The sequence below is a fragment of the Vigna angularis genome, chromosome 11 (genome assembly GCF_016808095.1).
Source record: "Vigna angularis cultivar LongXiaoDou No.4 chromosome 11, ASM1680809v1, whole genome shotgun sequence".
Lineage (NCBI taxonomy): Eukaryota > Viridiplantae > Streptophyta > Magnoliopsida > Fabales > Fabaceae > Vigna > Vigna angularis.
Window position 1 is genome coordinate 25,196,332 of NC_068980.1, and position 70,605 is coordinate 25,266,936.

The 70,605-nt window shown below is 33.8% G+C and overlaps 7 protein-coding genes across 12 annotated transcripts in view; 4 read left to right on the forward strand and 3 right to left on the reverse strand.

Moving 5' to 3' along the window:
- The first annotated feature begins 2,395 nt into the window (after positions 1-2,395).
- Positions 2,396-11,384, forward strand: LOC108333599 (DExH-box ATP-dependent RNA helicase DExH12). Of its 2 annotated transcripts, none has more exons than XM_017569068.2 (5): positions 2,396-2,553; positions 2,640-5,635; positions 6,280-6,669; positions 6,769-9,961; positions 11,044-11,384. In XM_017569068.2, exons 2-4 carry the CDS (start codon positions 2,660-2,662, stop codon positions 9,955-9,957), a joined length of 6,555 nt encoding a protein of 2,184 aa, XP_017424557.1. In that variant the 5' UTR covers positions 2,396-2,553; positions 2,640-2,659; the 3' UTR covers positions 9,958-9,961; positions 11,044-11,384. The 2 variants fall into 2 exon arrangements, with proteins under 2 accessions (XP_017424557.1, XP_052726258.1); XM_052870298.1 differs by having other exon boundaries at positions 11,150-11,384.
- Positions 11,385-11,955: 571 nt separating this feature from the next.
- LOC108333600 (photosystem II 10 kDa polypeptide, chloroplastic) lies at positions 11,956-13,493 on the reverse strand. The gene is made up of 5 exons (XM_017569069.2): positions 13,267-13,493; positions 13,119-13,177; positions 12,662-12,717; positions 12,507-12,559; positions 11,956-12,176 (listed from the first exon to the last, which is right to left on the reverse strand). The coding sequence occupies exons 1-5, from the start codon at positions 13,421-13,423 to the stop codon at positions 12,082-12,084; spliced, it is 420 nt and encodes a 139-aa protein (XP_017424558.1). The 5' UTR covers positions 13,424-13,493; the 3' UTR covers positions 11,956-12,081.
- Positions 13,494-14,549: 1,056 nt separating this feature from the next.
- On the reverse strand, positions 14,550-19,570 carry LOC108332312 (uncharacterized). 2 transcript variants are annotated; one of them, XM_017567496.2, is made up of 9 exons: positions 19,411-19,570; positions 19,180-19,279; positions 18,424-18,604; positions 17,668-17,740; positions 17,397-17,576; positions 16,724-16,821; positions 16,271-16,359; positions 16,019-16,192; positions 14,550-14,909 (listed from the first exon to the last, which is right to left on the reverse strand). In XM_017567496.2, exons 1-9 carry the CDS (start codon positions 19,451-19,453, stop codon positions 14,738-14,740), a joined length of 1,110 nt encoding a protein of 369 aa, XP_017422985.1. In that variant the 5' UTR covers positions 19,454-19,570; the 3' UTR covers positions 14,550-14,737. The 2 variants fall into 2 exon arrangements, with proteins under 2 accessions (XP_017422985.1, XP_052726259.1); XM_052870299.1 differs by having other exon boundaries at positions 19,368-19,415.
- A 6,994-nt stretch (positions 19,571-26,564) lies between these two features.
- Positions 26,565-30,390, forward strand: LOC108332479 (cold-responsive protein kinase 1). Of its 3 annotated transcripts, none has more exons than XM_017567765.2 (7): positions 26,565-26,856; positions 27,653-27,783; positions 28,020-28,126; positions 28,245-28,455; positions 29,029-29,266; positions 29,556-29,706; positions 29,813-30,390. In XM_017567765.2, the coding sequence occupies exons 2-7, from the start codon at positions 27,714-27,716 to the stop codon at positions 30,188-30,190; spliced, it is 1,155 nt and encodes a 384-aa protein (XP_017423254.1). In that variant the 5' UTR covers positions 26,565-26,856; positions 27,653-27,713; the 3' UTR covers positions 30,191-30,390. The 3 variants fall into 3 exon arrangements, with proteins under 3 accessions (XP_017423254.1, XP_052726260.1, XP_052726261.1); XM_052870301.1 differs by lacking the exon at positions 26,565-26,856 and adding an exon at positions 26,898-26,991; XM_052870300.1 differs by having other exon boundaries at positions 26,565-27,783.
- Positions 30,391-39,026: 8,636 nt separating this feature from the next.
- Positions 39,027-44,789, forward strand: LOC108334200 (uncharacterized). The gene is made up of 9 exons (XM_017569904.2): positions 39,027-40,316; positions 41,358-41,487; positions 41,856-42,352; positions 42,735-42,815; positions 42,944-43,048; positions 43,773-43,886; positions 43,972-44,055; positions 44,125-44,196; positions 44,298-44,789. Exons 1-9 carry the CDS (start codon positions 39,996-39,998, stop codon positions 44,565-44,567), a joined length of 1,674 nt encoding a protein of 557 aa, XP_017425393.1. The 5' UTR covers positions 39,027-39,995; the 3' UTR covers positions 44,568-44,789.
- A 4,733-nt stretch (positions 44,790-49,522) lies between these two features.
- On the forward strand, positions 49,523-52,569 carry LOC108333241 (uncharacterized). Of its 2 annotated transcripts, none has more exons than XM_017568626.2 (7): positions 49,523-49,703; positions 50,479-50,592; positions 50,741-50,803; positions 50,923-50,970; positions 51,059-51,112; positions 52,001-52,055; positions 52,382-52,569. In XM_017568626.2, the coding sequence occupies exons 2-7, from the start codon at positions 50,500-50,502 to the stop codon at positions 52,423-52,425; spliced, it is 357 nt and encodes a 118-aa protein (XP_017424115.1). In that variant the 5' UTR covers positions 49,523-49,703; positions 50,479-50,499; the 3' UTR covers positions 52,426-52,569. The 2 variants fall into 2 exon arrangements, with proteins under 2 accessions (XP_017424115.1, XP_017424116.1); XM_017568627.2 differs by having other exon boundaries at positions 50,954-50,970.
- Positions 52,570-57,070: 4,501 nt separating this feature from the next.
- The window catches only part of LOC108333917 (uncharacterized), a 14,665-nt gene continuing 1,130 nt past the window's right edge, over positions 57,071-70,605 (reverse strand). The window contains exons 4-7 of the mRNA XM_017569423.2: positions 69,771-70,117; positions 67,904-69,653; positions 60,525-60,775; positions 57,071-57,376 (exon numbers count right to left, since the gene is read on the reverse strand). Of these exons, the coding sequence (XP_017424912.1) occupies positions 57,305-57,376; positions 60,525-60,775; positions 67,904-69,653; positions 69,771-70,117 (2,420 nt within the window). The 3' untranslated portion in view covers positions 57,071-57,304. The remainder of the gene's footprint in view (positions 57,377-60,524; positions 60,776-67,903; positions 69,654-69,770; positions 70,118-70,605) is intronic.

Sequence of the window (70,605 nt, forward strand, 5' to 3'; positions counted from 1 at the left end):
ACCTTGTAAATGATTATAAAAAATTGTTGCTTTCAACGTGTTATTTAGAACGTACACTATAGTGTTTGTAAGAATTTCCTCAATTGAATAATAATCGTATAGTGCGTAAAGTTATTGTATTTAGAAATAAAAATGCAGTTGCAAGTTTTATATGAGAAGCGTTTAGACAAGAGATAAATAACAATTACATAGATATTTTTATATTGGTTCACTCCAACTGAGTTACGTCCAGTCTCCTCCGCAAAGGGTTCCACTATAATCTTCAACAATATTACAATTGAGTATTTGCACCACTCCTGGTATTGGACAATCTTGCCTAGATTTCCTTAACTTAAGTGAGTTCAACAAGTGTTTTAATTCTCTTCAGAATTGCAATCAACGATTGCTTACAAGTCGTTCAGACTATTACTCTCACAAAGAGGATGTGAGTACAATACAATGCAGTCTAAACATTCAAAGGCGTTTCTCTTTTTCCTCTTTCTTACAACATTAAGCAAATGCAAATATTACAATGAAACTCAAGAGTATTGCTTTTATTCTAAAGGGTTCCACTATAATCTTCAACAATATTACAATTGAGTATTTGCACCACTCCTGGTATTGGACAATCTTGCCTAGATTTCCTTAACTTAAGTGAGTTCAACAAGTGTTTTAATTCTCTTCAGAATTGCAATCAACGATTGCTTACAAGTCGTTCAGACTATTACTCTCACAAAGAGGATGTGAGTACAATACAATGCAGTCTAAACATTCAAAGGCGTTTCTCTTTTTCCTCTTTCTTACAACATTAAGCAAATGCAAATATTACAATGAAACTCAAGAGTATTGCTTTTATTCTTTTCTTGTCAGAACATGCTTGTTTTTTCACTACTTTGCTTGAAGTAGGTTGTGTAGGGAGGTTCAACATACACACATAAATCTCCACACTTTTTCCCAATGAAGGTATCTTATCTTCTCTTGCTTTTTGTGGGACTTTGCTTGTACTCAACAATGATCATCTCTTGCTCTCCACCTCTCATGATTCATCTGGCTATTTGCCACTTAGCCACCTGCTAGGGCTTCACCTGATCATGGAGGGACGTACTCGTTTAAGCCCAGTCACCAGACCTGAACCATGGGCTCTGATACCATTTGTAGGAAGGTTCAACATACACACATAGATCTTCACACTTGTAAGATATTGTCCGCTTTGGGCTAAGCCCTCACAGATTTGCTTTTTGGTATCACTTTAAAAGGCCTTTTACTAATGAAGGTATCTTATGTGTATATAAACCCATGTCCTTCTCTTGTTTTTTCTGATGTGGGACTTTATTTGTACCCAACATGTTGTACTTTCTTTTAGACACAACTTCACAAGTGAAGAACATTCAGTGAATATCTTTTTTGTCTCTAACATCCACTTCTAATATTTTAATTGAAGCTTGTGGATGCGTGTAAAGTAGGTTATCTACAAATAATAGAGTAGATTGTGCATGCAGCAGATATATCTTATCTCTTATCACTTTTGTTGTTTTTTAACGTTGAACATTTAATGTTATTTAATTCTTGTTCAGAATAACAAAGTGCTTTTCAATTTTCTACCGTTGAAGTACTGTTTAACAATTAAGCTTTTCTTCTAAAGATACCAAATGTTGAGTAGAAACTTCATTATTGGATGAAGTAACAATTTAGCTCATGGTATCGTTTAGACTGATGTAAATGTTTTTTGTGATTTTGCCTTTTAGAGAATAATGTTTAGGATGTTATGTTTTCCTTTGTGTTTTAGGTTTAGACTTTTAGAGTGTTTTTTTTATCAAAGACATTATCTTGATACTTTTTTGTTTTTTCGAGAGTTCAACCGAATACCCCTTGGATATAGTAAGCTTACATGTTTAACTTAAACTCTCTTATACGCTTTGACTTATAATCGTTTATTATTGTGTCTGGGTATTTGATATTAATTTTTTTTATATTTTCTACCATCCTAAATGTTTTTCTAAGACTTTTTTTTTATATTGGCCTAAGACTTATGAGTAAAGATAAGGTGAATTATGAGATGTATAAAAACAAACGGTTATCTACACAACAAAACATTTAGGTTGAATCAAACTTAATTATAAATCGCAAATCTTTGTAAGAAGCAATGCTGAGCCCAGGATGTAATTATTCGTGAAAATATTTTGGCTAGTTCTTCTTTCATCCCTGTAATTTCTAATTGTACCCCCACAATTTTAAAATAACTATTATAAAGGTCACTTTTGGAATAAATTTTCTACGATTTTCAAAACATGAATTTTGAAATGGGATTTTAGGAAAAAAGTATTTGAAAGTGGGCCTGACAGCCCAAATCAAGCGTGTCCAAAAGGACGGGCCAGACCCATTAACACCACCGCCTTAATTTTTCATCACACTAAAACATTGTCCGTGTTTCCCACGAACCCTTGATCTATTTTTCTCCCTCTTTGTAAAGGCTTCTCATTTATCAGAATGACGTTCTGAGAACCACGTTTCACCATTCACAACACTGCCACCATTACCAGTGTCAACGTCGTTCTCTCGCAGTTTCAAATTAGTGTACGCTTTCACCCTTGAAATTTTCAAATATCTTTTCTTCTTCAATTGCTTCTTAGGGTTTCACGCTTTCGCATTTGCTCCTGCAGGTTTTTCTAGGTTTTCGGAAATGGCGCACCTAGGTGGAGGTGCGGAAGCGCACGCGCGGTTCAAGCAGTACGAGTACCGTGCCAACTCCAGCTTGGTTCTCACCACCGACTCTAGGCCGCGCGACACGCATGAGCCCACCGGTGAGCCCGAGTCTCTATGGGGCAAGATTGACCCAAAGAGCTTCGGCGACCGCGCCTACCGGGGCCGACCGGTGGAGCTCGACGAGAAGCTTGAAAAGGCGAAGAACAAGAAGAAAAAGAAGGACCGTGACGCCGCCGCCGATGCCGCCGTCTCCGTCCCCTCAAAGCGGCGCCGTGTTCAGCATGACAGTGTTCTCTCCGCCTCCGACGACGGCGTGTACCAGCCCAAGACGAAGGAGACGCGCGCAGCCTATGAGGCCATGCTCAGTGTCATCCAGCACCAGCTCGGCGGCCAGCCCCTCAGCATTGTCAGTGCTGCTGCTGATGAGATACTTGCTGTGCTTAAAAACGATACTCTTAAGAACACGGACAAGAAGAAAGATATAGAGAAGCTTTTGAATCCCATACCTAACCATGTTTTTGACCAGCTAGTTTCGATTGGGAAGTTGATTACTGACTTTCAGGAGGCTGCTGATGTTTCGAATGGGAATTCGGCTATGGATGGTGAAGAGGGGCTTGATGATGATGTTGGTGTTGCTGTTGAGTTTGAGGAGAACGAGGATGATGACGAGGAGAGTGATTTGGATATTGTGCAGGATGATGAGGAAGAGGAGGAGGATGGGGTGGAGCAGAATGGTTCTGCGGCTATGCAAATGGGGGGTGGGATTGATGACGAGGATATGGAAGATGGTAATGAAGGGATGAGTTTGAATGTGCAGGATATTGATGCGTATTGGCTTCAGAGGAAAATCTCTCTGGCTTTCGAGCAGCAGATTGATCCGCAGCAGTGCCAGAAGCTCGCGGAGGAGGTGCTCAAGATTCTGGCTGAGGGGGATGACAGGGAGGTGGAGAGCAAACTTTTGTTTCACCTCGAGTTTGATAAGTTCAGCCTCATTAAGTTTTTGCTTAGGAATAGGTTGAAGATTGTGTGGTGTACACGGTTGGCAAGGGCACAGGACCAGGAGGAGAGAGAGAGGATTGAGGAGGAGATGAAGGGAACTGAGTTGCAGCCGATTTTGGAGCAGTTGCACGCTACAAGGGCATCCGCGAAGGAGAGGCAGAAGAACTTGGAGAAGAGTATAAGGGAGGAGGCTAGGAGGTTGAAGGATGACACTGGTGGAGATGGGGATAAAGAGAGGGACAGGGGCAGGAGGGGGCTTGCTGATAGAGATGGAGAGAGTGGATGGTTGAAGGGACAGCGGCAGATGCTTGATCTTGATAACATTGCTTTTGCTCAAGGTGGTTTTTTCATGGCTAAGAAGAAGTGTGACCTGCCTGATGGGTCTTATAGGCATCTTAGTAAGGGATATGAAGAGATACACGTGCCTGCCTTGAAAGCTAAAGCGCTTGATCCAAATGAGAAGCTTGTGAAAATATCATCTATGCCTGATTGGGCACAACCGGCTTTTAAAGGAATGACACAGTTGAATAGAGTGCAGAGCAAAGTATATGAGACTGCACTTTTTAAGCCCGATAATCTTCTGCTCTGTGCCCCAACGGGAGCTGGAAAAACTAATGTTGCAGTTCTCACTATACTTCAACAAATTGCACGGCATAGGAATCCTGAGGATGGCTCGATTGACCATAGTGCTTATAAAATTGTGTATGTTGCACCTATGAAAGCTCTTGTTGCTGAGGTAGTTGGGAATTTGTCCAATAGATTGCAGGAATATGATGTTAAAGTCAGGGAGCTCAGTGGAGACCAGTCACTAACCCGGCAACAGATAGAAGAGACTCAGATTATAGTGACAACCCCTGAGAAGTGGGATATTATCACCCGAAAGTCGGGAGACCGAACTTATACACAGCTTGTAAAACTTGTGATTATTGATGAGATTCATCTACTTCATGACAACAGAGGACCTGTTCTTGAAAGTATCGTTGCTAGAACAGTAAGGCAAATTGAAACCACAAAGGATTATATTCGTTTGGTGGGACTGTCTGCTACTCTCCCTAATTATGAAGATGTTGCACTGTTCTTGCGAGTTGATCTGAAGAAGGGTTTGTTTTATTTTGATAATAGTTACAGACCTGTTCCACTTTCTCAGCAGTATGTTGGAATCACAGTGAAGAAGCCACTTCAGAGGTTCCAGTTGATGAATGATATCTGTTATGAGAAAGTTATGGCTGTGGCTGGGAAACATCAGGTTCTTATATTTGTACACTCTAGGAAAGAAACTGCCAAAACTGCTAGAGCCATCAGAGATGCTGCACTGGGAAAGGACACTCTCGGTAGGTTCCTTAAAGAAGATAGCGCAAGCCGTGAGATTCTTCAAACTCATACTGATCTTGTAAAGAGCAACGATCTTAAAGATCTTCTGCCATATGGTTTTGCTATTCATCATGCTGGTATGACCAGGACAGATCGCCAGCTTGTTGAAGATCTTTTTGCTGATGGACATGTTCAAGTGTTGGTATCAACTGCGACCCTTGCGTGGGGTGTTAATCTACCGGCCCATACAGTGATTATTAAAGGAACACAGATTTATAATCCCGAAAAGGGGGCCTGGACTGAATTAAGTCCTCTTGATGTGATGCAGATGCTGGGTCGTGCTGGAAGGCCGCAATATGATTCATACGGTGAGGGAATAATTGTTACTGGTCATAGTGAGTTGCAGTATTACCTCTCTCTTATGAACCAACAACTTCCTATTGAAAGTCAGTTTGTGTCCAAGCTGGCTGATCAGCTGAATGCAGAGATTGTTCTTGGTACTGTACAAAATGCTAGGGAAGCTTGTAATTGGATTGGATATACTTACTTGTATGTCCGCATGCTGAGGAATCCTTCATTGTATGGTATAGCACCTGACATCCTAACAAGGGATATAACATTGGAAGAGAGAAGGGCTGATTTGGTACGCATCTCAACACTCTAACATCTCACTATATTATACAATTATTTGAACTTAGGTTGATATGATTGTACTTATTTGCTTTATTGATTGGGTGTATTTCTTTCCTGTTTCTTTTAACTTGTTAGCGATCTTTATCTGTTGTGCTTCAGTTATGTTTGTGCTTATCATTGTCATTATTACTGTAGAGTTTCATGATAAGGGAACCAAATCGACATTGGTTGTGAAAAGTATTCATTCTAGTTAGCAATAGGTTCTTGGCCTCATAAGTTATTTTTATTTTTTCTACTTTAAATCTTTTCTGAATCAAAATATGATATTGTTAGGAACCAAGAATTGAAATAAGAAAGAAGAAAATGGTTTTTATTGAATAGGATGAAAAGAACAATGAATAGGAGATTAAACTCTACCTGAGTTTTCTCTTCATAAAGTGCCAACGCTCAATTTACAACGACAACAAATATTAGTCTGTCCTATTCTTCTACCTCTTGCCAACGAACTAACTCATTATCTAGCTATCTTAACCTAGTCCTTCTCTTTGTACCCTACAAGATATTCTTTGATAAAGTTTTATGTTGTATATTGCCTGTTCATAATGTCGTTTTTTTGGTGGATATTGATTAATCTATTTTGTTGAAATCTTGCAGATCCATACTGCTGCAACCATCTTGGATAGAAATAATTTGGTGAAGTATGATAGGAAGAGTGGATATTTCCAGGTCACTGATCTAGGCCGTATTGCTAGCTACTACTACATAACACATGGAACCATATCGACATATAACGAGCATTTGAAGCCTACAATGGGGGACATAGAGCTATGCCGATTGTTCTCATTAAGTGAAGAATTTAAGTATGTAACAGTAAGGCAGGATGAGAAGATGGAGCTAGCAAAACTTTTGGACCGTGTTCCCATTCCCATCAAGGAAAGTCTGGAAGAGCCAAGTGCAAAGATCAATGTTTTACTGCAAGCATACATTTCACAACTAAAGCTCGAAGGACTCTCACTGACATCTGATATGGTCTTTATAACTCAGGTTAGACTTCATTCATTGCCGTTCTTAATTGACTAATTTTGTAAATGTCTGTCTTTTGTCTCGTTGCTGATTCTCGTATTCCCCCCCTTTTCTTTTCAGAGTGCTGGACGCCTTTTACGGGCACTATTTGAGATTGTTTTGAAACGTGGCTGGGCACAATTGGCTGAGAAGGCTTTGAACTTGTGCAAAATGGTGACCAAGAGGATGTGGAGTGTCCAAACTCCTCTTCGTCAATTCAATGGAATTCCAAGTGATTTACTAACGAAATTGGAGAAGAAAGATCTGGCTTGGGAAAGGTATTACGATTTATCATCACAAGAGATAGGTGAACTCATTCGTGCACCGAAGATGGGAAGGACACTTCATAAATTTATCCATCAGTTTCCTAAACTGAACCTTGCAGCACATGTGCAGCCAATTACTAGGACAGTTTTGAGAGTTGAGCTGACTATAACTCCGGATTTTGCTTGGGATGACAGAATTCATGGATATGTTGAACCATTCTGGGTGATTGTGGAGGATAACGATGGAGAATACATTCTTCACCATGAATATTTTATGCTGAAAAAGCAGTATATTGATGAGGACCACACACTGAATTTCACAGTGCCTATTTACGAGCCTCTTCCCCCTCAGTACTTTATCCATGTCGTTTCAGATAAATGGCTTGGGTCCCAAACTGTTTTACCTGTTTCTTTCAGACACCTGATCTTACCTGAAAAGTATCCTCCACCAACTGAACTACTGGATCTGCAACCACTTCCTGTGACTGCACTGCGAAATCCATCATATGAAGCTCTATATCAGGATTTTAAGCATTTTAATCCTGTTCAGACACAAGTTTTCACAGTTTTATACAATTCAGATGACAATGTCCTAGTTGCTGCTCCAACTGGGAGTGGTAAGACTATATGTGCAGAATTTGCTGTTTTGAGGAATCATCAGAAAGGTCCTGATAGTGTCATGCGTGTTGTTTATGTTGCACCCATTGAAGCTCTTGCCAAAGAGAGGTACCGTGATTGGGAGAGGAAATTTGGAAATGGTCTAAAACTGAGGGTGGTTGAGTTGACTGGAGAAACTGCAACTGACTTGAAACTTCTCGAGAAAGGTCAGATTATTATCAGTACTCCTGAGAAATGGGATGCATTGTCCCGTCGCTGGAAACAGAGGAAACATGTTCAACAAGTTAGTCTTTTCATCATTGATGAGCTCCACTTGATTGGAGGTCAAGGAGGTCCTGTTTTAGAGGTTGTTGTTTCCAGGATGCGATATATTGCTAGTCAAGTTGAAAACAAGATACGCATTGTGGCTTTGTCTACCTCACTTGCAAATGCAAAAGATCTCGGAGAATGGATTGGAGCTACCTCCCATGGTCTTTTCAATTTCCCCCCAGGTGTTCGTCCAGTGCCTTTGGAAATTCACATTCAAGGTGTAGATATTGCTAACTTTGAGGCAAGGATGCAGGCAATGACAAAGCCAACTTACACTGCTATTGTTCAACATGCAAAGAATAAGAAACCTGCGCTCGTATTTGTACCTACTAGGAAGCATGTTCGGTTGACTGCCGTGGATCTGATTACATACTCAGGTGCAGACAGTGGAGAGAAGCCATTTTTGTTGCGGTCCCCAGAAGAGCTTGAACCTTTCCTCGACAAGATTAGTGATGAAATGTTGAAAGTTACTTTGCGTGAAGGAGTGGGATACCTGCATGAGGGCTTGAACAGTCTTGATCATGACATTGTGACACAGCTATTTGATGCAGGCTGGATTCAAGTTTGTGTTTTAAATAGTTCCATGTGTTGGGGGGTGACATTGTCAGCTCATTTGGTCGTTGTGATGGGCACACAGTACTACGATGGGCGAGAGAATGCACAGACAGATTACCCTGTTACTGATCTCCTACAGATGATGGGTCATGCCAGCCGTCCTCTGGTAGACAATTCTGGAAAATGTGTCATCTTGTGCCATGCTCCTCGTAAGGAGTACTACAAGAAGTTTTTATATGAAGCATTCCCTGTTGAAAGCCATCTTCATCACTTCTTGCATGATAACTTGAATGCTGAAATTGTTGCTGGAATTATTGAGAACAAGCAAGATGCTGTAGATTACCTTACATGGACATTCATGTACAGGCGGCTCACACAGAATCCCAACTACTACAATTTACAAGGAGTTAGTCACAGACATCTTTCTGATCACCTCTCAGAAATGGTGGAAAATACCTTGAGTGATTTAGAAGCAAGCAAGTGCATGACTATTGAGGACGATATGGACCTTTCTCCACTCAATCTTGGAATGATAGCATCCTATTATTACATCAGTTACACAACAATTGAAAGGTTTTCATCATCTGTGACTTCAAAAACAAAAATGAAGGGTCTGTTGGAGATTTTGTCTTCAGCTTCAGAGTATGCTCAGCTTCCAATACGACCTGGAGAGGAAGAGGTTGTTCGTAAGTTGATTAATCACCAGAGGTTTTCTTTTGAAAACCCCAAGGTCACAGATCCGCATGTAAAAGCTAATGCCTTGCTACAGGCCCATTTCTCTAGGCAATTTGTTGGTGGGAACCTTGCATTAGACCAGAAGGAGGTGCTTCTTTCTGCAAATAGACTGCTTCAGGCAATGGTAGACGTGATATCAAGCAATGGTTGGCTGAGTCTGGCTCTTCTTACTATGGAGGTCAGTCAAATGGTGACACAGGGTATGTGGGAACGTGATTCCATGCTACTACAGCTTCCTCATTTCACAAAGGATCTGGCCAAAAAATGCCAGGATAACCCTGGGAAGAGTATCGAAACAGTTTTTGATTTATTAGAGATGGAGGATGATGAGAGGCGTGAATTACTGGGCATGTCAGATTCAGAGTTGTTGGATATTGCCCGGTTTTGCAACCGGTTCCCTAATATTGATTTGTCATATGAGGTTCTGGACAGTGACAATGTTCGAGCTGGGGAGGATGTAACTGTACTGGTCACTCTTGAGCGGGATCTTGAGGGAAAGACAGAAATAGGACCCGTTGATGCTCCAAGGTATCCAAAAGCCAAGGAGGAAGGATGGTGGCTTGTTGTTGGTGATACCAAAACCAATCTTTTGCTTGCCATTAAACGGGTTTCCCTGCAGAGGAAGTTAAAAGCCAAACTGGAGTTTGCTGCTCCTGCTGATACTGGAAGGAAATCCTATGCTCTTTATTTCATGTGTGATTCATACCTGGGTTGTGATCAGGAATATGGTTTCACTGTTGATGTTAAGGAAGCTGATGGTGACGATGAAGATAGCGGCAGAGAATGAAAAGGTAGCCTTCTGGACCCCTCAAACATGATTACTATCTACATTACTTAGCTTGTTTTATTTAATATGCATGTCAAAAAGATCTAATAATATGTCAAGAGTTAAGGGTTTTTAAACACGTACTACCAGTACCTTGTATACATAATGCTTGAATGATTGTTTGATTACGAAAGAATCTCCTGCACTAAATTTTAGACATTTGCATTCGTAGTTAGCCTACATTATTGAATAAAACGTGGGGTATCTGTTCGGTTTTGACAGAACATTATCTCGTTCTCGTAATTAGACCTTGTGTTTGACCACAGGTCGGTTTGGTTCGTATAAATTTTAATTATTTGAGACAATAATAAAATGCCAGGCTAGCTAATATTTCACATAGTTATAGTTGATTATAACAAAGAACCAAGTAAAATAGTATTACAGATCGTCAGAGTTTTGTAAACGTTAAAATTACAGACACTATTATATTGAATTAATAACGAAATATCGATTATATATTGAAATTGTGGAAGTAAAAAGTTTCATTGATATATCTTTTCAAAGTGGTTTTCTTGTCGGTGATGGGAATATCAAGTTGAATCCTAAATAAATTGTTAGTTATTAATTTTTAAAGTATACTTGGATAAATGTACTAAAGAGTACTAACACTGTACTCATTTATGAAGCTAAGTTATTTACTTAGGTTAAGAATTGCAATTAAGTTTATTTAATGCTTTTGTTTTCTTACAATAAAGATTTCTTTTTTCTAAATTACCTTAAAAATTACATTTATTATTATGATATTCAGCATTAAAGATAAAGTCATTTTAAGTTACGAAATTAAAGCTGAATATGATTTTATTTTCTTGTATGAGTCCAGAAAGAGTATAATATAAATATGTAAATGTCAAACCTCGTCTTTGAAGGGATCAACTGTTTTTCCTTGAACTATTTTTTTGGGATTGGATCACTCTGCATTTATACAACAAAAGTTACATTAACTTCTCTGCCTGCCATTGTGTTTTTTGATACGTCTGTCTGAATTCTTTTTATTTGACACACTTGTGCTTGGCGGTTTTGAACAAACTAAATTTGTATCTTTTACAGTTTCGTGAGGCGACAAATGGAGGGACAATAACCATTGCTGAAGATCGTCGTTGTATTTACTTGTTGATAGTTGTAATTCCATGCTTACAATTGTCTATCGTGGCAGGAAAAGGAGATATTTGCAGTAGTAGGAAATGAAGTAACATTAGGAAGTGACAGTGTAGCTTGCTTATTGAAACACCGTAGCTGGCGGCTCCATAGTTGCAGCATCATTGAAACACCCTTGTAAGATTTTGCACTAATTATGTCACAGAAAGACGAAACAGCAGAGATGTTGGAGAACTAATTTTGTCAGCATGTTTTGCAGCACCTTGTATACATGTTTTTGTTTGGCTGTTTGAGTTCATTATTGCCATATAAATTTCATATCGAACTCTTGGGTTCACTTTAGTTTGAGTTCATTTCACTCGATTTCAAAGCAATGCGAAGGCTGAGATTGCAAAAGGCATTAACATCTGTGTTCGAGTACAAATGAGTTGCAACATTGTTACGCCATGGAACGACCCTTTCATTTTCATCATGAAAAACAAAGTCAAGTGAACGTGATTTCCCCCAACTAGCATCCTTGAAAGGAATGCACTCAGAAGATTTTGTCAGAATAGAAACATAGTCTATGTTTGAAAGAATATTTTCTAAAAATAATCAGAGTTAAGCAATTGTTCAAGTTGTTTTATTATGAAAACAGAAGCATAACAGTAAGATAAATGTTAAAAATACATTTATCGGTTTCCTTTGTAAAGAATGTACTGTGACAAATCGAGTCACACGTCTCATTATTAATTAAAATTTACTGAAAATATCTTTTTTAATCTCCCTTCTTTAAAAAGTCTCAATTTTTATTAAGTTCCATTTGCAAGGAGAAGAGACAACACATCCAACGAAGATGCATGCATGATTATAGTAGCAAAAAGATTTTCACATCCAAGCATTTATAGAACAGAAGGAATATCACATATCCACAAAGTAGTTGATGAAGTATTCTTGAAGTTTAAATAGGTACATGCACTAAGTTGTAAAATAAACATGGATCTGCAAAGTCTATTGTGCCAAAGCACTTGTGTTGTAGACAAGAAGTACACCACCAGCTAGCAGACCAAGTAGAGTTACAGCCCAGATAGCCAAACCAGTCGTACCTGCATCATAAAAACACCAACACAACATCTTTCACTTTCAACTTTTATTCTCAAAAATATCTATTCATCACATGAAAAACTTACTATAATGATAAACCACTCTTCCTGTGATGTGGAAACACATATGAATAAGAAAGCACAAGGATTCTCTAAATTCAACAACTTAAGAATAAGGGTACTCATTTTCATAATTTATAATATATATATATATTGCTTTAGAGGAATATATTCCAATGAATAATGAGTGAAAATAATTTCATATGTAGATTAGAACTTTTTTTTTTCTTCTTTTTCATGCTAATTTTTCTTGAATGTCATCATGTTTCTTACCTCCAGCGTAGACATCACCGGTTGGGGACCAGTCCTTTGTGTCATAGATAGGACTGCATAATAACTCAGGCAAATGCAATTAGAATAGAAATTTAAATGCACAAATGAATGAAAATATTTTTTATTAATATAGATCTAGATCTTATTATTATTACCTGTATCCATCAACATTAGCACCGTATTTGTCAACAAATTGGTACACACCCTTTCCCTGAATTCATGTTTGAAAGTTAGAAGAATAATACAGTAAATACTACCAACAATCTCAAAACAACGAATCAACTTTAGATTCCTTTATCAGAGACATTCAGACTCTAAAGTTATGAAATAAAGTAACAATTTCAAAATCTTAAACAGAGGTAAACAATTTCAGTCCCTGATTAAAAAAATCAATAACCAAAATCAAACGCATACATAACAAATCATGATACACACATCAGTTAACTTTCTTATCAGTCATACACATAACAAATCATACAGAAACTTGAATTTCAGTTAATTTTCTTTTGAAAACAACTGAGATTACTTATTTTGTGAATACTTTGTAGTCAAAACAGCATGTGTTAATTATGTTCTAAGATCCAATCAAAGATGGCTAATTAAAACACAAACCTTTCCTTTCCTGCCAGATGCATCAAGTCCATCCCTCAAGTTCATGCCACCACTAATTCCTGCAAACATTCAGACAAAAATCATCAAGATTAACAAAAGGGTGTGTGTGTTTTTCAGAGTTTTCAAAAGGGCAAGCATGAAATCAAACCATAGGGCGTGTCAGTCTTGATCTTCTTGCCACCACTGGCCACAACTCTGAATGAAGAGGAGTTCCTTGAAAGGGAGGGAAGTCCTCTGACTGAGGACTTCTCAACAGTGAAAGGGGCAGGTTTAAGGGCCACAGATGCCATCACTGAAGAGGCCATTTTTCAGCTCAGACTAAGTTTTGCTGCTTCTGCAAATGCTTCTTCTTCTTTGCTATGGGAAACAAAACATGTGCCACTCATAGTAATAACAACAATAGTGACCAAGGATTTGTGATTGGTTTTCTCACACGTGGCATTTCATTTGTGGTAGACACAGGGATATGATAATGTGAACATTATCTGAAATCAGATCAATTTTTCACCTGTTGTTCATCATCATAAATATGCAAACAAAAATCTTCATGAAAGAAAATTGATGGATATTCCCATAGGAAAAAAAAACATTTTTTTTTCTGGTCGAAAAAAAGAAGAGATTTTACGACATGTGTGTGTGTTTTAAGGTGAAATTTACTGTAGAATTGCACTTAACACATATTCACTAAAAGAACAACGAAAAAGTTATAATGGTTTTGTTTTGCCTTAGCTTCCGTTAACACCACATTTATTTAGTATAAATTAAATTATGGAGGATTAGTCAAATTATTTGTGAAACAAGTTTTCGAAAATTTATTTTCATCTTCGTTTATTATCTCCTCTTGATTTAACTCATAAAAATAAAATACTTGGACAACTAGTTAAGAAAATCAAATAAATAATTAATGTGCTTAATAGTGATTTTTCTTTATAAAGCAAATATTACTGGATGACCTATATTAACCTAGTAAATGTAATTTTTTTTATAAAGCAAATTTAGTCTCGCTAATCATTATTAGAAAAAGTTATCCATAACCACTACAATGAAAGAAAAAGAAACATAAAACCAAATAAGAAAACTTCTAATTAAATTAGAGTTATTATACATTCTTATTTTGTAATTTATATATAAATTAAGTTTAACTTTTATAAGAATTTATTTTATTTCTTTTCTTATTTTGTTTTATGAAAAAGTTTGTGGAAACATGTCCTTATTCTAATCTACCATGACAATCATGATGATCACCAACAAACAAATCACTATTAATTTGAAGAGTAATTTCTGTTTAAATCCCCATTTGTTTCTTCAAAAAATTTATTATTCCATTTTACTTCTTAGTATCCAAATTTACTTATTAGTAAGTTGATTCATTCAGTACACAATCATTACCAAAAATGGCTTGTAATCTGATTTCTTGCCTTGTCATAGTGCTGTCTTAAATGTGTTTTATTTAACTAAAGAGATGTAACATACTCACAAATATAGTTGATGTAGCCATCATCTAGTTAGTGCACATGACAGATGCCTTACCTTATTATGCTTAGAATACAATGATGTCTTAAAACAAATTTCCCAGAAACACAATCCCAAAGAAGGACTTAAGATAACAAAAGCTCCAACTATAAAGAGCTGACACTATCTGTAAGCTTTAATGCAGCTGCCAAACCACTATCTATGGCGCCTTCAACATTAGGACTGACACAGAAGTCTCCACAGATGGCTAGTCTCTTGTTTCTATCCCAAAGACATTTTTCTTCTGGGGCAATACTAGCAGCTGGAAATGCACTCCCCCTGTTAAAGCAATCAACTTTGCGACATTAAAACAAAACCTTTCTCATCATAAACAAAATGGAAATAGTTGCATGCAGCATTATTGTTATTATTGAAATTCTCTGCAGCTTCTAATGATAAAGCAGATAAATAGGAGTACTAAAATATAATGACGTTGTTTCAAACATCATTAAAGTGTATGTGAGTTGTTGTAAATTCTTTTGATACCTGTGTTCAAATCATATCAATAAAAAATAGATCAGTACAGTGGTCTCTGACAAGCTAGCATTCTTTCATTAACTCAACACTAGTTATTATATACTTGTCATCATGCAAAGCTGTTATCTAAAATAGAATGCAGGGTTTACAACAACTAGATTCATCTTAATAGTTTTGAGACAACTCCTAATTCTTTGATGCTAAGAAAGTTCGTTTCGCAGAATAATAGAAATTAGCTTTTAAATGTGCTAATATGCTTTATGAGAAGAAATATTCTAACATTAAACCGAATGATGAGCTAGTTCAAATTATAAAAAACCTGGTAGGGATAGGTTAAGAAAAGTTAATACTAAATCTTCCAAAACAAATATTTCTAAAAATCGACTTTTAAAGGCTTTTTTGGAATGTATGGCGTTCAAAGCATGAAATATTTTTGTGAAGGAAATGATGAGTAGTTTACTTTTATCCATCCATGATTTTTTTTTTATACGTGTGCGATGTAATTTTATCATGGGTTTAGTATGGTTTTTCAATGCTTTTTTCTTTTCTTTCTCTTTTTATTTTTTATTTTTTATTTTTTTATGATGCCTAGCATGAGTTTATTTGGACCTAAAATAAATGCAAGGATGTTTTATAGATTAAAACTTTGTTAAGAAGAAAAAGGTTTTCCAAAACAAAATTCATATATTATGAACCAGAGGTAAAGGCAACCGAGTTTCTGAAATGTGAAAAAGATTAATGGATAAGAAGTGCAAATGGAGCGGAATAACCATCTAATGATAACGTATAGTAATGCTCTATAACTCAAGATAGTTCTTTCAAGGCACTAACTCCTTAGTGTAACATGTCCATGGCATGAGAAATAGCAGCGAACTCAGAGCTTCTATATACATTAATTCTTAGTTACTTACCATCTATGAGCTTTCTTGAAAAATGGTGGAGATTTGATAAGCCCTGTACTTTGAAATTCTTGCAAAAGCTGTTCAGCCACTTTATTGAGTGTAATGTCTGAGGGCTTGTTAAGTCCAGTTAGAGCAATTACATCCTCAGCGTATTCTGGTGTAGAATGAAGAACCCATCTTTCACTGTAGATATACCAGTTACCACCTTATTAACAATTGAACTTAGATATAAAGTATAGTTATAACACAAATGCAACATACCTTGCAGTAGAACGGCTAGGCTTGCTGCTATCACAATAAGCCCGACTTAAAACTTTAGAATTTTCAAAAGAAAATGCTTTGACTGGAATCTGAATCATAAGATGAATTTTGTAGACTAAGATCCTCAATTATATGTCAGAAAAATGGTACTGAACAGAATATTAGAATACTCAGCTAAGCCACAATTCAACTAGCTTGTATCAATACCTTATGTTGAATCTTATGGTTATAAAAATTTAACACATTAACTTTGCTCAAGTCATTTTTCAGTTGTTTTATACAGTAGATATCAAACTACATAACTTTTTCACAAGAAGAAGTCATCAAGTCACTAAAAACTGAAAAGGAAATCAAGAACCATCATGCCAAAACCAGATGAGCCATATGCAATTAATATATTAGTAAGGTTATAGAACTCAATAATAGATTGGGAGTTGTATGACTATATCATACTGTTGATAGAGGCTCTGCAAATGCCAGCATAACAATGAAACATGGCTTAACAGGAAGGTTGAGCAGCTTTTCTGACAACTCTGGCACTAAATTTGTATCTGCATCGCTTGCACGAGTGTAGACAGTCAATAATACATAATCCATACTATCCAGATCTTCAAGTTCAAATTCACCTTGAATGTATCAATTATTTATTTAATTGATTATGAAATTTTGACCATGGATTAAATCATCAAACTTCATTTATATTGGTTTAACTAAAGGAATTTTTAGTAGGTCACAAGAAACACTGCATCAGTATTGCAATCTAGCAAGAAATTGTTGAGATCCTTCTTAGCTTTCCAGAGTATTGCAAAAATGACAAAATGAAAGAAACACTTATCAAATGCATTTGCATTCATGCTATCTAGCATAACATTAGAACAATTCCTCATCAAACATGATCATTCTGCTGGTACTAGCTGTGTTTAACATTTTGAAGGTGACTGATATAATCTTCTCAGATGAACTTTATTTGTTTTGGCCAAGTTTCTTCATTATCTACACAGATGACTTTCTAAAATAAAGACCTATTACAGAGTCCAACATTGTCTCCACAAAAAAAGATAAAATGAACGAGGAATAACATGGAAAAATAAAGAGAGCCAGCAAAAGAAAACCATCACACCCATACCAAGTAGTGGCAGCCGTCCTGTTACTTGTGTAATCCGGGGAGAAACTATGTTCTTGTCTGATGCAACAAGCCCCTTAAACTGACCAAGATTTTGCCCATTCACTCCTGTCAATGACCACTCTTTCTCATCATGCAACCATTCAATCCTTCCAATACCCACACCAAACTTGCTTTCCACACCTAACCATGACAAAACTAATGAATAAACTTTCTACTATCTTCATGGTCAACTCTAAACAACAATACTAGATAGTGAAGAGAAAGTTGATACCATTCTCACTTCCCAATGATTTGCAGATAGCATTCATGCCTGGAACACCTACATATCTCTTGCTTAATCCTTCCTAATAAATATTCCAGTCACAGAAACCACTATTCAAGAAAAAGTAATCTCAGATACACAAGGTATTGTCCAAGTGGTCTACAGAATTTGGATTACTACATAACATTTTGAATGGAAGTAAAATGTGATGAATTTTACAGAAAATAAGTTTTCCAAAATCTAAATTCTAAGGTGCTGCTATGATATATACACCTTCGTATTTTCACCATGTAGTATTGACATTTATAAGGCGCTGCTAATATATATATTTTCATATATCAACACCAAACCTCTGTCAAAAGTCTACATTTGTCATGAGAATATGAAAGACAACTTCTGCATTTACATAGCAAACATAATTCTTTTTCAATAGAAATAGTAGATGCAATTTGGATAAAGTTCTCGACAAACACTCGTAAAAAACAAAATATAGAATGAAATCATAGATGTAACGTGAAATAAAGTCCTTAAAAAAGTTAAAATTTACACCTCAACTTTCTTAGAAGATTTGTAGTGTAACTTTTCAATGTTCACCTATTAACTTAACAGAGCTCAAAATTATTTTTTCGGAAATCTTAAATAGTAAGATTTTATGAACTTAACTTGCACCACTGACCAATAACATAAAAGCATGACACTCTGTAATCACTATACACAACTTATACTGCATAAAACCATTTGAGCATATGAATAATACTTGTCAACCTGCTCTATGTTTTTAAATTTATGGGTGTGAAAATCAAAGAAGCCAAACTTTTCGTTCCATTCAGCTACAAGACCCCTTGATTCCCACTCTTCAACCAGTCGTAACACTTCAGACTTGCCAACGGAGAAAAATGGAGCACCATGGTCAAAATGCAGCTCCTGCCCATCTTCAGTTTTCTCCCTGGATTGCATCAAATTGACAAAATTCAGGATCCTCTTTCAAATTATCACCAAACAGATGAAGGAAATTCCATTAGTGAGGAAAAAACAATATTAACTGTGCTACACCTTAAAGTAAACTAACTATCACTAAATGTCAGTGTCCCTTCTTTGACTAAGGTATGTCAGTCAGCAAATTATCTCAGAAAATAAAATAAAATAAAAAGTCCATAAAACATATTAGTTGCTTAAAATAATACAGCCTAAAAGACTGAAAATAGAGAAAAATTTCACAGAGAGATCAAGCTACATGCTACCAATCTGAAAAGGTGAAAAACATGAGCCGTACATATTCAGAGCAAACAAATACATGTACCAATAAAAAACGTCAAATCTGTTTGTTTTATCTCCCTTAAAAAATAAATACTTTTTCTAGGAGATAACAGAAAATTATGTAATGTAACTAACGACTTATATAAAAATTCTCCCTGAATCCACTGGGTACCATCAAAATGCTATTCCAATGGCTTTTGAACAGCAATTCCACAGAACCCAATTAGAATAAATGGAGGGAACTCGGTAAATAAATAAAAATACCTTCTTTGGGACATGCGTCCACCAGGGCCTCTAGCTGACTCAAAGAGAGTAACAGAAACCCCATTTCTGGCAAGAGTTGAAGCACATACGGCTCCTGAAACTGTCAATATTCCATTTTTATTATCAAAATTATTATTCAAAATTAGTTCACTAAAAACCAAAAATACTAAATGTAAATAAATAAATACATAAATACGAGTTGATTTCAGATCAAGTGCATGCGGTGCTTACTTCCACTTCCCAACACAGCAACCTTAAAGGATGTGCTACTCATCGTTTGGTTTCCTTGCTGAACAGAAAAGGGAAGATTTAGGAAAGAATTGGAAGATTGGACAAGGTCGAGGCGGTTCGATAAGTAGCTTGAAGTAAATGAAAATTTCTTCTCTCTGCACCTCTCACTCGTTTCTTCTTGCACCTCTATGTGTAAATGACATTTTTATCCTTTTGACTGAGGAATCTTTGACCAGTTAAGATTCTCCTCTCTCTTCTATTTGATATTGTTGAAAGTCTAATGCATTCCACTCTTTCTTCCGAGTCTTCTTCTTCTATTCCTCCACGCCTCATTAGCAAGTGCTCATTGTATCGTTGTTGTAGTCATATATTTGTTGTGAAAAAAATACTTTCTAAGCTTCATTATAATATTTGTTTTTGCTTTTGTTGAAAGAGAGAAAAGAGAGAAACAAAAAGTGAGTCTATACTGAACACATATTTTATTGTAAAAAGTAATAATCTAAACAACTTGTAAGTAATTATTAATTATAATTCTCAAGAGAATTAAAACACTTGTTATAAAACTCTTACTGGTTAAGGAAATCTAGACAGCATATTAGAGGATACCAGAATTGTCTAGTACCAAGAGTGGTGCAAATACTCAACCAGTTTAGGATAACGGGAAGTTATTCCCTAACTAAGGATACCAAGAGTTGTGTGAAACTAGTCTAGGATAATGGAAAGTTATTCGTTGATTGGGGATATCAGGAGTGGTGAAGAATATTGCACAACCAGAAGAGGGTGAAACTCAACTAGACATCATATCGGGGATACTAGGAGTGCCTAAGGATACCAAGAGTGGTGAGAATACTTAGTTGTAATCATGTTGAAGATTCTAGTGGAACACTTTATAGATAGAGGAGATTGGACGTAGCTCAGTTTGAGTGAATGACTATAAAGTTATTTGTGCATTTATTGTTTATCTTTGTCTCAGTGTTATTCTCATTAAAACCTGCAATTGGATTTTAGTTTCAAATACAAGAGCTTTCTATACTAAATGATTATTTATTAAAAAACATGCTCTCATAAACACTAAAATGAATATCCTATATAGCACGAAGAAAATAATTCATTGATTAAAATCATTTACAAAGACGAGCCTTTAATAATGAGAAATCTTATACTTGACAAAAGTACTATATAAGGACGGTTGTGAAAAGGTTTTTCCATTAACATTATTCAATCCTCCCCCTTTCTAATGTTTGTCAAGTACTTCACTTGGATGAACTAGGCTGAAACTTTTGTTGTTGTTGTTGTTATGCTGAGGCTCGAGGCATAGAGTGTCGAGTGCTCTCCTCTTGATGCATAACTATGTTTTCGGCCTTGAGGGTAGTTAATTCCTTTTCATACCTCCACTGCATCTACTTCATCTCCTGCTACATGGTTCTCATATGTTGCTACTTACTAGGATGATTCTTATACTCCTTCGTCATGACATTGTTTGTCATGTTCTTTGTAGTCACCATTGAGTTTCTATTGGTTGTTGAATACTCGACCCCATGATGGGCGTAAGAAATGTTTCTGGTGTATGGTTGAGGTCAACATCCAACATCTAAAAAGTCGTCCAAGGGGTCCAAAAGTTGTCTTCTACTTCAAGTATCTTGTAGTCATTCGTCCAAACTGTTTGGAGGTACATACAAAAGGCCGATGTCAAATTCAGCTCAACGTTTGACACTACAAATATTAACGGTGTAGTAAATGCAAACTTACCTCCATACCTCTAACCTATATTTATAGACTTTTGAGTGAACTTTTAATCAACAACCTCATTTTTTATAATCACACTTTAGCTTAAGTTGTTTAACATTAGAATCAATTACCTTAATAATTGACTGATTAACCAAACTTCGCGATCATTTGATTTTGGTGGTAATTTGTTTGAGTATCTTATTAATAATTGACTATCTGGTCTATGACTAATCAAACAATACTATATAAATTCAATGAGAAGAAAAACTCTACTAATTAAACATAAAAGGACATAAATAATTGTTATGCTATTTGATTTCATTGACAATAAAATTAAATTAAATGTTAGGATAATTAAACAAAAACAAAAAATAATTTAAAAACAAACAAATTGTTTTAATAAAAAATAATAAAACTATTCAATCTTTTAGATAAATAAAACGAAATCCAAACATAATAACTAAAGTTGAAAATGTGAAAGTCTTCTCCGCCATGAAAGGTGGACGACAAGAAGCGTGAAGCGCGAAATTCCGCAAAACGACAACGTGTTGATGTTGTCAACAAAAGTATTTTTCAACAATTTCTACGGCAGCACGTGAACCTTGAACACATTTACGAACTCTCTTTTTTATTATTATTATTAACTATTTTTTTTTATTATCCATATAACAATTTATCCTTGTGAGAAAAGAAAAACAATTCATTACTAAGAATATAATTTGTTTTCATACAACTCGATGAAATATAATTTTATCATTTGTGGTTCAGATTTAAGATTTTGGCTTCTCGTTACTTTTTTTATTTGATTTTATTAAATTTTACTTACATGATATTATACAAACATTTATATAAATTAATAATATTTGTATTTCTCCCATTTTCTATTTAATCGGCTCTCTCTTTTATTTTATTTTATCTTAAAGATAAAAAAAAAACAGAAAGTAACTCTCTTTACTTCTTCTTCTTTTTTTCATCATAAAGTGTTTCTGTAAGATATAGATTCTTATATATGGAAACAATTTCTTGCACATAAAAATAATCATGTTATTTCCAAAGTTAGCACATCTCCAATCATAATTAGGTAATAAGTTCAAGATTGTTTGGATTTAAGATAACTTCATTAAAATATTTTGATATGATATTAAATTTGAGAAGTTAAATATTTAATATAAAAATTCTGGATTATAAAAATGAAAACTGTCTTTTCAAGTTTAGAAAGTCAAAACATAAAAAAAATGTATTAAAATGTGTACATAAAATTTTTCGTATTGGGTCAAAATTGTAAAAGATGCTGCTTCTACGTTTCTTTGTTTTTCCACTTGAAAGGTTTAGTACCAAAGCTATTTTCAAACCTACAGGATACCTACGAAGAATTTTGTTGTTGTACGAAAGTGAAATAAAACCATATGCTTTTATAATTAAAAAAGAGAGTAATGGTTGATCGACCACCATATTATATTTTGAAAGTGAGTGAATGTAACGTAGATTTTGAAGTTGAATTCAACAATGTAACAATGCCAACAATGATTTGTTTATCAAGAGTAAAATATACTTTTAGAATTTAAACATGAACCTAGTTTTAGGGGGAAAAAAACATGCAGTTTATTTTGATCTTTTAGAACTTTTTTTTATTAATTTAGATTTTATAAATTTTAGTTTATAAGTCATTCTTTTTTATCATATTTTAAATAGAACAGTTCAATAATTATGCTCAACCAAGCAGTTCAACAAGGTTTATTTAATTTTATTAGTCTAAAATAATTTGAAAAACATTTTGATATATATTTATTGATGTAAATATTAATATATTAACACTATATGGCCAAACCTCGATTTGATTACATAATTATATTTCGTAATAATATATATTTACAAAATATTTATTACATGAAGTATTATGTCATTATTATTTTTTTTTGTTAATTATTATATACAATAAATTATTTGTTAGAAATACTATATCTTTTATCTTTCAGTTAGTTTGTTATTATTTATTATTTGTATTTTGGACTTAGCCCATATTTTTTCGATTATAAATAGAAAATCCTATGTGTGTTTAACACAAAGGAGATTAATCCCATATATAATTTTTACTATATTTAACATGGTATTAGAGCAGGTTTTCTGATCTCTTTCAGTGGTCTTTGCTGTCTGCTGGTGGCCGGCCGTCATGATCGCCGGCAGCCCCTAAAAATGTCATAAGATTCATTTTCTCTTCTTCTTAAATCTCAGCATCCATAATCAAAGAGAGAAGTCTCCTGGGAACCACTGCCTCCTCTGAACCAGTCGCCGCTCAATCGATCACTGCTACCGACCATACGCCGTCGGCCACCATCACAGTTTTGACGGGTGAACAGCAGATCTGGGCCATCTCGAAGTGTTTATTGCCTCCTTCTCCGCTGCTCTCCTTAATCAACTTTTGAAGTTGAAGTGTTTATTGCCTCCTTCTCCACTGCTCTCCTTAATCTACTTTTGAAGTTGAAGTGTTTATTGTCTCCTTCTCCGCTGCTCTCCTTAATCCACTTTTGAAGTTGAAGTGTTTATTGCCTCCTTCTCCACTGTTCTCTTTCATCCACTTTTGAAGTTGAAGTTTCACAAGCTGTTGTTTGTTCATTGACATGTGATAACTCATCTCTGTTTGCCTCACACTCTTGAAGACAAATCATCTAGTTCAAAACCAAGTTCAGTTACTTCAAGCTTGGTTCATACAATTTGTATGCTCCAGCTTGAGGGGGAGTGTTAGAAATATTATATCTTTTATCTTTCAATTAGTTTGTTATTATTTATTATTTGTATTTTGGGCTTAGCCCATATTTTTTCAATTATAAATAGAAAATCCTATGTGTGTTTAACACAAGGAAGATTAATCCATATATAATTTTCACTATATTTAACATTATTATATTAGATGATATTATTTTATATTTTTTTTAATATTATCATTTTTTAGAAGGTATTTGACTGACTTGAATGTCGAAACATTTTCTAGAGACACAACTCTCTACTTAGTACAAATATCTCTAAACTTGAAGAATCAGAGTGTTTGTGTTCGTAAGATATATATTTGGTTATCTATAAACATTGAGTTTATATAAAAAGTAATAATGTCATTTTCAATTTAAAAATATTAAAATAATAAATTTATTAATTTTGTTCTTTATATATTAACATTTTTATTTATTTATAATTCACATGAAATTCTAACTTACACTTTTATCTTTAGATAAAGAGACACTACAATTTTTTTTTTTCAGAATTATTTTTAACATTATCAACGGTTTTAACTCCTAAAAAATATGTTTTCCTTGCAAAAACCTTTATAAAAAATAGCATCAAATAATTACCAACAGGTTTATACTAAACTGTTCTAATTTTAAGGAGTTTCTTAAAAACTGCGGGAACTAACCAAATTCGAGAAAAAGTGAGAGTGTATTAATATGTTTTACTATCTTCAAAATTCAAGAAAAATTGAATTAAAAGAAAATTATTTATACGGTATAAATAGAAACAAATATTTTATACGTATTTTTGTTATTTTCTTTTCTACTAAACTGTTGATAAAATCACATTGCTTTTTCTATTTTCTTAAAAAAATAATCAGTAATACTTCATAGATAGATGAGAATCCATTGCAGCCATATGTTGCCACAGGTCAAAATGCTCGTGTATCTTCTCATTTGTGTTAACTGTTGTCATTTTAAAACTAAAATGTTCTCATAACTATTAAAAGTGCAAAACAGGTCAACACTTAACTCTCTCAAGTCAAAGACATCGTATATTTTGGTGCATGGATCAAAAGAAGATGGAGAGAGAAAAAAATATGATATATATACGTGCAAATCATACATTTTATTAGTGAATATTTCATATATGAATATAAGAAAATATTATCAATTGGTTGTTGTTTGATTGTGTACTATGTGACCGCTCGATTAATCTTAGATCAGATGATTTATACAATCATAAATATCAAGACGATCATCTAAGAAGTCAAGTTGTTATATCTTTCAAAATGAATTGGTCATCCTTAAATAATAATTAGGTTTGATGAAAATTAACTTATGATAAAACATGGTTAGCACAAACTTATAATTATCCTATAAATAATATCTATCAAAGTAAATAAAATAAAAAGATCTTCATACACTTTACTAACTTGGACGTTAGAGTATATTTTACAAATACACCACCATCCGTCTATAAATCACGAGCATCGAAGAGAGGACAAAAGAAAATTCACTAAACGGATCACCCTTAAATAATAATTAGGTTTGATGAAAATTAACTTATGATGAAACATGATTAACACAAATTTATAATTCCTATAAATAATATCTATCGAAGTAAATAAAATAAAAAAACACTTCATACACTTTAATAACTTGGATCTTAAAATATCTTTTACAAATATATGTCTATAAATGACGAGCAACGAAGAAAGGACAAAAAAAAATTTACTAAACACATAAAAAATTTAAAAAATTCGTAAAAATCATCTTCATGATACATTGGGTTGAATATATATATATATATATATATATATATATATATATATATATATATATATATATATATACACGTAAAAAAACAAAATGTTCTTGTTTTGTCTATCAATATTATAAAAATGCATTATAATGTTTTATTTTTCTACGCAAGACATACTTGAAAATGACATGAATGCCTTTCTTTAATTAAGGATGATACGTGAATATTATTTTTTATAAATTCCAAAAAACGAAATTCAGAAAAAAAAAATCAGAAATTATCACAAGCAGGTTACAACAGAAAAACTAAAATAAAATTTGAAGGAATTCTGAATACACATGGGAAAGTAAACTTTGGTCCCCTTTGGGTTCTTTTCTTTTTTTCATTCTTTTTTGTCCATATTAGATGGAACACAACTTGATGCAGTTGTTACTAAAACATTGGATAAATGAGCCATTTCGTAATTAAATATATGAGACAATGCTAAATTAGTTATTGAAACAACCTAATGTATATGTTAGCTTTTTATTATAAAAAGTCTTGCGATTAAATAATAAGCTTTGTAATATCATTTTATTATTAAAACATAAGTTCAAAGATCAATATAACTGAAAATTAAGGATTAAAATATAGCATTAGATGTTTTTTTTATCTTTTTCATTCGTTGTCTCCAACAACCGCCATACCCTAAATTATGTAAACCTTCGCATAAGTTATTTTATATAATATCCATTTAATCACATGTTTTTCATCTATGTTTGAACTTTCTGAAGAATTAAAAAAAGGGTGCAAATAACATAAAACACAGAACCCACAAAGTACGAACTTTCGTACAGGTCAAACATAAAGATACTAAATTTATTTCCAGAAAGAAAGAAAAATTATTCACAGCTTCTGCGTAATAGATAGTGTGAAAAGGAGCAATTTGAGAATGTGAAAGGAGAATGAACATATGTGTTGGTTGGTGTACTATAAAACACCGGTTGGTTGAAGCAGCCTCGGTCTTGGTCTTGACTCTTGTCCGAAAAGGAAAGAGAGAAGATTCAAACCGAGTACGCGTTGGTTTATGATTGCATCATGATCATGCTCATGACGTGGACATTCCTCTGATAAAACCAACACAACCACACAACACAACCCCATCTTCACGCTTTCTCAACGGAGTATTCTGCACAACTTTTATAGACTCATCTTTGTTTTTTTCTTCTTTACTCGTTTTACCCACCTTCTGAGGTTTGTTCCATTCATTTTTTTTTCTGGCTTGTTTTTGAGTGCCCTTTTATCATGGATTTGTAGTATTTTCTTTTTTCTCCTTTGTCTCTGGGAAAGTTCAAGCTTTTTATCCTTTTGGTTTGTGGGAGGGGGATGGTAGTTCTGAACAATTTCTTTTTCTTTTGGAAAGTTCTTGTTTTTTTTGGTTGAGTTTGGTTTCTTCATACTGTCTCTGTGACTATTGAACTTAGCTCAGTTTTTCATTAGTGATTTCTTTGATCTGAGCAGAAATTGAATTAGTGTGAAGATCCTTAAAATTTGATTCCTAAGTAATGTAGCTTGGGATGCAATGCATGGTAATTAGAGGTTAGATCAAGAGAAGTTGGGAAATACTGTGAAAAGCTTGGTTTTCGGTTGAAGTATTGCATTGTCATGTGTTAAGCAACAATATTTGTAAAACTTCTGAATTCAGGGATTGAGATGCATGTAAATTGATATGGATAAAAATGTGAAACTTGTCAAAGGATTGAGAAGAAAGGGCATGATTTCAGTACTGATAAAGAGAATTTGTGCTTTTGATCAATTCTGTCAGTTGTTTTATTTTTGTGCATTTGTTTAAGTCTTATGGTGTGGCTTTGAGAACATTTGTGGCAAAACTTGAGTTTTGGTATCAGTGATTAGTTTTCTTATCTCAGACATCTTATGGAAATAATGAAATTACTTTGGATTATCTTTCATCATGTTCAATTAATTGTATGTACTTTCTTCCCACTTTATTACTCTTCAAAACATTAACACATTTTGATGGTTCAACCAGGTGACTATTGGAAGCAAGTGATACTATTTGACATTTGAAGCTCCTTATACTTCATTTAGCTATGACTTGTTTTCCTTTATTTTCCAGTAAGTCATCTTCTTCAGCAAGAAAAGACCCAGAAATTGATGAAGGTAACTTGATTACATGTTATACCAATTAAAGTAGGATATACAAAGAAGGCATCGTATTGTTTCTTAAATTTGTTTTTTTCCAGTGATATGATTGTGTTCTTGAATTGGGATATATGTTATCTGTTATCTGTTATATAATAGTTTCATAAAAGTCTACTTACAATATTAGGTTTTAATTCAATATCAGGTTCTGAATTGAATCTTAGATATTAGCTGATTTGTTATAAATATTTCAGGCATTCATAATGTTAAACTCTACTCCTACAAACAATTAAGAAATGCCACTGATGACTTCAGTCAAGCCAATAAAATTGGAGAGGGTGGTTTTGGTTCTGTCTACAAGGTAAACTAGACCATGCTGCATGTGTCATCTCAGCTATTTTTCTCATCATTGTCTTTTCCTTCTTCTTGTGGAGGACAACATTGATAATGAAACTTAACTTATTATGGTGGATGATCAGGGACGACTTAAAGATGGAAAAGTTGCTGCAATAAAAGTTCTTGCAGCAGAATCAAGACAAGGAGTGAAGGAGTTCTTGACAGAGATTAATGTAATCTCAGAGATAGAGCATGAAAATTTGGTCAAGTTATATGGTTGCAGTGTTGACAAAAATAGCAGAATATTAGTCTACAATTACCTTGAGAATAATAGCCTGTCACAAACTCTTCTAGGTATATTATTTTCTTTTCTATTTTTGTTTTTTGCTTGGGTAACTTTCTCTTTTTCACTTATGGTTAAATATGTTTTTAGTATCCAAACTTTGACGGAAATTGGGATTCATTTCTGTCTAAAACTTTGATACGATTTGGTTTCCAAACTTTAAAAATGAATGAATATAATCATTTTACTCTAATTACGTCAAATGTGTTTCCAAGTTAACACTGAAACGGGAACGTGTCAAACAATATAGATAACTCAAATACTAGTATGAAACGTGTTTGATTAGAAAGATTTGAACATGGATTTGTTTTTGTCACTAACCAACTATCTCTTATAACCTTAAGATATTAGGTGAAGACAGGAATTTGTGTATTATATCTCTAACATGCTCATCTCACACAAGAGCTTTTTGGGCTGGAAATGTGCATAATGCATAGACTATATTAAAAGCTTAAATTGTTAAGTGAAAACACATGAATGTTTCATATTATACATCTATGACAGTTTTATTAAAACTAGCCTTAGACTCTCTCAACCTTGCTCTAAAACTTCTCCAATCAATTTTTTTCTCTCTTTATTTATAGGTGGAAATCACAATAAAATGCACTTTGATTGGCGAACAAGATGCAAAATAAGTATTGGTATTGCTCGTGGACTGGCCTATCTTCATGAAGAAGTAAGGCCGCATATTGTTCACAGGGATATAAAAGCAAGCAACATCCTCCTTGATAAAGATCTTACACCCAAAATTTCAGATTTTGGTCTTGCAAAGCTTATTCCAGCAAACATGACTCATGTTAGCACCCGAGTAGCAGGAACAATGTAAGTATTATAAATTACAATCACCGAAAAAATTGGAAGATCTTTATGCTGTTGTGTTTCCCTTTGAAACTGCAAATCAGCCTTCCCAATTCCAAATTTGGATACTTGTTAATCCCTCTCCCTCAATTTGAAATTCAAGAACTTTGATTTATACAGGGAAGTTAACAATTCTTGGGGTATGTTTGTTAAGATAGAAGAATGCTTCTCTTTGGCTGTTTACATATAATCATGTAAAAATTGTGAACAATTATTTTATGTGAGAAATTTGCTGATGCATGATTTATATCAGAGGTTATTTGGCACCCGAGTATGCAATAGGGGGGAAGCTAACAAGGAAAGCAGATGTTTATAGCTTTGGTGTCCTCCTTGTGGAGATAGTCAGTGGAAGATGTAACACGAACACACGATTACCAATAGAAGAACAATTTCTTCTAGAGAGGGTATGCATGTTTCATTCTTCCAATGTCACATAGGCATTGGCATTTCATTGCATAAGTGTGATCATAGTTTCTGGATTTTCTCTTATTTTAGCTACTGATCTTACAGACTTGGGAACTTTATGAGAGAAAGGAATTGGTGGGACTGGTAGATACATCACTGGACGGGGAATTCGATGCCGAGCAGGCTTGTAAGTTTATGAAGATTGGTCTTCTTTGCACTCAGGAATCGCCAAAGCTTCGGCCATCAATGTCTTCTGTGGTGAAGATGCTCACTGGAAAAATAGATGTTGATGACAGTAAGATAACAAAACCTGCCTTAATTTCTGATTTCATGGACCTCAAAGTAAGAAGGAACGAAGAAAGTAGTAGTTATGTGAAGAATTCATCTACCTACGACACATACTCTTCTTCAGACAACCATGACACTACTATGTCTTCTGTCACAACTACAACTTTTGCTGCTGTATATGATGAAAGCATGTGAACATCAACACATGTTGATTTCTCCTTTAGTAATTTCCTTAGACTTGTATCTGATGTAAATTTTGCAAGTTTTTTCATACTTTTTTGAGTGATTTTTTGTCTTGGATGTAATCCTACATGACTAGGGAGTTGCTATGTGCTGTTCTGTAAATATGATGAGAGCTTGTGTTCAATGATAAATTTGAAGATTTTTTGGTTTTATATGTATCCTGTTTCTTGTCTCATTATGTCTTTCTTAAAGCTACCCTTGTAAACCATCACATATCATAGGCACAGTTTTTTTAGTTTGTCTTGAACATGGAGTTGAGATTTAGGGTTTGTTTGGAAAGTAAGAATGGTGAAAAGAAGAAAAAATCACTCACTCACTAGCAAGAAATTGCTAGTACATTTCCTATGGCTGTCATTTGTACTATATGGTTGGAGCAATAATGTCTCATGTTCTTGTAATTACAGCTGGAGAAGTCCCTATCTTGAGTGTGGTAAACTTCCAATGTTCTGGAGTAGTTAATGAAATTCAAAAATAGAATTATGCTGTGTAGAATATATAGAACTCTTGTCTGCAATTCAGAATGTTGAATGGATAATTCCTATCAACTAGCTTGTAAGGTTAGAATAGTTGGTGATCAGACATAATACCCCATTTGTGAACACTTTTTTGAAATGTGTCATTTTTTTCTGACAAGGGTGACACACTCCCTCTATTATAAGGTTAACCCTGTGTTCGCTTATGGAGAAATTATTATTCACGAAAATCTTATCGCAGACGGGTAAATTTGTGTTCGTTTTGAATTTTGAAAAGCAAGTGAAAGGAATGATTTGCACGAATGAGTAATTTTCGCATCTTGCATTTTTAACTTGAGCTTTTGGTTGATGTGCATGCATACTAGGAGAGAATTTGAAAAGAAGGAACCGATTTCATACCGGTGTAATTGATTCCAGACATTGCAAAGAAATACCTTTCCAGTTATTAATTAAGCTTAGGAGCACTTGAGCGTTTTCTGGAACTCCCTAAAAATGATACCAAAATGTTAATTTAGCTTCCATGATAGTAAAGAAAAACAATGAGGTTGAAGACGAAAGATGTGTAACTGATTTTACCAAAACTGTAATCGATTTCAAAAGTTTGAAATCGGTTCTATCAAGCTTTGTACCCTACGTCGTAACCGATTCCACTAAATTAATGATAGATGAAGTTATTCTTTTTTTCAATATTTGATTTTTTATATTGCAACAGTTACAACATTATAATATCATTTTTTTTTCAATTTTGTATTTCTTTAACTAAACAATCTTTATTTTTATTTTATTTTTCACATTTTTTCTTCTTTCCTTTTTCTATTTCTTTTCCCTTTGTTGGATAGAGACTTAGCAAATATAACTTTTATTTATTTTAAATTTGTTAAAAGATATTTTAAGATGTATTTTTTAATTTGAAAAAAAAATATAACAATTGAAATTAAAAACATAGTTAAAATCAATATTTTATTATAGATTATAATAACTAAGTACTAGAAATTAAACACTTTAACATATTTTTTTCATGTAAATTTTGAAATGAATAAAAATTATTATGTGAGGATAAGTATTTTTTTTTTCCTTTATTACAATTCAGTAAGTTAAATCAACATACTTTAGTCATCAATTATTTTTTAATAATTGAGTTTTAATCTAAAACATTTTAAACATATTTTGGAAAAACATAAAGCATTTAATTGGTAAAACACCCTTTTGTTTTTCATTTGAAATTAAATACTCTTTAAATTTCATCATTGAATAACATTGGTAAAAGTTTAAAGTGATAATAACGATAGGAAATAAATAACCTAACCAGCATGGTAAGAATGTTAAGTTTGAAGTTGAGGATACTGACAGAGACTGGGAGAATAAATTCCTTCACCTATTTCTGGGATGAAGTGGTTACAGTCAGTGTCTTTAATGTTGATGGTGTGTCGTGTCAGCCCTTCAAAAGTAAGATCCATTCAACTTTAGACATTATGCATTAAAAAAAACCTTAACAGGCTTTCGATGCGGTTAATTAAATTTTTTAATCTACGTTTAAAAGTCCATAATTATGAATTAAAAAGTATAAACAATGAATATTTCACCGACTTAAACTTTTTATATTCGTTATTTTTTTAGATATAAAAATTTACACTTTTATAATCATTTTATTTTTATATTTTATGTTAAATGAATGTAAAAATTATTATAGTATCATTATCTAAAAAGCATTATTAAAATTTGGGTATTGTTAAAATTTTGGAGGTGTAAGATGAAAATTTGGAAATACAAAAAAAACTACTAAATATGAAAATATCAATTACAATATAGTGGACTTGCCAATTAAAATAAAGTTGAAAATTTTGCATCCTATTAAGGGATTAGTTGACAGAGTCGGTCCACTAGTCTTTTTAAAATATTTTTTAATATTGTATCTTTAAATTTTGTTTTATATATATATATATATAATTATATTTAATTATATAAATATATTTTAAATTTTTAATTGATTAGCTAATAACTCTAATAAAATAAACTAAAGATATGATAAATTATTGGCTTAAATACTACATTAGTTTTTTTTCAATGTAATTACTTTTTTTATTCAATAAAGTCTTAATTTTTAATAATTATGTTTTTCTAAAAATATTTAAATAATTAATGAAAAGAGAATAATATGTTTCACATGTATCTGTCAGTGGTATTTTTATTTTAAAATAAATTGTTCATGTTAAGTCTATATTTATGTCATATGATATGATATTATTAGTATTAATGTTAGTATTACGTGTTAAGTTAATGTCAGTCATATGTGGTAAGTCAATACTAGTATCATATGTTAATGTTTTATATTTAATTAAGTCCTGTATTTTTGATAATTTTTTTCAATTTATTTATAATTTTGTGTTAAATTTATTTAATTTAGTCTTATTTTTTATTCTTTTTAACACTAAATTAGTTTTTTGTTCTATGTGATTATTTTTTTTATTAAAAAAGTCTTAATTTTCGTCAATTATGTTTTTTTAAAAGGCACTTAAATAACTAATGAAAGGTGAACTATGTGTTTCATGTGTCTACATCAGTGGTTTTTTAATTTTAAAATAAATTGTCTATATGTCAAGTCAACATTATGTCACATGACACTGTCAGTGTTATGTCATTATCACGTGTTAAGTCAATGTTAGTCACAAGTGTCAAGTTAGTATTAATATCATGTATCAGTGCCTTATATTCAATTTAATCCCAATTTTTTGTTAAGTTTATTCAATTCAGTCTCAATTTTTTTATCCCTCTTTAAGACATGATGGAATACTGTTCGATGAACCTTCCTCAATGTCCTCTATTTGTATTTTTTTACGTTTTTGTATGTCATTTTAGCTTGCACGAAGCATGGATTACTATAATTACCCAGCCTTACCATTGTATTAGACACTTTTGAGATTAATGAGAATTAAATTTTTGAAACCTAGAATCAATTCCTCCTTGAAAGTCGAGGCTAAAGAATCATAAAGATCCTCCTCTAGCCACCTTTCAAGCACACTTCCTCACTGTCAATGATGTGCCTTCATACGAGAAACACATCTTTGCGTTCTCTCTCACATCAACCACAACTACATTTCACTCTCTCTCGAGAGTTCTTCGTTCGCAATTTTACTTTTCAGGTTTAGCTATCACAACTAAGATCCACATCTTCCATTTTTATCAACGTTCAATCATCTTCTTCACCATTTCCTACCTTACCGAACCATACAACCTATTCCATTAGGTTTTCCTCCTTTCTCACCGATTGATCACTATTTTCTACCGATTAAACCTCTTTCCATTGATTAAATAGCCTTTCCACCGGTCAATCTCACTTTTCAACCATTTAATCGGTTCACCTAGGTTGTTATTCATCATCTAGGGTTTAATAACCGTTTAAATCCTCTTCCACCTCCAAACATTCAACATCCACCAAACAAAACCTATATCCTAGGGTTTTCGTGAGTCCATTCTCAGTTTTGGAGTGTTCACTTTCGGATTCGTATTCTCCCTTCACACCTAGGGTTTTCTTCCAATCTCCTTCGAGTTCTTGTTCATTCTGGTGCGTTCTTTGTTGAGGAAGCTTCGATGAAACTCAATCTAGCTCGTGTCGTGCCAATCAGTCTTCTCCTCGAGGCAATCTTCCATCAAGGCCAAATTTACTTTTACATAAATGTTGTACTGAAATTTTTATTAAAATTCACATTTTTAATAAACATTTTACTATAATATTGTGTGATGTTTTTAGAGATGATAATGGCCATTGCATTTTGAACTACGTTGGTTCATGTGAGATTACATACATCATTGTCAAACTCAAATTTTAATTAATCTTTTATGTGAATGAGTTAGATCATTTGGTTCATATTCATCATGTTAAATGTGTTATTTTATCTTATCTTTATTTGTTATCTTTAGTTACTTTGTTATTATTTTTTATTTGTATTTTGGGTTTAGTCCATATTTTTTCTATTATTAATAAAGCATCATATGTATATATCAACACAAGAGAGATTAATCCTATATATAATTTTACTATATTAAACATTGTATCTAGAGCCTAGTTTGTAAAAGATTTTGTCGCCTTTATCACTGCATCTGTCGTTCTTGCCCCCAACAACATTGTATATTATCGTTGTCGCTGAAGTTCTAGTTTCCATCGGCAACCACACAATTTTTTATTGTCTTAGCTACGCAACTACTATGCCTTTAACCATGCCTTCATCGAAGCTCCTACACGCTTTCAATGCCTTTCAAAGTGTTGGATCTTCTCCCTTTTCTATTGTGCGTGGTGGCACCTCTCATCTTCTTTCAAGCAACAATTCAGAGCGCCAATGTTAATTTTTTTCCTCTTTCAGGTCTATTGTTCATGGTCACACATTTTGTCTCCTCTTAGGCATATATTCAAAGGGTCGATGTCACTCTTTTTTTCTTTTTCAGGAGCCTTGATTGGAGAATCTTGGATTTTTAGGGTTTCTCTCTCCTGTTCATCCATCGCTTCTTTCGCTGCTATCTTTGACCTCCCTTTTGTCACCATTATGTTTGACCTGTTCATATATGTATTTTCTCTAGTTACAATGATGACTTTTGTTAGTTTATTTATTGTCATAGTGGTTTTTCAACAATGGTTTCTTTATTAACTGAATGTCAATAATGCATTAAAAGATTTATATAGAGCAACCTCCTAGATTATTTACTTAATGGGAGTCTTTAAGGTTGATGTTTTGACTTCTATGTCATATTTGCAAATCATTAACAATTTGGTGTCATTCGAATACAGAAGTAGACATTTTTATTAAGTCTTTATTGAATATATTAGTAACAAGTTTTGTACATGTGATTTCTATACACCAATTTTAAGAGTGTTAGATATATTATCTTTATCTTATCTTTATATTTTATCTTTAATTAATTTGTTATTATTTCTTATTTATATTTTGAATTTAACACATATTTCTTCTTCTGTTATAAATATAATACATTATGCATATATTTAACACAAGAAAAATTAATTTATATATAGTTTTTACTGTTTTCAATACATCACATCACCCTCAAAAGTCAATACATTATTTAATAAATTATAATTAAAATAATTATTTTCTAATAAAAGTAATGATGAGATTAGATATCTAACAAGATTTTGTGATAACAATCTTTGCCGTTGTTTAGAACATTTAACATTTAGTATAATGTCAAGTTGTATTCTCTCCCATAAGAAACATGTGATAACAATCATCTGAGGTGCAAGAAATGTATTAGGTTTGAAAGTATGTCTACCAAATTCAGAGCTCAGGTTGAGCACCAACTGCTTGAGATAAGTCATTCTATTCGTGCTTCCGTGTTGTATTCTGTCTTGTCTTGCTGTTATGAGTTTGATGTTACTGTTTCATTGCTTCTAATCTATCAAATATAGGATTTCTAGTGTTTGATCGAGTGTCTATTGTGTTTGTGCAAGTTTTTTTATCATTTTAATCGCTGATTTCCTTTTGTTTGAGTTATTTTTGGTCATGTCATAATCATGTGCTCGTGTTAATCTGGTGCATTGCTCATTTGTTTTAAACTATTATATTGTCAATTTGTGGCTTAATGTTGAAGTGTGATGTGGTGTAAGGTCTGTCCATCAAAAAGAGGCTATGAAAATGTGAAAGAGCTTCGATGACAGATTGCCACTAGCACTATAGCATTCTGTTTAAGTTTCTGCTAGCTTCATAGCACCAAATTATGTTGTTTTTGATCTGTCAAAAATAGTTTCAACTTCTTTGTTTTTGCTTGCATATAGTCTAATAGCAGTCTAAGCATAGTAGATATTGGTTTGATTCTAATCATCACATTATTTTATGATTCATTATTTTTTCTTTCACCAATTCTCGTAAATAAATTGAAAAATCAGTAAGCTTAAATTGGTAAACAAAAAAGAAGGGAAAGTGAATTTATGATCTTATCCTATTTGATTATTTGTTATTTTATTTTTCAATCACTTATTCAACAAATGTACTTTCTCAATATTATTGTTTCAGTTCCTTTATGCTAAGATAGATAGTTCTCATACTCAGATAAAACTATTCATGTTATTTTATGAGGGACGTGATTAAATTGTTTTGTCTGTGTAGTTTATAATTCTCAAATGAATATTATATATATATATATATATATATATATATATATATCATAATATTTGAAGTTATTTTATATTGTCTCTGCATCTTACTTTTGGATACAGATTAGGACTCACAATAACGAAGTTAACATAGTGAATTACAATTTGAATTTCAGTTTTACACTTTCATATTACCTAGTAAGTTAACTTTAATTTATATTCCACCACATAATTTATTTCTCTAGTAACATATTTTCTGTTGGTGTTTTTCGGGTATACATAGTTTTTTTTTTATCAATATACAATGATTTTTTTAATGTTTATTATTAAATAATATTATTATTTTATGATGAACAATTTATTGTATTAAATCATATTTATTGTTTATGTTATAATATTCAATTTTAGTTTCAAATTATTCGATTATATTTTATATATTAAATATTTTTATCATAATCAAATAAATTATAAATAATATATAAAAAAATTTACTTTGTGTTTTTAGAATTATCCCCACACTTTTCTTTCATTTCCAAATAGAAATTAGATCAATTTTTTGAAATGAAAGAAAGAGACCCACTATACTGAAATAGAAAAAAAATAAGTGTTCCCAAAGAAATATGCTCTTTTACGGAAAATTTTTCGTTGATAAAAAAACATCGGGCCATTTTTTCTATTTCATTTAATATGATTCTTTTATTTATTATGTTTTTTTATTATACAAAATATATACAAAATAAAGTGATCGAAAATGAATACGATCTTAAGAATCATTACTTTAGTAATTTTTAAATCTTAGATTATTTCTATGTACAAATAAATACTTATATCTGATTAGTATATGCAGTTTTTACAAAGGATAATGATACTTTGACAATATTTTTTTACAACATTTTAACACCATCTATATATAATGTGATTGGTTCATCTTGATGTTTATGATTATTATTATTGATTCTAGAATAATTTTGAACCAATCACAGAATGACACGTGGATGATATTAAAATATTATGAAAGTATCATTATCCTTTTGCAAAACCCTTAATAACCTGTGGGTTTCGGTAGATTTTACAAAATCCTTGTGCATACTAGCAATTTTATCAAAACGTTCCAAAATAACAACGATTTTATTAAAATCCTTTAGAAATCGTGCTATTATTGAAAAACTATAACGACCTTAAACCGTGGAGCTGTATTTTTTAGGAATTAAAACCGTTGAAAATGTAAAGAAAAAAACCTGATAAAATTCAATATTTTTTATATTAAAAAAAATTAAAATGATCATATCAACTAAATTTTACAAATGAAAAAAGAATCCCATCCAAACTTTGGAAAATAATTGATATATATTAAAACTTTTTTTTTTAAATCACGGCTTTAGGAATGGAATTATTCTTTGCGGCTTTGAGGTTTGACCAGCATTAAACCAATCTCAAAGTAAAGTTATTTACAAAATAATTAAGTTAGGGTAATGCTTTTTTAAAGGGGAAATTACATTGACAAAATAATTATACTTCATACACCTTTTCCTTTTCACCTTAATTCCTTTTTAATTCATACATGTTTACATTCACTGCTATGTACTTCTTATGTAGAGGGTAGACAAATTATTTTTTCATAGCAAAAGTTCATTATTTCATTCAAACAAAACAATTTTTGAAAAATGAAATATTTTTTCGCATAGCCAAATTGGTTGAAAATGTAAGAAGCAGTGAACCCCAGAGGAGGGACAACATGGAGTAGCAGCGATTGTTAGAATGCTAACACTATCTGCAACTGCTGTTATAAAAAAAACACTTTTAATTAGAAATATATTAACTAATAAAATAAAAATCAAGAGAAATAAGTTTCAATATAAAAACTTGTATACAAATGATTGAGAAGTTTAATGTTCCTTTAACTAAATCAATTAATGTTCTGTAGCAAAAAACTAATGAATGTACAAAAAGAATAAATTATTTTTCTGAATGGATTAAGAGAATCTTGTCCGGTATTAGTTGAATGGAAAAGGTTCTAAGAATGAAATAAATATACTTAATAAGAAGCAACATTAGGAATTACAACATTCAATGCAGAGTGGACCCCACTCCACCATTATTACACACCTCTCAAACCCTAATCCACAAAGCAACCCAATTAATATTTCTGAACAAAAATAAAAGTAAATAATATTAATAATTTAAAAAAATGTCAAATTCTCTCTCCCTCTCTCCTCTTCTGCAACAAAAAACTCTCTCACTCGTCTCTTCACCCTTTACAAGACTTTTTGAAACTTTTAAACTTACTCTCTCTTTTTCACAAGCAATCCCTGAGAGGAATAAATTAAAACAAAATCGAAAAGAGAAAGAACGGCCAAGTTTATCTTCTCCTTCTGCAAAAAATCCAATAACCCTTTCTTTCTTCACCTTTTCCTCATTCTCTGTCGGTCTTCCAGAGTCTCAATTTCGATCTTCTCCTTCAGTGGCTCATACCCTTTTCTCTTAGGGCTCCCACGGCTTCTGGGTCACTTTCAAGTTCTTTCCTTTCAGCGGTTTTCGCCCCATTCTGCAGTGCTAGGTCTTGAACCCGGAAAAGGGTCGAGGTTGTTAGCGCTGGAGTTCAAGTAGGGCGTGGAAAAGGGAAAGGGAAAGGGGTCGCATTGTGTTTGTGAAAAAGAGAGAGTTTATATCTTCTTATTCGACTGTATTACTTTGTGTGTTTTTATGTTTGTGTGGGGCTTCCGTGAACAGTGCTTGCTTTTGGGAAGCTTATTTCGGAAGCAATTTACCCCCTTTTGAACGCGATTGTATTTAGTGCCCTCATGGACTCACACAATGTTCTCTTTTGATCTTATCGATAGGGGGGTGGGGGGTTTGTGTTTGTTCTTCTTTATCTTTTTGGACGAGGAGCCATTGATCTTGTGAAACCCGTGAATTTGGTGGATTTATGTAGGGAGTTGGAGTAGCAGGCCTTATTTAATTAATTTATTTGAATTTTGTAGATCAAGGTGGTTGTTTGTTTATGGATGGCATTGATGATCTGGGTTAAAAAGGGTTTGGATATATGAGGCATTGGATCGATGGTGACGGGAATCATTAGTGTCAGCAATTTGCTATTCTGTTTGGAATGATGAGATGAGGTGCCTGTTGTAGTCGTAGGAGTAAGGTTTCACCAAGATTCTGGGGAATTTGAGAGGCCTTGGTGATGGAGGATATAGGGTTGTTCAAGCAGTGTTGGCAATGGTTTCGGTCGCACAAGGTCGCCGGCTGGCGTGCTCGAACCGTGGTGACTTGTTGCCGGGACAGGATTGCTATGTTCTTTGAACGGCATTGGCCTATGGTGTGCCGGGGTTGCTCCCGATTTGGGAGCTTACTTAGGTTGTCATTGATTTTCTGGAAGGACTCTGCTCTGAGGGGCTTTCAGTCGTTCATTAAGTTTGGTCCAGTTATGCTTCTGCTTATAATGTGGAGCTGCTTTCTTAGTCTGACTTCGATGTATTGCTTGGTATACGTGCTTGTTAGTATGGTATGTCTTTGTTTCAACTCGTCTAAATCTTCATTCTTTTGGTTATGGGTTTCTGATCTGCGTGTCAAAGTCTGTTGTCTAGGTATATATTCTTGGGGACAAATTACACTAGCATCTCTTGAGGTTTAACGACATTACACTGGATACCCCTTTCATTTTTAGCAGAACTTTGATCTTCCTTCATTTGTCTAACCGCATAAGAAGTTAAGGGAGATTCTGTAATAGCAGGAAGCATATATGGAGTTGCATTGTTTTATTAACTTAGGGGGCTTGTGTAGGGTAAAACGAGGCTAGAATATGAAGCGAATGTTGCTAAACCTTAGGGGGTGTAAATGTAATTTGTCCTTATTTCTCCTTTAGCTGTTTTTTTGTGTAATTGTTATACCCACTTTTGTTCGATAGCAGTTTTAAGTTAACTTATCCTTTAGTTGTATGATTCGCTATTTACAATTGCCTTATTGGTCATATTCTATAATGTAGCATGGTACAAGGAACTCGCTATTGTATTTTAACAATCATTCTTTAAATTTTGCAATGCTCTATAAGAATTTTATGATAGAATTAGGTTTCAAGCTTCAGGGAACGGTGTTATTTTTATTAAAACAATATTCTCCAAAAGTGAACTACAGGTGGTTGTCTAGATGTTAGTGTCAACTAATACAGGTTATTCGGTTGTATTGATTTTAATTTTTTCTGTAGGGAAATGCATTGATGGCATTGGTTTTTTCTAATATTGAGTCTTTTGTAGGACCTGCATATAATGACAGAAATAGAAACAGTATATGGCTGAACGGGGGTTAAACATTTTCCTGGCACTAGGAGCTAAGCATGACAATCAATCATTGTGTCCATCTAACATCCTATTTCAAAATTACTATCTCTGTTTACCTTTATTTGTTCAGTCTCTTGCTTCTGTTAGCATTTTGACATTGGTTTGCCACCTTAAATTTGGAGTTATAGTTGTTCTGTATTGGTTGCTCATTTCAATTTAGTAGCAAATAATTTATACATTGCTTCTCAAAGTTCAATTTGATGCTTCAGGGTGTTGCTGGAGTTGCTATCCAATACTTAGGGTATACTCCTGGACTTTTTATTGTCGGCCTTTTTGCCATCCTTATTTTGTGGATGTATGCTAACTTCTGGATAACTGGAACGTTACTCATAGTAGGAGGTATGGTATTCTTCTTGCTTTTTGCAGTACACTTTATATTCTACTAAGGACCAGAATTAGACGAAAACACCTCTTTTGTAATGTATACACTGTTATTAATCTCTTCATACTTAAGGAAATATCTTTTAGTTGTGTTTATGATCCCTATCAATTCTCCCATTTGCTTTGGTCATATGACTAATTTCCCGCTATTAAAAAGGTGTGGCCTTATTTTTACCATCTGCTTGAGTCTGTACTGTGTCGTTGGCTATTATTGACATGAAACTCACTTCTGTTGGCAATCTTTTAAGGGCAATGCTGGACTTCTATTAATGTTGAATATTTTACCTTTGTAATCCTCAAATTTTGTTTCAATTATCCACTTGCAGGTTATTTATTCTCCCTAAATCATGCACGTTTGGTGGTATTAGTTGGAACTATATATGCTATATACTGTGTTCAAGTACGAGTTGGATGGCTGGGTGTTTTTCTTGCTCTAAACCTTGCATTCCTCTCCAATGACATTTTGAATTTTCTGCTCCAATGGTTTGATAATGTGAGTGAAAGCTCACATTCTGAAGAGCATAAGCAATCAGAAACAGTTGTGGAAGATGACTTCTCTAAAGAGTTTGAATATCCTATTCCTACCGAAGAATCTGAGAATTTGCATTCATGTAAGTCATCCAGTAAACCTGCTGTTTCCACAGCAGTTGTTGATAACAAGAAAGAACTTTCTGTTAACAAAATTGTGAGAGAACAAGAAACAACAAGCTCAACTGATGAAATGAAAAGGATATTGAAGAGTCTGAATCATTATGATGCCCTTGGATTTAGCCGCCACAAGAAAATTGATGCAGCAGTTTTGAAAAAGGAATACAGGAAAAAGGTATTTTTAGTTTAATTTTGCTTTGCCTATTTTCTTTTTTCTTAATTGTTATCAAAATATTTATTTAGGCCACTGTTATGTGTTCAAGCAATATTACAATGTATGAGGAATCACCTTTGGAATTAAATTATATTGCGTTTACTAGCCTACTTAAAAAGTGCTTGGTTTGTTTTCTGTTTTCATTTATTAATTACAAAAGATGTCACCATGTCTTCATTTTGTTCTGTTTTCAGCATTTACTTCTCAAAATCTTGAAATCAGAAACAAAATTTGTAACTATTAGTTAAAATGTCACTAGTAAATGAAACGTTAGAAAGACTCTCTTATTTGCTGATCTGATGTTTTATATTGTATATTCCCATTTTTTATTAATTATGTGCAGGCTATGCTTGTGCATCCTGATAAAAATATGGGCAGTTCTTTGGCAAGCGAGTCATTTAAGAAGCTTCAATGTGCATATGAGGTAAAGTTTGAAGTATAAGCTGCAGGGCTTTCTTATAGTTGATAGATAAACATTTAATGTTTATTTGATACACAATGCGTATACCACCTGCTTTGTTTCCTCCATTAACTAGTTATATGAAACTTCAGGTTCTCTCTGACTCCGTGAAGAAGCGAGATTATGATGAGAAATTAAGAAAAGAAGAAACCATGGCTAAAAGTGTCTGCCAGAGATCTCATAGTAGTTCACATCAGGTAAATACGATGATATGATATTCTTGTAAATGAATTACATATCTTCTGAGGTTGTGTGTGTATATATATGTACACTACCTACATTTTATAAAATGTTGTTTGCATTTTTTAACTCAAGACTTTGTGTTGAACAAGAGTATCCACCTTCTCACATTTACTACCTTATAGAGTGAAATTAATGGTTTGCGTTGTTTTGATAACAGGACTGGTTGTTTTGACCAGAGAACTGATGATACGGTCTATTCTCTGGTTTAAATAAACCCCAGAATCGGCCTTAAAAACTTGTTCACAGTGGGTCAGTGAAAATACTTAATATGATTTTTAACGTTTGAATTTTAAATCAGTTTCTTCACCAGCTCAATAACTGACCTGATTTTGAAAACATTTGGTTTTTCATATCTCTTACAGTTCAAATTTTGACCCTACCATAATGACAGTGGCTTCTGTTAATCACTATTCTTTTTAAAGTTGAAAATTTTGCTGTCATTTTTTCAAATGTTAGAGTTCACTAAGGACTGTAACGAATTTTGTGATAAAAAATAGGAAAGATGGAGACATTAAATACGATAAATGATAATGCAGTAAGAGGATTTATCTGACAACATAACATGATTTCCAAAGGACATCAAAATATTGTTACGTGTGGACCAGTTTGCTCAACTATTTGGATGATTGATGATCTTTATTATAAAAATATTGATGATACATGTGATGTGCTCCTTAGGATAACGCTGATTATCGTTCTGAAGAGTCCAGACGAATACAGTGCACCAAGTGTGGGAATTCACATATTTGGGTATGTACCAACAGGAGTAAGGCCAAAGCAAGATGGTGTCAGGTCTGATTTTTTCCCTTATTTATAATTATAATTACATGTTTTTCTATTTCTCTCTATTGAATTCTTACTATGTCTGTGGAAACAGGACTGCTGCCAGTTTCATCAAGCAAAGGATGGAGATGGATGGGTTGAATATAAAGGGTCTTTGGTTTTTGACAGGCCTCAAAAGGTAGATTAGTCATGGCAAATAATTATGTTAAATTAATGTTACATTGTTAAATTAATATTGTCTTGATAGGTGGAGATTCCACGTGCTTTTGTTTGTGCTGAAAGCAAAATTTTTGATGTGTCAGAATGGGCTATATGCCAGGTGAGTACGTAATATAACATTAAAGACAGCATTATTTTTTATAATTTACTTGATTAAAAGGTTATTGGTGATGATGTTTGGTCGATTTGTGTGTGTTGCAGGGAATGGCTTGCAGGCCAAATACCCATAGACCTAGTTTCCATGTAAACATGGTTGGTTTGGAGAAGAACCAGCGATGCAACTCAAGTAGGTTCCCTTGGGATTTAGACGCTGAAATGATGGATGAAGATGAAGAGGCCTTTGACATGTGGCTTGAGCAGGCCCTGGCATCCGGTCTCTTTTGTGAGACCTCCAAACGCAGGAAGAGTTGGAGTCCATTCAAACTTCATCAAAAGAAAGGGAAGAAGCAATGGCGAAGAACGTCGTGCTGAAAGCAACACTGCAAAAAGGAGGTACCTTGTGAATGAGAGAGAGAGAGAGAGGGTGGTTGAATTAAGGTATTACAAGTGCAAAAATTCATTGGTTTCTATACCTTCATCTTGTTTTACATTTGAAGGTGCTCTCTTTCAGGGTTACCTTACCTTACCAAGGACTACTACACTCACTTTTGCTCCTTTGTACATACACCTAATAAAAATTTCTCATTTCCTAAATTTCTCATTTCATTTTTAACATTTTCACCCTCCTTTCTGCAATTTGATGTTACACAAGTTAATGTTGTTTTTCTTTTTCGTTTTTTCATTATATTACACATTAATAGCATATGGATCATATAAGATTTAGTGTGACACTTTTATTCAAATTTCCAGTTCATTTCTATTTAGAATTGTTGGAAGTCTCGTATCATTTAGAAATAAAATCAATTTAAACAACATAAGTGATTGAAAATCTTATTTTATAAATTGATTTTGCGAGGTTGACTTAAATTTAAAGTTTATTTTTTAACAAAAACACATTAAATTACCTGTTATTCTGTAAATTAAAACAGCAAATTATTATTTATATTCAATTAAAATAGCTGCTAATAAAAGTGTAATTATTATTTTTTTTCCTTCCAGAGATCTACTTAAAATGTTTTAAATAATTGGAGACTAATTTATCAACTAAATTTTATCCGTATCAGTTGACTGAATAATAGAACTCACATGGCGTGGGACCCTCGCATTCTTTATACACTCCAACTTCAATTGTTTTCTAATTCACAAAATAAAAATTCAAATTTACAAGTTTCAGTGCTACTTTTTCAAGAAAGTGGGAGTGATTAATGTGATATTATACATCAGGGCTATATTTTCAACAATGCTTATTTGCTCATTTTTTCTTATGAAGAAATTGAAGCTGTGAAATACACTGATTTGACTTTATTTACTAGTCGTGTCTATAATAATGATAAAAAACCTTTTATTCTGAAATGTAAAATTTATTTTAAGGATTTCTACTATTCTAGGAGATTGGTTGAGTTAAATTAATCGGTCTTAAACTTCAAAGTAATTTAATTTATATGATCAAGTTGATTAGGTTAATCCAAATTGATGAAGGTGAGTTAAAAATATAATAGAAATGGTTAAAGTGATTGAATGAGAACTAGAATCCTCCTTGAGTCGGTTTGAACATGCATTGGATCTGTTTCGGGTACCAATTCTTTAACATTTCTACATATAACATTATCCAAATTTATCATATGTCAAATTAAATATATCACGTATAAGCCACTCGTTTCATTTTTTTAATTATTGATTTACAAGAAAAAAAATTGTATATTTTTTTTTAAGTTTCAGATAGTTTTTTTGCTAATTAATTTTATTTTTTCACTTAGCTTTTAATTATTTTATATAGTTATCATTGAACTAAATTAATTACAAGAATTTGTTAAAAACCTTGTTCTTTTACTTTTAAAATAGACGACTATTTCACTTCAATTTTTAATGAACTAACGTTTACATCTCTTATATTTTTAAATAAACATTCACTCTCTCATTATTTTAATAAATGATAGGCTTAACACAAAATGGTCCTCATTTTGTTAGATGTTCAATATAGTCTCTTATATCGTAATTTATGTTTAATTTAGTCCTTTTGACAAACGACGTTTAATTATGTCCAGCTGAGCAATCAGTCATTGACATGCCATTTATTGGTTAACATGGACACTTTAAGGCATAATGAGGTGAATTTATGTTTTTTGAAACTTATTTTATGATATTTAATGACTCCCCCTTAATATTAGGGTTTTTATCGAATTGACGGCCACCGTGACATCCATAACCACCTCCATCTACGCCTCCCTTGCCACCACTCGCGCAACCAGAAAAAAAACCAATTCACATATAAAGAATATAACTCTCGATCCTAGAGACAACCCAAAACGTAATCATCAACCTCAATCGCAAACGCTGAATGATTAAAAACATAAACTCTCCCAATCGAATAAACCCTAAATCCCCATTTTCAATTTCGCAAACATGATCAGTAAAACCCCAACAAAAAACCAAAATTCCTCTGTGCGAAGGAGAACCCTCTACAGATAGGGTTGATGTGCGAGCCTGAAGCATAGAAGAGAAGAATGGTTCCCTTGCCTCCACGCGAACTTGAATTAGAAGAAAGAAAAGCAGAAGAAAACCCTCCCTAGGCTAGAACTTTGCACGAGAGAAAAATGGCGCCCAATACCAATTCATCCGCGAGAAATGAAGGGAAAGAAGCTTGAAGCTTATGGGTTTTGCTTATGGTAAATGGATAAAGGAAGAGATTGCGGAAGAATCTCTTTTGAGTGACCCTGAGGCCGGGTTCCTAGATTCTAAAATAACAAAGTCTTACCCTTGTTCTCTGATAAAATGTCCCCTATTGAAAAATTAAAATCATAAATGCAAGTGTTATACCTGAGGTTGAAGATGGAAGATGATGAAGTGGTCAGGATGAAGATGACAAAAGGCACCACATCAGATTAAACAGGTTACATCATTTACTGATTGCTGACTTTGACCCTGTGCCGTTAACGATTTAAACGTCGTTTGTCAAAATGACTAAATTGAACATAAATTAAGATATAAGGGACTACATTGAACATTCTAAAAAAAATAAAGACCATTTAGAATAAAGTTAACAAAAATTGGGACCAACAATGATGTTAAGCCTAAATAATATGCACTTTTCTTATATATTTAATGAATTAGTATTCAGTCTAAAGGAGCTTGGTCTTGGTAGAGTTAGTGCTAAAAAGTTCAATCTGGAGGAGATCAACCAACTCACCTGAAAGGGTTTGACCTTCGCAAGCTTAGTGTTGGAGATGTTGCTCTTGAAACTTATCTAAAACAGGTCAGTCTAAAAGCTCAACTGGAACAAGTTGGCTAAGATATCGACCTGAGGAGATTGACCGAAGAAAATCGACCAAGAAAAACTCGTCTAAACAAACATATTGTACACTATTCCATTACTAGATTATCTCCAAACCATTTTTTTTTGGTATCTTAATTATCACATTTTAAAAGAATATTTACCTACTTTCTCCCTTAAGTTTTCATTACGGTAAATTTATTTGTTTCTAACGTAAAAACCTTAAATATAACACTTCTTACTACAAAAAACAATTAAAAAAACGCTTCATAACATCTTATTTCCTATGTAGATTTGTTTTCTATAAATTAAAAAATACATTAATTGTTTTTTAAATCTAATAAAGTAGTGGTATAGGTTTATACTTTGTATCTTTCTTTTCCAACCACAAGCGGTAAAAAAATATACACAAGTAAAAAGATTAAAAGATTTATAAAGATATAATTGATAATGTCAAGCAATAAAAAAATATACACAAGTAAAAAAATTAAAAGATTTATAAAGATATAATTGATAATGGAATTATCAATAGGATCTTGAACTTTATAAATGAAGACTAAAACATATTATCTTTTTGGAAAATGATTAGTGACTGAATTCTTAACCTATAAACATTATACTGATAGGCACGTTTATAGTTATGGTGTTTAGCTAATCTTCATAACGTTAAGGAGAAGTAACTCTTAGAGGAAGAAGTTTTGTTGTTAAGCGTGCATGTTAATGATTTGCTTTCTGAAAATAGAATGTTTGTAAAGCTAAGAGATGACACATAAACATTTTATAGTGGTTCATTCAACTGAGTTACATACAGTTCTCCTCTTAAAGGGTTCCATTAGATTTTCAATGAGGTACATGTGAGTATTTTTACCACTCCTCTTTATGCTAGTCAAACCTAGTAACCCCGTTACTGTGACTAGTGTCGAGTATCACCCACTCTTAGTTGTGTAGTATTATTCACCATTCCTAGTATCTGTAGACACTCCGGGTATCTTCCAACTACACTATCTAATTGAGTTTATCCCACTCCTAGTTCTCTTCGTCAACTTAGTAACCTTCTCTAGTGTGACTCTAACTGAGTTTCACCCACTCTTGGTTGTGTAGTATTCTTCACCACTCCTAATATCCCTAGACACTTCCAGTATCTTCCTAATACATTGCCTAGTTGAGTTTAACCCACTCCTGGTTGTCGTAGTCAACTCAGTAACCCTCATTACTGTGAATTGACTGAGTTTCACCCACTTCTAGTTGTGGAGTATTTTTCATCACTCGTGGTATCCCTAGACACTCCCATATCTTCCTGATGCACTATCTAGTTGAGTTTAACCCACTCATAGTTTCACTAGATAAACCCGTCTAGCTATCGTTTAATTCCACCAAGTTAAATGTCACTTAGTTTTACCCATTTTCATTAGACAAAATCGTCTAGCTACCGTTTAACTCTACCAAATTAATGTTAAGTGTTTAAATTCTCTTCAGAATTTACAATAAAAGATTGATTATAGGTCCTTAAACTACAACTCTTGCAAAAAGAATATGTATGCAATACAATTCAATCTAATAGAATCACATATTTTTTTTCTCTCCTATCTCTTCTTATAATAGTAAGTTTATATGTCAATGAAGCTTGAGAGTATTTTTTTTTTCTTAGTGAGATAATTAGTTTAAGAGTTAGAGATTTTTTTCCTTTAAAAAATATTCATTACTCATTTCTCTTTGTATTATAAATATGGATAATTTTATGATTATCAATTATTTAGTTTTATTTATTTGTTACTGAAAATGACTTCTTTTTGTTGTTGTGACTTTCTCAAATCATCAAACGCATATTTCATTCTGTTTCACCGTTCTTTATTTATCTCTCTTTTCTTTATTTTTCTTCTAATGGAGCGTATAAACCAAACTGCGTGCAGTGCATGTTGCGTAATCAACTTAATTAAAATTATTCTTTAATCTCAAAACACAGAACACGATCACTGATTTGACAAAATTGTATGCGTAACTAAATAACAATAAGAACAACACTACAAAAATATAAGATGAAATGAAGCAAATAAAAGAAGACAAAAAATAATTGAATGTAAAAGAGAGCATGGAATCTCAGACTGAGACAACAGACATAGAGAGGGAAGAGAGAGAGAGTTAGAGAGAGAGAGACAGAGAGAGAGACAGAGAGAGAGAGTTAGAGAGACACCGTTCGGTGCTCCGCTGAATACGGTTGTTGTGGCCCCTGCGCTCCGGTGAGCGACTTCTTCGATCTTGTTCTTTCCATTTCCTGCAACTTGATCTTCAAAATAATACTGATATTCTGCCCCTTTTGCACTTCATAGCTGCTCCATTTGTTTGTTCCAGCCCATTATCAATTTTTGTGTTTTCTTTTTAAATATTTAATCTTTTTCACTTTTGCTGAATACCCATCAATGATTTAGACTCTGATACTGTTTAGGGGGATGCAGACTTTATAATTTATGGTGGGTTGAAGAGTTGCAGAACTTCTAAAACCAATGTTTATGCTGGAATCTCTGAGACTAGACCTGAATAGAGAGTAAAAAGTTGTAAATAGGGTAGTTATTAGGTTAGGGATAGTTGTCTGATTTTGTATTTACTGTGTGAGAATCATTGACCCTTAGTATTTTATGAATTTCATTTATTAGACCTTATGTATTCTTAGTATGTGGGTTTGCATCCCAAAATGTATTCTATTTAAGAGCTATTGGTCTTCTGATAAAAGTATCAGAAAAAGCTTTTTCTAGCAGTTTATTTAATGCTCAGATATGTGTTACTTTGCTCAAAAAGCTTGTGACCTGCTTCATTTTGATGGGTTGGGTGATGTTTGATAGCAAGCTTGCAAATGGATTTTGCTACCTTGTACCGAGATAATGATCTGCGGCTTCTGTGCCTATAATAGTTTGACATGTCGGAAGACCAGATAATGTTCCTTTTAAGCGGTGCTTAATTGTAAAGTGGTTGCAGTAGACAGCTTTTCTGTTAACATGGCCTGTGTTGTAATTGCAGTTTTACACTCAAAAGGACCTCATGTCTAACATAGAGGATAACAAAGATCTCGGACAGATGGACGTGGATGCATCTAATGAGTCAGCTAACACCATGCCATCATCTCAGAAGCAGGTAGTATTCAGATTTTGCGTTTTAGTATTCTTAAATTAAAATTTTGACTTCAGATTAGTTATCTCTTTACTGAGAGGATGAAGCTTTTGACACAATGGTAAGTTTGTAAGGATTTATTATTGTGATTTACAATTTATGAACCTTGTAGGAAGAAGCTGTAAAGAAAAAATATGGAGGAATGCTACCCAAAAAGCCACCACTCATATCTAAGGTGTGTGCATGTGGATGTTTCTTTTGTCACTTACATTATGAAATCAAGATGCTCATGCCCATGAGTATCCACTGATCAATGTTCATTTGATTGTTCATCTAAACTCAATTTTATGCTAGGACCATGAGCGTGCTTACTTTGATTCTGCAGACTGGGCACTTGGAAAGGTATTTCTGGAAAATACAGCTATATAGTAATTGCATATACTTTTTTTTTCACTTTGCTGATGCTCTTCTGTGCCCTTGCGTGAAACAGCAAGGCGGTGAGAAGCCTAAGGGACCACTTGAGGCTCTTCGGCCTAAGTTACAGGTACTTAATCAATTTTCCGATGCCTGATTTGGATATAGATCACTGCTTTCTATGGCTTGATAGTAGTTGTTCTTCTGATGTGTGAATGCTTGCTGCTTGATGTTCTTATTCTGTTTCATGAAATTGTTCTATATCATTTAGCTTGTACAGAGAGAGAAAATAATCAATTGTCTCCAAAGAAATTCAAATCACAGATAATGTTATATTAGCGATGGAACAAGCTCATTTATAACTTGTGATTTGTGGTGATATGATTGTGCAGCAAAATTATTCAAATACCTGTTAGCAAATTGGTTGGTAAGAATGATGGTAGATTTAGTATAAATTGATGCAGAATAATACAGAAATATATTTTAGACGATTAAATTTTGACTCTTTCTCTTAGTTATGACTCTGAAATTTGGACTTGCACTTGCTATATAATGAAAGCTTTGATAACGTTATCTGTTTCGCATTACTGTTAAAATAAATGCATTACAAGTTTAAAATCAAAAAGTCAAGTGGATAATATTCTTAGGTGTTGTTAAAAAAAACTTTAATGTATAGGAGAAAATATGAAGGTAAAATGAATTGAACTTCAAATATAAGTTAAAATCAATTTGAAACCCTTTTTGTTGAGTTTCTTCAAAAAGTTTAAGTTGATCATAGCTTATTGAATGCTCAATATATTTTAGCTTTGTACTTTGTTCTCACATTAGTTCTTATAGACAAGTTTATTCAAACAAGACCTTAGTGACTGATTTTTAACAATAGTAGCATAAAGGGTGCTGCTCCATAGCTTCCCTTGTCCTTTAACACTCCATTTCTCTACCAATGGTTGAAAGGTTAAAAGAACCAATTTCATGTAATGTTCATGACAAATTTCTACTCGGTGCTTATGCTTTTCAGCCGACACAGCAGCAAACACGTTACCGGAAATCTCCTTATGCTCCTTCAGGAGAAGGTATGTTGCACTTTGATAGCTTCGTTTGTTGAGTTAAGATGGCTAAACTTACATTCCCTTCTCCCTTGTGTCACTCAGCATCTTGAAAATTATATAATATAGTGAAAAACTATATGAGATTAATCTTTCTTGTGTAAAAAATACATCTAGGCTATTGCATTTATAATAAAGAAAATATGAGATAAGTCCAAAATACAAATAAAAAATAATAACAAAGTAATTGAAGATAAAAGATAAAGATAAGATATCTATTTAAAATATTTAATAATCTAATATATCTAACAAATATGAACTAACTAAATTGTGATGTTTTGTCCTTTTCAAAGAAGGGGGAAGTGTTCCAGCCGAGGATGCATCTTCCACTGAGTAAGCAGCAATCAGTCTTTTGATGATGTGCTGACTATTGTTCTATTTGTTGTTTTCAACAATAAAGGAAGTTTATCATGTATTCATATTAGCACAAGACAGAATATTTGACATGCAAATGAACTCAATAGAGATTTACTTGGGACTATGATTTTTGTGTTTTGCTCTCTCCCTTTCTCTTTATTTGATTTTTTAAGATAGTATGAAAGATTTAATTTAAACTTGGTTTATACTTCAGACACTATTTTTGGTTTCAGTCCCTACATAAAAAACTATCACATGTGTGTGTTGCAGTTCAGAGGCTACCTAAAGATCTTTTATATTATAAACCTATTCATGAATAATACTTTTTTTATTAATGTCATGCTAATGTCGGGTTTTTTGTTCATTGTTTTCTGGTTTAATCTTATACTAAAACATTTGCATTTCATTTTGGTCCCTCCATGTAAAACACTTTAGTGTTCATTTCATATTTGACTTCCTTTTTCATTAGTTTTTTTTTGTTGAAAAGTGGTAACATATTTGATATATACTAAAATAACTCCACTTCACACTTGTTGATAATGACATCACATCACTTTCTTAATGAGTAAAAAGGGTTGGTGTAAGAATATTTTGATTAGCAAAGTGGCATTTTGCTTAGGGTTAGAGTTATTGGACTTTTGATTGGAATTTTGAAATGTGGGAATGAAGTGAGAAAAGTTTGTATAGGCTAATTGAAAATTCAATTGATAATGACATCCAAGAATAAAAATAAAAGAGTTGAGGACTTTTAATTGGAGAATAAAAATAAATTGGATCCCTAGTTTGGAGACTAAAAGATATTTAAATCTTAATAAACTTTAAAAAGACTTATTAATAAATTAAATCACGTGATAAATATTGAATAGACTATCCATGTTACTGTCATTTGAGTCTCTATGACAGTATTAGAATGAGGTTCTCCAAAAAAAACTAAATTAGTTTATTTTTAATGTATTTTCAATTATTATTTTCATTTTAAAAGTTTTTAAGTTTCGGATATTTTATTTATATTATTATTTTTTTAAATATAAATACATAAATATTGATTATTTATAAAAAGTTATTCAAAATAATTTTTTAATTATAGTCAAATTTTAGATACGTAATTTTATTATTTTGAAAGGTTGAAAATATAATATATGTTGAGTTTGTTTAAGTTTAAAATATGATAATTTTGAAAAAAAATATTGTTTAATTTTTTTTGTAAGTCTAAAAATTACTTATATTTAAATATAATTCTAAAAACACATTTTCTTTTAATTTTTTGGTGTTCTGAAAGTTTTTGTGAATGTATTTTAATAAAATATTTAAAAAAGATTATATATAAATAATCTTTTAACTTAATTTTATTTTTAACATCTAAAATATAATAAGTGTGTTTCATATTTTTTTTTTAAAATTAAAAATGTTTTTGGTTTTTTAACTTTTAGTCAAAATTGAAATTAGTCACTCTTCAAAACTTTAACCCATTTAATCCTCCAAGTTTAAGAATGTATGAATTTAGTCTTTTTAATCAAATTTTCTTAAGTTTATTTGATGTTTCAAACATGTTTCATAATAACATTTGAGTTGTTTATGTCTTTGACATATTTTCGCTTCAATATTAGTTGAGAAACGCGTTTGAAATCTCAAATGAACTTAATACAATTTGGTTAAAAAGACTAAATTAACACATTCCACAATTTGAGAGACTAAATTGGATCAAAATTTGAAGAATAACCAATTCTAATTTTCATTGAAAGTTAAGGAACCAAAAACATATTTAACCCTTAAAGAAATGATTTTTTTCTCAAAAGAATCATCCATCAAAAAATCAAATAAGTTATTGTTTTTATAAAACAATGCTAATAACAAACATTTTCATATATGAAAATTGAATAAAAATATACACAATCTTATAAAATTAGAAAAATAAAAAATTAGATATTAATACAATTATATAATTTGATTTGCAAGATTAGTAGATGTAATTAAGTTACAATATTAATTAAATTAATATATTAACTTAATTAGAAAACTTTTAAATATTATTAGAAATAAAATAGTCAACATGTTAAAGGAATTCCATAAACTAGTCCTAACCTAAGGATTTTATGGATATTAAGTTAGTTTTTTAATAAAGAATTTTTTTGACCCTGAGATTTTTTTGTGAGTTAGACTAATTCTTATTAGATAGACTAATTTGACAAATCTAAACATCATCTAATTGCAAAAATAATAAAAACCATTTCACAAAACTAAAAAACTTAAAAAGAAAATAGTACTCAATATAGCTATTGCCTTTAATTTGAAAAACAAAAAATATATTTAAATAAATAAATCGATTTATAAGTTGATGTTTTTCGGGAAACAATTTGATATTTGTTATCGACTTTTGTTGGATGAAATTAATAGGGATTATATTTTAAATAATAACATATATTAATGATAAAATTCGAAAAATCAAGTTAAACATTAATTTTATTAACCTTATTATTAAAATAGTTTTTTAGAGCGTGTTAGTTCTATATAATATTATAAAATGTACACAATTTTAAAACTTTAAAATGTTAATATAAGCACTTCATAAGCTATGCCCTATAATGATTGAAAAATGATTTTAAAATTTATGCTTAGTTACAACCTTAATCCTTATATTCTGTAAAATTCACAATTTTGTTTCCTAAATTATTTTCATAGGATTTTAATTTCTCCGTTAAGATAATTCAACTTAAAATTGAGAAAAAATTGGATAGACCAGTGTAGATTTTATGAAGTACTGGAACTAAATTTTAATAGTGATGGGTGTTTTGTTTCAGAATTTTGACTAAATTTTAAATTCATACAACAAAGAATACTTAATAACTGGGTTATACATCACTGGAGAGAAATAAAATATATTTTATCGTAAATATTTTGGGATCTCACATTACTCTAGTTCTGGTTTTAATATTCATACATCCATAACAAACCAATAGTATATTCTCAATAATTACCCTCCATCATACAATAACTCATAGTAACTAAATTCCACCACATTCCAAGTCTTCCAAACATCAAAACCCTAACCGTACTACACAATTTCTTCACAATCAAGTTGAGACAGAGGTACACGCACAAATCAAACATTTAAGGTACACGGTGCTCAAAAATTAAGGGTACTACAAGATTTAAAAGAACACAATTATTCAATGTGCACAAAATGTAAGTGTTCAATTGAAGGCAGCTGAAAAGGAAAAGAAATATCAACACGATGATAAAAAACAACGCAAAAAAACAAAAACTTCTTTTTGTACTATACATCTATCGTTCATATATAAGAAAAAAAAAATACCTACACCCTAACCCTTTTATGATGAACATGCAGGTTTCTACTTTGGTCACCCTCAAATCCAGCCTCTTCCAAATGGGCTTCTTGCTACGTCGTAGGATGGCTAGGTTACATCACCTTAAGATGATTCTCTCTTCAAAAAAGGATGTGACCAATGTGTGCTCTGCTTCGGAAGATCTTTGCTCTTCTCTGTTTCAACCACAACTTTAGATAATGGACACAAATCAGAGATCAGACATAGATGAGATGATAATGTGCTTTGATTTCAAAATTATAAACGAAAGAAACATTTCAAAAAACGTCACCTTCTTTCTTTCCCATATTATCCTCAATCAATATTTTAAAACAAGGATCTCACAGCATGTCACATGACTGTCAAACTATTATTTTTGTTTCTAACATAATGGAAACCGCTGCTTCATTAAAAAAATATTAAAATTAATGAATGTCATCCATTTTCCTGATGTCAATATATTATATATATACGGCAATCAACGTTTTTTTCTTCTGTAAATTAAAACTCATGTTTCCTCTGTAGTATATGTTATATACGCACACTTATATTTTCATATATCTCTATTAAAACCTTTTTTTCCTCTCCATACATATCTCAAGTGTTTATCAATATTTTAGATATCAATAAATTATTATTAATTTTCTATCAGCTTCCAAGAAGTTATGAATAAAAAGGGTACAAGGGGAGATTGAAAACTTTTCTATATTTATTTGAACCAAAAGAAAAGTGGAAAAAATATTGATTATAGAAAAAAATTGCCAATAATCAATGAATTTAAATTTTTATCAAATTGTTTTTTTTCCTTACCATAAATATCATCTACTATTGCTAAAACTTAGGTTAAGAAAAACACATCTTCAGAAATTAAAATATTACTATACTTGTTTATCTTATCACGAATCTCATTTATATTAAATGATGGAAAAACATATATCTTACCTAAAATTATGATACTGCAGTCCCCAGTGCAACAACAGTGCAAGTGAGATTTCCATTCCAATTCACGGCTTCAAGAACAATGATACTTACAACTATTAACTATAGGGAAGTATGCACTATTATATTTCATTTGAAGATTAACCAATTGTAAAACATTTGACAAAAGTATAAATTAAATTACAGATTTGAAGCTGGTTGGATCTATATAATGAGCGCAAATGATTTTGTTAACCATAAAACAAGGGTATTAACCAGCACGATAAGATATATTCAAACCATTCCCACAATAAGGAATGGTTACCTCATCAATAGCTGACATTCTCTAATTAAACAATATCGATTTTCTCTAGTTCAAAGATGTTTCTGATGCAATGACACTTTTATTTTAAATTGACAGACAACACCAATCCAAAATCCAATATATTATAGCATCAAAACTGACTTTAGGAAACCAGAATGGACAAGCATCCGATTGATTGAAAACATAACTTGCATTTGGATGTAGAAAAAACATAACTTGAATTTGGATGTAGGAACAATACTCATTCTCCGAAAAAACAACTCAACATAACGTTTGACAACTTCCTCCAGGTCTCAGTTTTTCCCCTGGTTTCTAACATAGGAGTTGCGTGCTAACAATTTCTGGCTGGAAGTGAACCGATCACCCTGCAAAAAGCATACGTCAAGAAGATGAATCTTCCACATCCAACAAGACACTACAATCTAGCATGCTGCACCATTAAATTGCAAGCTTTACTACAAATAAAAATTGATTATCTTTATGATAAAATTGAGAGCTCTTTATCAGACGAAACTTCGATCGTGTCTTGGCCATTTAAAAAAAACACACTCAAAGCCAACAAATAAATACAGTAGAAGAGGCCCTCAAAGGTGGCACCACGCCAATGGCATTGACTTTTGGTGAGCTCTTTAGTGCTTGCACTGAAAATGAAACTTCGATATCCAAACATATATAAAATGGCATCTTAATCAATAAGCTGAATATTTCAATTGCAAACCCTTTTGCATCATATCTCTTATCTAGTGGCTTTCGAAAATAAAGTATGATGAAATTCAAATCTATTAGTAGATAAAAGAAGAAACAGCAATCTCAAGTCAGATGCCGCATTAAAAATAATAAATAACTACATATATTAAAACACAGACAAAGGTCGGGCGTAAATGACATTTTAATGAGGTTGAATTAGAAAAAGTAACAATGAAAACGACGTTAACTTCTGGCTGGATAAATAATCAACTATTCCTATATTCGATTGGCTTGGAATTCTTAATCACTCGCAAAATAAGTTGGAAGCTAAGGTGGCACTTTATATCTAACAGATCCTGGTATATTCCTGATGCTATGGTGGGATTCCTAATCACTTACACAATACCCTTTATTGGGAGTTCTTTTTCTTATTCTATAAAATGTTCCAACATTTGTGAAATTAATTTTTTAATCTAATTTGATGTAAATGAACCATAACTATATAGTCCTATTCCTAAAAGATTTAAGAAAGCCCTGGAGGTCACTATTGAAGAATTTATATATTCCACTTTTTTTTCATGTAAATAATTAAATAATCCAAGTAACTAAAGCCCAAGTTTCATTTAGATCCCGATTCCAATACGATCCCCATGCCTCATTAGCCCCTCTCACTGTCGCAGTCTCTGCTTTAATCTTACATCAGTTTGATACTGAGGACTATCTTAGATGGAATGGTTCTGCTGATGGTATTCCCAGCCTCAAAAACTCTTGATGGAATGTATAGCACCGGTTTGGAGCAAATTTATTCCTCCTCCTTTCCCTTTTCTTGTTCGGCATATTTATCATAATAGGTTGCCTACAGATGATAGCTGGGTATGCTCATTGTTTCTTGTGTCATCTTTTGGGGTGGTGCTGTGGAAACTGTTCACCAGCTGCTCTTTTCATACACATTTTCTAAACACTCCTGGGCCTGGCTTAGCAGCGCTTTCCAGTGCCATTTTTTTCTGATTCCATCACTTCCTTTCTTTGTTTCTTGCAAGGATCCTGGAGTGCTCGAGTGACTTCTTTGGTGTCATAAACATATCGATAACCAGAAACAAGATCTGCTTTGATAACCCACATACCATCCCACGACCCAATTAAAAGCATAATTTATTGAGGTCAATCGGGCTGGTAACTGTTGTACTGGTTGTATGTGATCCAACGTGCCAGAAGTGGTCACTATTCTTGAAAGTTTTGTAGTAGATATAATTGAAAAAGAGAATGATTTTATTATTTTCATACATATCAATACATTCTCCTTACCTCTATTTGTAGCAATCTAATCTTCTAATAAAGGGAAATAAGGAAACAATGTACTAAAAAATAATCTAGAAGATCATACACCTATTTTCTCTAATTAGGAAGATTCTATAGATATTTCCTCTAATTACAACAGATATGCATCCTGGGAAGACTACATTATATATATTCCTGTTTTTTGGCCTCCTCTCCCTGTCATTGGTTCAAAAGTACCACTGATTGGGAAGCTAAAGACTCTCCTGGTGTATCTGGTTGTGGGGGAATATTTAGAGATCATCATGCTTTAATTGAGGGTGTTTTTCATATCTTGGTGTTAATAATGCCTTTATATTCAGATGAGATGGGAGTGATTCCTGACATGGAAGTCGTTGTCCCCATAGGCTATACTATGGATTGAGTGTGATTCTAATCTAGCTATTCAAGCTTGGTTCAATATTTCTATTATTCCTTGAGATCTTCGTAATAGATGGATGTATTGTTTTGTAAATAGTAATATTATTTTTATTCATTTTTCACATTTTATTAGGGTAATCATCAATGTATCGACAAACTTGCTGCGTTTGGCATTAGATCTCAGGATCGAACTTAGCGGGATAATGTTTCTAGCTTCACCTGTCCAGAGTTTTACAGGGATAGGTTTGATTTATCCTTTTATAATCTAGCTATTCAAGCTTGGTTCAATATTTCCATTATTCCTTAAGATCTTCGTAATAGATGGCTGGATTGTTCTGTAAATAGTAATATTATTTTTGTTCGTTTTTCACACTTTATTAGGGCAATCATCAATGTATCGACAAACTTGCTGCGTTTGGCATTAGATATCAGGATTGTACTTAGTGGGATAATGTTTCTAGCTTCACTTGTCCAGAGTTTTACTGGGATAGGTTTGATTTATCCTTTTATAGGGTTAGCGGTTAGTTGTGGGTCAGGTGCGTTATCCCCACTCTTTTTCTTGTACTTTTCCTCCTATTTATGGTATTCTGAGGTACTGCAGATGATTGATATTGTTTGTGGTGCCAACATTGTGATGCTTAAGCACCTCACTTTTATTAAAAAAACATGCATACAGAATGAGAATTTGATCAAGCATTAAATTCCACCTCAGATGCTTAGGCCAAGAACTTGTCTTGGCTATCTACCTTACGACATGAGATCTGAAAATTCTAGACTTCTCAGGAAGCTCAACTCACTGCTGAGGCAAATAATTCTTGGCAGAACTTTTGAAATTTGGTTCTTTATCTTCTCTTATTTCATATCACTTTCACTTCACCATATAACAGAATTTCAACTTGCAAAATTTTCTCTCTTGATCCCAACATAGGACGCATCTCTTGTCTACGAATAGCTAAAATTTCATACTTAGAATAGAAAAAAATTTATAACTTGCAGAGTCATTTCTTTAACATAAATCCAAGGACTGTTTTATTTTTGAAAATGGGAAACAATCTAGTCAAAATATGAACATCTAAAAAAAATGTTCTCCATGAAATCAATTACAATAAGATTGAAACAACCAGAACAAACCTTGCACATAGATGCTGCCGATTCTGATTCAAGAGTTTGGAGAGGAAGATGTCCAAGAGACTGGAAAGAGTCCAGGGCATCTAAAGTCAGCTGCCAGCCACAAAGAGCCACACTACCCACACCAGAACTGGAGCAGGGATTATCGCAACCAGCAGCAGCAACATCCCCATTCACCCAAGGACAGTGATCGTTATGTGATTTGATTGGATCAAATTCAACACCTCCATTACTGATGTCTCTGTAAGGAATCCCTGATCATTTAGTTAATGAAAAACGAAGAACTGTCAGGATGGGGCAGCCAATGATGTAAGGATCAGAAAAATATTCAGTAATCAGTAAAATAAGAAACATTCTTATGAAAGAACAACTCGGTAAAAAGGAATAGAAAAATTGGTACAATTCATCAGCAGTAATTTAATTCAGAAAATGATTAGAAATTGTTTGTATAAAACTAGGTAAAGTCATATAAAAACTAATCAATAAGAGATTTGATAGTTACTGGTTGAGTGACACCATGAGACCAGACATTGATAAGTTGAAAATATTACCTGAATAAGAAACTTGTGTATATATTGTAAGAGAAGAAAATCAATAATGGAAGTACTCATGGCTGTGAATATGTAACCCAGTCAATGTCTACATGTCTACTATGCTCACTAACAGTTTTTACAGAGATAGTAAGTATAAAATTTGGGTGTGGATTTTTTATGAAAGGGATGGGGAAGGAAGTAGGAAGGGAAAGGAGGTCTGCTCTAACAGGAGGGAGTGAGGTTAAGAGATTCCAACATCTAAATTGGGGGTAGAATACATAAGCCAAACTAATAATATTTAAAATACTATTACAACTGTAGTATCTTAGACTTCCTTTCAACAGTCAGGGGGGCTCAAATCTTATTGTTCTCCACACCTTTTGGTTGTTCAAGTAGCAAGGATCATAGGTTCAAGGGAAATGTTTATATTAGGAGAAATAAAAGGGACAGACAGTTACTGTCTGTGGGTAGGTTTTGTTGTCTCAGACTTTAATAATGTCTGTGTAGGAGGCAGTTGTTTTTAGCAGTTTTTTCATTGTTTTTGTACATTCTGAAAAGAATAGGAGGAGTGGAGAGTATGGTTCTCACGAACAACCAGAATAACCAGATATTGTATGATGTTGTTTGGTTTCTCTTTTAAGAGGAAACTCAGTGTATTGCTTGAATTCAGTTTTCAGTTGTTAGATATAATATATCTTTTATCTTTTAGTTACTTTGTTATTATTTCTCATTTGTATTTTGGGCTTAGCCCATATTTCTTCTATTATAAATAGAGAACCCTATGTGTGTATTTAACACAAGGGAGATTAATCTAATATATAATTTTCACTATATTTAACATGGTAACAGAGCAGGTTCTCTGATCCTCTTCTAGTAGTCTCTGCTGTCTGCCGGCGGCCGGCCGCCATCGCCGCCGGCAGCCCCTAAAGTTTCAGTCGGCAGTCCATTTTCTCTTCTTCTCAGCGCAGCCAATCGCCTCTGCCGTCGACCATCACCGCTTTCCACTGCCGTCGCTGCTATTGCTGTCGCAGCCACTTTCCGCGGCCAACCACCGTCGCCGCCGCCGGTCACTGTCGGCCATCACCGCAGTTTTAGCCGGTGACTTGGGGATTTGGACCGTCTCTTCGAGCGACGGCCAACCACGCCGGTTTCGAGAGCCAGTTCTCAGTCACGCGCCGCCACACAGCGCTTCTTTCCGGCCAGTCTGTCGCCGGTCGCCGGCCGTCATCACAGTTTTGACCGGTGACCAGCAGATCTGAAGCGTCTCCTTGAGCGACGACCAACCCCGCCGGAGACAAGACCAGACTCCTCTTCACACGCCTCCACGCACCTCCTCTTTCCGTCAGATCTCTGGCGCGTGTTCTGCACGCGCCGCCTTCCCGGTGTCGGAGTTTCACCGCGACACCTCCATAGCTCTCGCCAGACCTCCCTCTCTCTGTTCAGACCTCAGAGCAGCCATTGCTACCATCTTTGTCTGTCTTCGTAACCACCGTTGATGGTCCAGGCACCGTTTTCCGCTGTACAGGCACTGTTTGTCGCTGTCCAACCACTGTGTTCCGCTGTCCGCGCCGTCTTCCACTGTCCAGGCGCCGTCTTCCGCTATCCAGGCACCGTCTTCCACTGTCTAGGCGTCGTTTGCCGCTGTTCGGCGTCGTTTGCCGCTGTTTGGCACTGTTTGCCGCTGTTTAGTTTGCCACTGTTCAGCACTCCGTTGTTCAGCACTGTTTGCCGTTGTTCAGGCGCCATATGCTTTCAACCACTGTAGGCCCCCATCACCTCGTCAGTTAGTTAGTGATGACAGTCCCTGTAGTTTTGTCGCTTCCAGCCACTACAGGCCCCATCAGTTAGTGATGGCAATTTAGTCCCTACAATTTTATAGCAGTCAACCGCCGCTGCAGTCGCTACCGCCTCAGACAGACGCAACTGCATCAGTTCTTCTTGGGTTAGAGTTTAGCCCAATCTTCTTGTGATACACTGCTAAGTATATCACTTGGGAGTTGTCCAGTTTCAGCATTGTTGCTTAATATTTTGTTTTGTTTTAGTGGTCCAGCAACTATGATATTCCACATTTCCGCCCTTCACACTAAGGGGGAGTACGTTTCCAAGACACTGCAAGTCACATATATATGGGTGTAGTCCCTGCAGTTTTGTAGATTTCAGCTACTACTGTTGATCCCGTCACCCAGCCATCATTGATGAGGATTTAGTGTAGTCCCTGCAATTTTGTAGCTCTTAGCTTTCAGCTACCACTGTTGATCCTGTCACTCATCCATCATTGATTGAGAATCAGTCCTTGCAGTTTGTCATTGTCCACCACTGCTCTCCTCCATCCACTTTTGAAGTTGAAGTTTCACAAGCTGCTGTTAGTCCATCTATATTTGTCTCACACTCTTGAAGACAAATCATCTAGTTCAACACTGAGTTCATCTATTCCAAGCTTAGTTCATAGAATTTGTATGCTCCAGCTTGAGGGGGAGTGTTAGATATAATATATCTTTTATCTTTTAGTTAGTTTGTTATTATTTCTCATTTGTATTTTGGGCTTAGCCCATATTTCTTCTATTATAAATAGAGAACCCTATGTGTGTATTTAACACAAGGGAGATTAATCTAATATATAATTTTCACTATATTCAACAACAGTTTAGTAAAAGTGTTTCGTATAGGTCTGAATACCTATATCATTGGTATCCAGAGCCTCTTTCCTGGTAAATTGGGGGCCCACTAAAGGTTATGGTCAATATAAGAATGGAGGCAAGATGGGATGGGATGGGCTGGAGAAGATTGTCCAAGAACACGAACACGAGAATAACCGACGGTTCCAGCGGTTAAAAGAGATGATTCAAGGACTGAAAGGGGTGGTTGAACAGTTCACATCCTCTAATAAGCATACAGAGGCCCAAGATTCTGTTGCTATGGGAGGAAATAAGGGAAGCTAGATTCATGCAAGAGGAGGTTCTTTTGGGATTTCTGCCAAATGGAGGAAGTTGGACATTTCTGTGTTTACAGGAGACGAAGCTTATGGCTGAACCAATAGGCTTAAGTGGTATTGATAACGGTTGATTTTACGTGTTTTTGTGTATATATTTTGGTGAATAAATCAACTCTTCATAATTTTTACCTTGTTTTATCCTCAAGTTTAGTGTGTTTTCTTGTGTTTTAGTTAGTTTATGCTTGTTTTTACCTCTAATATCTTTATTTAAGTGTGTGAAATAAATGAATAGGAAACGATTCTAATGGAGGAAAACAAGCAATAACTCAAGGGAACATGTTTTTGGACAATAAAAGATCAATTTGAAGTAAATACTCATGTTGGACACCTTTGGAATTGCACAAGAACTTGAATTTTAGAATGCTGTCAAAACTGCCTGTAGCTGAGCTATCTGTCTCTGGAATGCTGTAGCTGAGGTGCAGCTGAGCGCCAGCTCTCTGGAATGCTGCCGCGAGGCTGCAGCTGAGTGCCAGCCCTTTGGAATGCCACGGCTGGGCTGTAGCTGAGCGGTGACGACGCTGACTTGTCAAAATGGGTTATTTAAGCATGGTTCTCGCGATTTTTTGGGCATTCTTCTCCTCCTACACTTCATTCTTCACCTAGAGAGATTGGGAGAGGCCCTTGGAGGCTTTTTGGGGTGTTGGGAAGCTCTCCCACTCCTCCTTGGGTCTTCAAGCTTCATCAGTGGTGATTTTGCCCCTTTTGGTTGAGGAAGAAGATGGGTCACGAATTGGAGATGGAATTGCGAAGGGGAGGCGCAAATGGAGCATGGAGCAGCTGCTAAGAACCTTGGGAAAGGTTGTGCATCTTCTCTTTGGTTCCAATTTCTTCCTTATCTCTTCAATTTTGTAGAACCCTAAGTTCTCCACCATGGAGGATTTTTCCTATTTGTTGAGATTAGTTGTAAAACATGGAATTCTTATGTATTTTGTGATGCTAATGATATATGCTCTTCTATTTTACTTTCGTGTTCAATTCCTATGTTTAATACTTGCTTTGGATTGATCACCCATGCATGATTTTTGGTTCTTGATGTATTGAGAAATATGATTTGAACCTAGAATTGAAATTGAATACCTATTGGGTGGAATTGAGATGTTTGTGAATGCATGAGAATGAAATGGATGAATTCTAGTCTTGACAAATTGTAAATACACTATGTTAAATTCCTTGCACACCAACTGTTCGATAAAATACCAAAGAGTTTCTTGTGTTGTTTTGTGCACTTTGATGTCTAATTGAATTATGAAAGGAAGAATTATCATGTGTTGCACAAGTCCCTTGGGAGAGAACGATATTTATCACTTGCTACGCTGCGACCGGTGCACTTGTCGTTGGTTTTGCAGCCAACAGGTATTTCCATTTGAAAGAAGTCTCTCAGGAGGAGAGAATACTGGCTGTGATGGTTGCTTTGGAAGGAAAAGCTTTGAATTGGTTTCAATGGTGGGAAACCTGCAATCCGCATCCCAAATGGGAAGCCTTCAAAGATGAGGTGGTTTGAAGGTTTCTGCCAACAATGCTGCAAAACCCGTTTGAAATATTGATTGGGCTATGCCAAACTAGACAAGTGGGAGGATATATAGAACAGTTTGAACAATATGCTGGATTCTTGAAAGGAATTCAGCAAGATTATTTGATTGGCATATTCTTGAATGTTTGAAGGAAGAAATAAAGGCTGAGGTTAAGCTGCATGAGCCTAAGAATCTTGCTGAGTTAATGATTAAGGCTCAAATGGTGGAAGAAAAGGTTAGAGTCACCAAGGGGGACTCTCTCACTGTGCAGCTTCAAAGTAACACCTCCAGACAGTTGCCACCTACTCGCAGTTACTCGAAGGAAGGGAGAAATTCAGTGGGTGTTACCAACTCCAACAGAGGAAGTGAAGCAAGCAGTGGCTGTGTGATCACCATCACTAGTACTCTTGCTGGGACTCAACAAGGAGGGACACCGTTTAGAAAATTGTCCCAAGAAGAATTGCAAGATAAAATAAAAAAGGGCTTATGCTTCAGGTGTGATGAGAAGTTTGGGCCTAATCATACTTGCAAAAATAAACAACTCCATATGATGCTTCTTTTGGAAGAAGAAATTCAAGAGTTAAGGGAATTTGCTGCCTGCATTCATAAAGAATTTCCAGACTTTCACCTTGAGGATAAGGTGCATCTTCATGGAGGGGGTGTTTGATAGGTTTGATACAGTTTACAAAATAAGGAAAAAAAGAAGGTAATTCATCCCGTTGAAAACACCTCCCACCCATTGAAAACATCTGGGAAGATGCTACTGCCATCAATTAAGGAGTTTTCTACTTTTCACCTTGAGGACAAGGTGACACTTCATGGAGGGGGTATTGATAGGTTCAAGGGAAATGTTTATATTAAGAGAAATAAAAGGGACAGACAGTTATAACTGTCTGTGGATAGGTTTTTTTGTCTCAGACTTTTATAAAGTCTGTGTAGGCAATTGTTTTTAGCAGTTTTTTCAGTTTTGTATATTATGAAAAGAATAGGAGGAGTGGAGTCTGGTTCTCTCGAATAACCAGATACTGTATGACGTTTGGTTTCTCTCTTAAGAGGAAACTGATGTATTCCTTAAATTCAGTTTACAGTTTAGTAAAAGTGTTTTGTATAGGTCTGAATACCTATCAAAGGATTAGTTCCTTTTAAGTAAAATCTCGGATTCGAATCTTTTGAATAAAGAAAATAAATTTTGGGAGAACATTCCTCCCTGCAAAAGGTTCGTTAACTAAGATTGGGTAGGCTTAATGCACTTTCCATTTCCAAGGGCTTCCAATCAAAATAAAACTTTTGGAGGGAAAACATCCAAAAATACTAACAATATTTATCAAAACATAAATATCTCTTGTAATAACTCCTCTTTGTTTTCACTTAAGCATTTGGTGGAGGAAAAACAACTAGGGCCACAGATTTGGTTCCCAAAAATCCTTTAAGAAAAAAATATTGGAAGACATAACAAGTTAGGAAGAAGCTTAGCAGACAAAAAACTACAACATATATCATATAGATAATTAAAATAATGCAGAAATATAATTGTAATGCAAAAATAATGAAAATCAACTGTATAATTAATAAATATATCTTGTCTAGAATTCTGATAAATCAAAACACCACCAAATTCAAGGTCCAGACTTGAAAAAAAAAAAAACATAAGATAAATGTCCTAAATTTCTAATTATCTTTTAGATGCTTTTGAATTGCCTTACTCAGTCAGTTGTCATTGGCGATGTCGGAAAAAAGGTGATGAAATGTTTCATATATTCAGAGTATAATAATTGAGTGGAAAAGAAAAAGAAAAGAATTTAGGGAGGGTGGGTGGCTGGCACTGGATGAAGAGAAAATAAAAAGTGAAAAATTAAGGGAGGACTTGTACTCAGAGGTGGCTCCAGCAGCAGGACATCGCTGTGCTGGAACCCAAGGTGACTGCAGCTGTGTTAAGTACAGTGCATGAGTCAGAGGAGGCTGTCAGTGGGGTGCTTGAGGCTGGTTGGAGGTTTATTTTCAGAAATAATTGTTCGAGTCTGGGTCTAGGTTGTATGGCCCAACCCATTTTAATAAAAAATAACTACTGGGCTTACCCAATAAACATTAGTTCAAAAATAGAAACAGAAGAGAGAGAAAACAGTAGGGCTTTAAAATGCTTGACTCATGTCAGTTCGCCTGGAACTGAGGCTTGAGCAGCTCCTAACCGCCATTCCACAACCCATGGTAGCTGCTATGAGCAGCCATGGCCATTTTCAATAGCATTGGACTTTACAAGTAACATTGAGCATCAGAAGGGAAAAGTATATCTAATGTTAAAGAGGAAAAAGACAGAAACAAATAAAATAGATAAGTAATCAGACATACCCATAACATCAGTATTTAAATGGCCTGATTCATGATATGCACCGTCATCAATGTGAGATGCCTTCCCAGTCTGAGTAACTTCTTCCTTGGATACTTCATAGGCAGAACATACAACAGCATTACAAGAAAGGGACGGATGGGCACCATTGTCAGGGTCTATCATCTGCATGCTACAACTGGTCTTCTCACCACTTTCAACAGATTCAACCTTGGTTGAAGCTATAATTTTTGAGCCACTATCAGCCCTTGCTATAGATTGAGACACCATGGCTTGACTATCCCCTTGAGGATCTTCCCGACTCATTTCCTCAGGCACAAAGTCCCCAGTATGTCCATGATAAGGCTCAAATTCACCAGGTGGACCCTGATTTTCAATCACTTCAGCAATTGGTTCAACATCACCTAAACTATCACCTCTATGAACTGAGACATCAGTCCCATGGATTTCAGCCTCATGACTTGCACCCATGCCCACACTTCCCCCACTAATACCAAAACTAGGTCCATCTCTAGCATGTGCAGTCAGTATCTCCATGTTCAAAACTTCCCCACAAGCATTTGAACTGCTAACACCTGCCTCCCCTCCTGCCCTATCTAAAAGTGGCTGGAAACAAGCACTTTGCTGTGCTTGATAGCTGCTATTTAGCTCTGATGCTTCGTTCAAATCAACAGAAGGGAAATTGACATCATTAGCATCTACAGGAAAATTTTCAACACTTTCCATTGATTCATCATCTGAACTGTGATAAACTGTATTCATTGCAATAATAGAAGATGCTTGAGCAGAATCTCTGGTAGACATAACACCAATGGCATGATCCCTTTCTGGGTTTAACTGGTTAGGGATATTTGCATCCAGTTCTATTTGAATACCCAATGAATGGCTAGGTGCAGAAGAATTTCTTAATGGAAACTGGAATGTTTCCAATAGATTAGTATGACGGGCACGCTTTGAAGGGCCAGCTGAATACAGTTGACTACCAATGACTTCATTATTATCGCGGTCAGTCACAGTTTTTTCAACACTGTCTGCCTGTTGCACATTTAGATGTTGCCTGTCAGCAGTGGTTCCACCATCATCCAACTTGCGTTTGCGAGCAGTGGGGCCTTGTGATTCATAAGAAGCCGTCTGGTCTCCAACCTCACTTCCAGAAGGCCGCCCAATCATCAGATGTTTCTCTTCCCCAGCATCTTGCGCATGACCTGAGGTTGATGTCAAGTTTATTGGTGAAGAGGATGGCCCACTAGCCATCCTAAGACTTATGTCTAAACTTTTAATGGATACAAGTTTTTTTTCGGATGTTGTAGCCTCATCACGGTCTCCAGTCCTCTCTTTTTCAACACCATCAGTAGCAGCCCATTCATTGATACCACTAGCTGCACTTATTCCTCGAGTTGATGCTATTTTCTTGCTTGTTTGAGGTGTATCAATCCCACAGGGTGTCAAATGAACTGGTCGTGGAGCTGTCAAGAAATCCCATACTCTAACTGTAACCCCACATAAACTACAATCTAACAATGGTGACCTAGACTCACAATTAAACTCTGAACCCAGTACATCATTGTCCCCAGTATCTTTCCTTGAAGAAGTTGAAAACTCCCTCTTGCTTGGAGCAGGATCAGCTGCAGATCCTTTGGCTGGATCAGAGCTATACCCATTTTTTGCAGATTCAGCCGATTGTTCTTCACAGTCAAGCACATTAGGAAGCCATCGTGGCTCCCATCCACAAAGACTTATTAGCTTTTGAGCCTATTGAAGTGGAAAATTAATAAATGAATGCACAAATAAACAAAATTGGACAGATTGGCATAAAATATACTCCAATAAATAATCAAGAGAAAACAACATATCTTAAAAATATCTTACATAAGAATATGAATGACAGGCCTGTTCTCCAGTTATGCCCGTTCCAGAAGCATTTTCTGCTCTGCAGCCCAATTCTCCAGCTGTCTGAATTTGCAATTGAGCAAGTAAATGATCAATTTGAGGGCTGTGTGTAACCCGCATAAGCTCAATTGCAGATGAAGATACGATTGGGAGGGAATAAAACTGCAAGAGTCCATCACACCTATCCTTAAAACCACCAATTAGAGCTGAAGGCGAAGTAGGAGGAAACTGCACCAAGCTTTCAGGACAGCTATTGCCTCTCCAAGGACAGGTGACTTTGTGGCCTCTATCAAGCTGTTCAGAAAACTCTTCACTGGAGCCATCAGCTTCATCAAATAAATGAGAAAAAATAAGCAAGGCCCAGAAAGAAGCATTGAATTAAGTGGTACAAAAGGGCTTGTCTTTGAATTATCTAGAAGATTAAAACATAAAGTACGAGATTTCTTTATTGAAATTGAATACTGAATATTGAATATTAACTACAATTGACACCACAAAAGGTTCAGACTACACATTGCAAATATCATCTGCATCATACTCTTAACACAAAAATGGTAAAATAACAATCTCTAATACAATTTATCTAGTGGAAGTTCCAATGTCCAACAAACTTCCATATAACCATGTAAACCCTACAAGTCTTAGAATTTGGGCTTGGAGCCTCATTCAACCCCACAAAAAAATCAAATTGAAAGCTTAGGATCGTCCAAGCTTTACCACTTACCCAGTCACCTGTTTTCTCACTCATTAAGAGAGAGGTACAAAACAAATCACATTCACCGTTTGTTCAAAAGCACCAGATGAAATTTTTGGG

Coding starts and splice junctions, on each gene's coding strand:
- LOC108333599 (XM_017569068.2), top strand. CDS start 2,660: ATGGCGCACCTAGGTGGAGGTGCGGAAGCGCACGCGCGGTTCAAGCAG. Junction 5,636..6,279: donor AAGAGAGAAGGGCTGATTTG/GTACGCATCTCA, acceptor GAAATCTTGCAG/ATCCATACTGCTGCAACCAT. Junction 6,670..6,768: donor ATATGGTCTTTATAACTCAG/GTTAGACTTCAT, acceptor TTTTCTTTTCAG/AGTGCTGGACGCCTTTTACG.
- LOC108333600 (XM_017569069.2), bottom strand. CDS start 13,423: ATGGCCTCTTCAGTGATGGCATCTGTGGCCCTTAAACCTGCCCCTTTC. Junction 13,178..13,266: donor CAAGACTGACACGCCCTATG/GTTTGATTTCAT, acceptor GAATGTTTGCAG/GAATTAGTGGTGGCATGAAC. Junction 12,560..12,661: donor GCTAATGTTGATGGATACAG/GTAATAATAATA, acceptor GTTATTATGCAG/TCCTATCTATGACACAAAGG.
- LOC108332312 (XM_017567496.2), bottom strand. CDS start 19,453: ATGAGTAGCACATCCTTTAAGGTTGCTGTGTTGGGAAGTGGAA. Junction 17,741..18,423: donor AATTTAAAAACATAGAGCAG/GTTGACAAGTAT, acceptor AATATTTATTAG/GAAGGATTAAGCAAGAGATA. Junction 16,193..16,270: donor CCTAGCCGTTCTACTGCAAG/GTATGTTGCATT, acceptor GTATATCTACAG/TGAAAGATGGGTTCTTCATT.
- LOC108332479 (XM_052870300.1), top strand. CDS start 27,714: ATGACTTGTTTTCCTTTATTTTCCAGTAAGTCATCTTCTTCAGCAAGA. Junction 27,784..28,019: donor AGACCCAGAAATTGATGAAG/GTAACTTGATTA, acceptor TAAATATTTCAG/GCATTCATAATGTTAAACTC. Junction 28,456..29,028: donor CCTGTCACAAACTCTTCTAG/GTATATTATTTT, acceptor CTTTATTTATAG/GTGGAAATCACAATAAAATG.
- LOC108334200 (XM_017569904.2), top strand. CDS start 39,996: ATGGAGGATATAGGGTTGTTCAAGCAGTGTTGGCAATGGTTTCGGTCG. Junction 42,816..42,943: donor AGCTTCAATGTGCATATGAG/GTAAAGTTTGAA, acceptor ATGAAACTTCAG/GTTCTCTCTGACTCCGTGAA. Junction 44,197..44,297: donor CAGAATGGGCTATATGCCAG/GTGAGTACGTAA, acceptor TGTGTGTTGCAG/GGAATGGCTTGCAGGCCAAA.
- LOC108333241 (XM_017568626.2), top strand. CDS start 50,500: ATGTCTAACATAGAGGATAACAAAGATCTCGGACAGATGGACGTGGAT. Junction 50,971..51,058: donor CAGACTGGGCACTTGGAAAG/GTATTTCTGGAA, acceptor TGCGTGAAACAG/CAAGGCGGTGAGAAGCCTAA. Junction 52,056..52,381: donor TTATGCTCCTTCAGGAGAAG/GTATGTTGCACT, acceptor TCCTTTTCAAAG/AAGGGGGAAGTGTTCCAGCC.